Source organism: Saccopteryx leptura, chromosome 1 (genome assembly GCF_036850995.1).
Source record: "Saccopteryx leptura isolate mSacLep1 chromosome 1, mSacLep1_pri_phased_curated, whole genome shotgun sequence".
In the NCBI taxonomy this organism is placed as follows: domain Eukaryota; kingdom Metazoa; phylum Chordata; class Mammalia; order Chiroptera; family Emballonuridae; genus Saccopteryx; species Saccopteryx leptura.
The window spans coordinates 53,405,284-53,477,372 of NC_089503.1; the positions used below are offsets into that span (position 1 = coordinate 53,405,284).

A 72,089-nucleotide genomic window follows, 5' to 3' on the forward strand; every position below is an offset into this window, starting at 1 on the left:
TGAGGATATAATATGATGAAAGAAATAGAAGAAATTAATAGAACAGGGAAGTATTATTTAAAATATCAAAAGAAAAGGGGTAAGTTTGAAAACAAAGTTAAAACCTCACCATGTCAAGATAAATTAGAAAATTATATAAAACCTAAAAGCAAATTATAAATTGACTAAGAAAAATAAAATAAATAAATTGTTATAAAAAGATAGAGTAGAAAATTATGTACAAACAGTAAAATCACTGAAAGAAAAAAGAAAGATAAGATGAATAGATATTACAACACAAATATTTTTATTTATTTTATTTTCAAGACATTATTCATTTAAGAGAGGGGAGAGAGAGAGAGAGAGAGAGAAAGAAGGGGGGAGAAGCAAGAAGCATGAACTCCTATATGTGCTTGACTGGGCAAGTCAAAGTTTTGAAACAGCAACCTCAGCGTTCCAGGTCAAGGCTTTATTCACTGCGCAACCAAAGATCAGGCACAACACAAATATTTTTAATACCTCTTTGTCTAAAATTTTTAACCATGGCAATACTAAAAAGTCAAATAACAACAAATTTTGCAAAAAGTTATTACCATAAATATAACAATCAACATATGGGTATCCCTAATCTGTAAAGAACTCTGCCAACTCAGTATGAAAAATATAAATAAATTATTTATGCAAATTAAAACAATCGATTTAAGTGGCATACCTGATAAAATAGTAAAGACTGTTTATATGTTAAATTTAACATGGGCAAGGTGTGGAGAGTTAAGTACACTTACATATTCCTGGTAAAAATACAAAATGTTTAACATTTAGAATATTCAGTATCTTTTTGTATTAAGAAAATTAAATAGATTTTTGACATTGGTTTTAGTAATTCTATTCATAAAAATTTATTGTAAGAAAAAATATTAGTTATACACTAGGAGATCAACATTGTTGTTTTTATACACACATACATGCACAACACTACAACCATTATTAAATTTATAATAGTGATGAAATAGCCAATTCTATTACAAATCATTCATATGATGTAATATTATGTTACCACATAAAAGTATTTTCAAGGCTATTTACTCATGTAGGAGTTCAGATTTATTAAATATTCATTACATGCCAGGTGTTCTAAATACCTTTCATTTATATTTACTAACTTATTTAATCCTCACAACAGTTATGAGTCAGGTCTTAGAATTACTGCCAATTTATAGTTTATAGATGATTAAATTTAGGCATATGCTCAAAGTTATACACAGTAGTCTCCACTTAGTCTTGGGGAATACATTCCTCAGTGGATGTTTGAAACTGTGGATAGTACCAAACTCTGTAATGAGGCACAGTAAGAGATTAACAACAATAACCAATAATATAATAGAACAATGTACTGTAATAAACGTTATGTGAATGTGGCTCTCTCTTTCTCTCTCAATATAACTTATTGTATTATATTCACCCCTGTGACGAGGTGAGATGATGCAATGCCTTAAATAGATAACTTTCATCTTTACACTGAAAGGACGCATTTTACAGCTGCTCTTTGGCATAGTTAAATTGCCAGCATAACCACGCTAGTGCTTTGGGGTCATTATGGAGTAAAATAAGAATTACTTGAGCACAAGCACTGCAACAGCCAATCTGATAACCAAGATGGCTTCTACCTGAATAACTGATGTGAGTGTCTAGTTTGGAGACCCTGGACAAAGGCATAGTTCATGTCCTGGGGAGGACAGTGTGAGATTTCATCATTGCTCCTCAGAATGGTGTGTAATTTAAAATTTATGAATTATTCCTGAAATTTTTAGTTTCATATTTTCAGACTATGATTAACCCCAGTAACTGACACCATGGAAAGCGAAACTGCATATAGTGGGTGGGAGGACTGCTGTATAGATATATGGAGATGTATTTAATTCAAACCTTAACACTCAGATAACTGATCCCAAGTTCTTTGTCACTGCTCTACACTGCCACCATATAATGTAGGGGGGAAATCGCTACATTTTAATAAGTGAAAAAAACTCTATTCTACATGCACAAATCAACTCAGTAAAATGCACACCTGAATTAAAAATGAAAGGAAATATATCTAAATGTGTGTAGAGATTACCTCTGTGTATGGAGATTTTAGTTGCTTTTGCCTACTTCTAGTATTCTTACTGTTCTTAATGTTTTTAAAGAGAACATTTTTTATTGTTAAAGTTGTTTATTTTTGAGAAAAAAAAAGCAAATTTTCAAGAAAATGCAGCTTTCTCAAAAATAGTGCCACTCGGATAAATTATGTGATTTGAAGCTTCAAAACAACTCACAGCTTTTCTTTAAATATTTCCAGACTTATTAACAAATTATAGCAGCATAACATATTTAAGCTACTAGAAAATGAATTTATATGTTCACCTCTCCTTTTTTAACACAAATACACAAACTCACACACCCGCACATATTAAGCATATAAACCCTTTGCAATTAATTGTAGGGCTGCTTGAAGACAACCTTAAGATAATAGAAAACCAGTTTTGTTTTGTGTCTTTGTTTGTTTACTGACAAGGAATAATCATAGTTGTTTACCATGGACCTTGCCAATGAGCTGCTCTAACTTCCTATTTTATTAATTTCAGTAATATTTGTATTTAAAGCCTTATAAAAAAATCCCCATGTCAAAAACATAAAGACAAACAAAAAACACCCATTGGAGTGCCCAGGTGGGGAAGGTTCCATAATGGCTGATGTTTGTAAAAAAGAGGACTGAATGTGAAGCAAACACCTGCAGACTACTAGTAGTTTGGGCATTAAACTAGGCTGCCTACATGACCTTTATCAAGGACAGTTGGTCTAAAATATGTGTCTATTCAAGGATCCCTTTCCTGATAAGTGACTTTTGCTTAGGCTTCCAACTGAAACCTTCTTTTCTTTGGCTCTAATATTGGTGAGTTTGGACTTCTAAAGTTAGATGTTATGTCCCAAGTGGTCAAAAGCCCCTAGCTGTATTTAACTTAGTAGCTAAGTGGAAATAAACAGAGTAAATTTTAAATAAAGTGTGACTCATAACTTATAATTTTCCTCATGAAAAAGAGATGTAAAAGAGCATTTGACAAGTCAAGTTACATTCTTTATTTTTCTATTAAAAGATATACTTTGCACTGTGGTGCTTCTGTCATAAGCACTTGACTCTAGCAGAAATATTCTGAGTTTGAAGAGGAATAAATTTCAAAATTAAGCCATGATTTATTTCTAGAAGGTGGAGTGTGGCTGCAGTGTGTATTTTCCCAGGAGCCTCCTCAAGGCCCCTGTGACCTCCTTATTCCTCAGGCTGTAGATGAGGGGATTCAGGGCTGGAGTGACAATCGTGTAGAAAACAGAGATGATGTTGTCCTGCTTGGGGCTGTGGAGGGAACTGGGCAATACGTACATGAACGTGGCAGCTCCATAGAACATCCCAACCACAGTCAGGTGGGAAGAACAGGTGACTAGGGCTTTCTGTCTTCCCTTATTTGAGGGCATGTGGAGCACAGTAAATAGGATTAGTGTGTAGGAGGCAACAATGACAGAAAGAGGGAGCAAGAGGAAGGTCACCCCTGTCACATACACCAGGAGCTCATATCTGGAGGTATCTGCACAGGCCAACTTCAGCAGAGGTGGGATCTCACAAAGTAGGTGACTTATTTTCTGGGACGTGCAGAAAGGGAAGTGCATGGTGTACAAGGTATGTCCTAGAGAACTCAGGAATGCTATGACCCAAGTTGTGATTACCGTGAGCCAGCAGACCCTCGGACTCATGAGGACCGTGTAGTTCAGAGGATGACAAATGGCCACATACCTGTCATAGGCCATGAAGGCCAGCAGGAGATCCTCTGCACCACCCAGTGTCAGTGCCAGAAACATCTGAAAGGCACAGCCCCCAAACGAGATGGTGTTTTCATTAGAAAGAAAATCCACAAGAGCCTTAGGAGTCACAACAGACGTGAAGAGGAGGTCCATGAGTGAGAGCTGCCTAAGTAGAAGATACATGGGTGTGTGGAGCCGGGCATCCCTTGTGATGACCAGGAGCAGCAGGCCATTGCTGGTCAGAGCCAACAGGTACAGCACTGCGACTGTGGCACAGAGCAGCTCAGGGGACCCACTGTCCTTCAGAATCCCCATCAAAATGAAGCCACTTCCCAGGGTGGAGTTCCAGTGCACCATTCTGTGCTGTTTTTTCAGTTGCCTACAACCAAATAGACTCTTAGTGAAATTTTGCTAAAATGGTCCCTTAGTTTTTTAATATCAAAGGCCCCTGAGAGAGCCAACATGAGTCAAATGAGGTAATACCTTTTCCACTGGTAACTTACTTTACCTCCTGATCTCACAGTTTATGACTCTTTAATTGTATCTTGATAAAGAACCATCTGAATGAAGAACAAGTGTCACAATAATAGCTAAACATTAAAAGATCACAACACAAAAGTATGATTCAATCATCAAACATGAAACTGTATCTTTCCAGAAAGATTAAATACTCTCTAAATAGGAAGCAATATTCTGGCACCCATGCCCTTGATTATTCTTGGACCTATCTTATAACATTAGACTCAAGATTTAAATACTCAGTTAACGTTCTGCATAGACCTACTATAAATGTGAAGTTCTGAAATAGGTACAGAAAAATGTTTTAATAATGCAGTCTCAATAGATTACGTAAATATGTTCATACTTGTTTTTATCACTCAAGGCTATAGATACAAGCCTCTCTGGAAGAGCTAATGTGTATACAATTAGTCACTTCTCTTATCTAGCTCCACATTCTCTTTGTTCCTGGGTGAGAAGAATTCTAGATGGTCTGAGACTAGGAGATGGTATATTTGAGATGCTGTTCTTTTTAGATTTAAACCTTTAGGATAAATGCAAACATAAGTGCTTTTTAAACACAGGTTATGATAAAATGTGACCAGGAGGAATTAGAAATACAATAACAGATGAGGCTTTGCTCATGATGATCAGAGTGTTTATGTTTGACAAACTGGAGAAAGATACAGACAACAAGAGATTAAGTATGTATTTTAACATTTCACTGGTTTCTATTGGCCTGTCCTGAGTCCATAGGATTTTAATGAAAAGAGGTATTAGAGCCTATAATCAGGCATATTTTCTGCTCTTAGCTGGACCTTTGGAAGTTTATTTTATCAGATTCATGCAAAAATGCTTTACCAGAGGCCACCAACCCTATGAGATCTAAAGATATATACTGATCCTTTGTCAGGAAATAGAAACCCAAGCCTGGTATGTCACACAGATTCATCATCCTCATTGGTTCCTCATCATGTTTACAAAACCAAGAATAGAGGAGTTTGAAAAGAAATATAGAGCCTAAAGCACTAGAGAATATGAAAAACAGAGTAGTTAAGTTCTTGGGCTTTGTTTCTCAACTCAACATTTCTAGAGTCTGTACATTTCCCTGAAAGAGAATCAATGCTCTTACCTTAGATGGTGAGAAGCCCAGCTGGCTGACCATGCAGACTGCCCTGGGATTGTTTTAAGGTCAGGAATGTTCCTGTAAAAATTGGAAAATAAGACAGGAATTTCTAATGGTATCACTTGGTTTAATTTTTGCTAACGTGAGGTAAGAGTCTGAGGAATCTGACCAAGATAAGTATCAGGGACCTTCTGTGCCTTCTATTGTTCCATGTGTCTTCTCTTGATGCCGTAGAGTCAGAGAGCTGACATAGTCTCTGGGTAGTTTCTTTGGAGCCAGAAGATGGCTTTCCTGTTCACATACCTGTGAAGAATTAGGAGAAACTGCGTCTGCCATACATTTTCCCAGGTAAAGAGTCCATCTAGCATTGGAACAGTTGTCAGAGTGAGTTCTTGGGTCTAGATGCCCAGATGTTCATGTACAATGCTAGGGTCTGGGAGAAAGGACTAAAGCAGCAGGTGTCTGGATGAAGTACATATTGTAAGAGCTGCTGCCTAAGGGAGATCCTGCCAAGCCTGGGCTGGGGCCAAGAGGGAGCCAGAGCCTTGTCCTGGGGGAGGCTGCTCTGTCTCCTTATTTCATGACCTCTCCTCCTCTATTCTATGCTACCCTTACCATCAGAGGGACTTATCTTTTCAGAGGAAATAGCCTCCCCTGGAAATACTGGTCCAGGGGAGGCTATTTATTATTCATTAACAGAATGTTAATGAATCCTCTTGGGCCTGTTTCCTATCCTTGCATTCTCCTCTCAATAAATTTGTTTTAATCCAAATTGCCAATTTATGTGCCTCATTGAAAACCTTCAAGATACAGGTTAGTGAGTCTGACCTGTGGTAGTGCACTGGGTTTAAGTGTCAACCTGGAATGCTGCGGTCACTGGTTCAAAACCCTGGCTCTGCTCGGTCAAGGCACATACAACAAGCAAGCAATGAACAACTAAAGTGAAGCAACTATGAATTATCAACTATGAGTTGATAACTTCTCTCTCTCTACCTCCTCTCTCTATAAAATCAATAAATAAAAACTTTAAAGCAAAACAAAACAAAGATACAAATTAGTGAAAGATTTTTTAAAGTCTAACTCTAAGTATTCTTTTTATAGTGGGGTTGACAAAAAGAACTTAGGAAACACAGCAATAAAGAAAAAATATGTTTATGATCTTGGGCATGGAAGAATCTTGAACAAGACATAATAAACACTAAATTTGGAGGAAATTTTTATAAATTATACTGCATTAAAATTTAAAACTTTGGTCTATCAAAAGTAAGGGGAATGATAAGATATAAGCTATAAGAATGTATATAATCAGTAAAGATTTTGTATCTAAAATGCAAATAAAATGTCCACTAATAGGTTTCTAAAAGGTACAAACCAAAAGAAAAATGGAGACTAGCATGAAATAGAAATTTCACAAAAAATATGACACATGTGCCCCTGAAACCTGTATAATTTTGTTAACTAGTATCACCCCAATACATTCAATAAAAAGAAAATAAGACACAAATTGTGAATAAAATAATTAAAATTCTTTATAATTAATGAGATAATGTAAAGTCTTTGATAAGATAACATTTATGCTCACTAGATTGGTAAAAATTAAGATGTTTGATAATAACAACTACTGACAGTAAGGATGTGGATCCCTGGGAATACATAGACACTTCCGGTGTGAGTAAAACTTGATACAACCACGTTGGGAAATTATTTGGTGCCAATTTCTGAATCTGAACCTTTGCATAACTTATGGGTCAGCAGTTTCACTATTAGTATTTAGAAAAACTCTAGCTCATGAGTCCCAAGAGATATGTATAAAAATATTCATAGAAGCATTGAGTATAAAAGCAAAAACCTGAAAAAATGAGGCTAGTGTTCTTCAACAGGAAAAGATATGTTATAGACTGAATTGTGTCCCCACAAAATCTGTATGTTGATGACTTAACCAACCCTATACATGTCTGTATGTGGAGTTAAAGCCTTTAATGAGGCCATAGAGGTTAAATAAGGTTATAAGTATGTAGCTCAAATCCAGTAGGACTGGTGTCCTTATATGAAGAGGAAGAGGTATCAGGAGTGTGTTTGCACAGACAAAGCCTATGTGAGAACACAGAGTGAGAAGACAGCCATCTGCAAGCCAAAAAGTTATGTCTCACCAGGAAGCAACCCTATTAGCAGTACCTTGATCTTGGACTTCCAGCGTTCAGAACAGGGAGAAAATTTCTGTTGTTTAAGCACCCTGGTGTGTGGTATTTTGTTATGGTAACCCAAGCAAACTATACTATAATACATAAACCATTTACAGTATCACATAACAATAAAAATGAATAAATAACAAACAGCTACTCCTTACAAGGGTGAATTCAACTCCTTTCAAGAGGGTGAATCTTGAAAAACATATTCATTGATAATTTCAAGTCATAAAAGACTTTATTCAACACTATACCATTTTTATAAATCTTACAAACAAGAAATAATTAATTATAGTATTTTGAGATATATGCATATGTGTTAAGACTATTTATTTTAAAACAATGGCATTGTCAACGCTCTAGTTTTAAAGTCAGGTAATGTCCTCTCACTAAATTAGCTTGGGGGCCCTAGGATTCTATCCCCCCACAAGGGAGGGACTGATGGCTCATTTATAAATTGCTGACAATAAATCAGGAAGCAAAGTCCCCTGTCATGATCTGTCCTCTGCCCAGATCTTAACGTAGATTTTGTGGCTTCTGTGGAACACTTTTTTCAACTCCCTCCCTTCCTGTGACCTCCTCCTTTATGATCCTCTTAGCCTGAAGTATTCCCAATTCATTACGCATGTGCTCTGTGAATCTGTAATTACAATATCTTTCCTTCATTGACCTTTCACAATTTAGTGTGGCCTGTGCATGAATGTGGGTGTCCTAGTGTTACTATTTTCTGCCACCATTGATATTTGAAGAGAGAGTAGACAATTTTCAAATTATTGAGCAGAAAAAAATAAAAAGAAATACACACAGTATTGAAGTCATAGGATGTCAACATTAAAGAAAAACCTTTAAAATCTTCCCAGAGATACAAAGTGGATTACCCACTGAATAAGGCTTAGATGATAGTGAACTTTTGAATGGTAGCAATAGGATAAGAGAGAAAATCTTCAAAAGTGCTGAGGGAATATAACTGCACACCTAGAATTTTATGCACAAATAACCATCATTAAAGAATGAGGACAAAACAAAAGCAAAACTAAAAGAGCCTGATCAGGCAGTGACACAGTAGATATAGTGTCGGCCAGGAATGCTGAAGACCCAGGTTTGAAACCCAGAGATTGCCAGCTTGAGCGTGGGTTCATCCAGCTTGAGTGCAGGCTCACTGGCTTAAGAGTGGGGTTGCTGGCTTGAGCATGGGATCATAGACATGACCCCATGGTCCCTGGCTTGAGCCCAAGGTTGCTGGCTTGAGAAAGGGGTCACTGGTTCTGCTGTAGCCCCCTGATCAAAGCACATATGAGAAAGCAATCAATGAACAGCTGAAGTGCTACAATATAGAATTGATGCTTCTCATCTCTTTCCCTTTCTGTCTGTCTGTCCCTGTCTCTCTTATTAAAAAAAAATTTTAAAAAGCAAAACTAAAATAATTTATTGCTAAAGACCTTCAGTGGAAAATTTCAGCAAGAAGAGTGATTCATAGGGAATGTATACAGGAAATAATGATAGAGTAATTGGTTGAGTGAATAATTTGGCAAGTTTAATTGAAAAAGAATAAATATATATGTATTATAAAAGAGTAAAACGAGTTGGAGAGCTTGTGGAGAAAAAGGAACCCTTATTCACTGTTGATGGAAATGTAAACTGGTATAGCCACTATGGAAAATAGTATGAAAGTTCCTCAAAAAATTAAGAATAGAATTACCATATAACCCAGCAGCCCCTCTTTTGTGTATCTACCCCCCAAAAACTTGAAAATGTTTATTCACAAAGATATACGCACTGCTTATGTTCACTGCAGCATTATTCAAAGTGGCTAAGGCATAGAAACAACCCAAGTGTCCTTCAATAGATGACTGGATAAAGAAGATGTGTTACTTGTATACTATGGAATACTACTCAGCCATAGGAAAGATGAACTACTGCCATTTGCAACAACACGGATAGATCTTGAGAATATTGTGTGCTAAGAGAAATTAGAAAGTCCAAAAAAGCTAAGAACCATATGTTTTTACTCATGTGTGAGATATAAAACTGAAACTCATAGATACAGACAGTAGCATAGTGATTATTGGAGGGAAGGGGATTAGGGGGAGTTACAGGTTAAAGGAGGCCAAACATATGGTGAAAGAAGATGGTTTGACTTCAGGTGCTAGGCACACAATGCAATATACAGATCACATATCAAAGAAATACACATTTGAAACTTAGAATCTTAATAACCAATAAATTTAATAAAAAAGAACAATTATAAAAATTAAAAAGAAGGCAATAAACTGCCATTTAAAGTGTTAAAATATTTTTTTTATGAAACCAAGTACATTAAAGTACTGTAACTAGAGAGACACCAAATAACAGAGTAGCAACATTTATAAATTTAAGAACAAAATAAAGAATAAAACTAAAATTCTTGACAAAAATAACAAGATGGAAATAAGATTTTTATTTGGATAAAGAGCTGTAGAAGCAGAATATCAAAAGCCTTATGTTCATTTATTTTAAATGAACATTTCTTAAATTTTTATTTTCCTATTAAGGTATAATATGCATATAGTAAATTTTACCTTTTTTATTTTATTTTATTTTATTTTATTTTATTTTATTTTGTATTTTTCTGATGTTGGAAATGGGGAGGCAGTCAGACTTCCACATGCGCCCAACCAGGATCCACCCAGCATGCCCACTAGGGGGCAATAGTCCGCCCATCCAAGGCGACGCTCTGTTGCGACCAGAGTGGGCGATGCTCTGCCCATCCGGGGTGTCGCTCTGTTGTGACCAGAGCCATTCTAGCACCTGAGGCAGAGGCTACAGAGCCATCCTCAGCGCCCGGGCCAACTTTGCTCCAATGGAGCCTTGGCTGTGGGAGGGGAGGAGAGAGACCGAGAGAAAGGAGAGGGAGAGGGGTGAAGAAGCAGATGGGTGCTTCTCCTGTGTGCCCTGGCCGGGAATCGAACCCAGGACTCCTGCACGCCAGGCCGACACTCTACCACTGAGCCAAACGGCCAGGGCTAATTTTACCTTTTTTAGATTAGACTTATACAAATGTAAATAGTCATGTAATTACCACCAAAGTCAAGATGCAAAAGTTTCATCAACCACCAAAATTCTATGGTGCCGTTTTGTAATAACCTCTTGTCTTCATCCAAGCCCCTGCCACTGTCTATTCTGTTTACTGTAACCATTATTTTGGCCTTTTCCAGAATGTCATGTAAATGGTATCATACATTTTGAGTCTAGATTCATTCACTTAGAATAATGTCTTTGAGAGTCATGTATATTCTAGTGTCTATTAGTAGTCTGTTACCATTTTTTGCAGAGTCCTCTCCAATTTTATGGATGCATCATAGTTGGTTTATCCATTCACCAGTTGGAGGACATTTGTGTTGTTTCCAGTTTTTGTTGAGTATGAAAAAAGCCATTATAAAAATTCAGATATAGGGTTTTTTGTTTTTTTTTTCATTTCTTAAGTGAGAATCAGGGAAGCAGTGAGACAGATTCCCACATGCGCTCTAACCAGAATCCAACCAGCAAGCCCTCTACCCAGCAATGCGACGACCATTGGTGTACGCACTGCTCCATTGCTCAGCAACCAAGCTACTTGAGTGCCTGAGGCTAGGCCATAGAGCCATTCTCAGAGCCCAGAGCCAACTTGCTCCAACCAAGCTATGGCTGTGGGAAAGGAAGAAAGTGATATATAGAGAGAAGCAAGAGGGGGAGGAGTGGAGAAGCAGATGATCGCCTCTCCTGTGTGCCCTGACCAGACTCAAACCCAAGATGTCCATATGCTGAGTCAATGCTCTAACACTGAGCCAACTGATCAGGGCCAGATATAGGTTTTAAATGAACATAAATTGTTCACCCACTTGGGTAAATACCTTGAAATAGATGTGCTCAGTTGCATAATAAGTATGTGTAAGATGATAAGACACTGCCAAACTTTTCCATAGTGACTAGACGATTTTCCATAGTGACTAGACGATTGGGACTAGTAGTCCCAATTTTATTCTCATTTTGCATTTTTTAAACTATAACATATAGGCTCTGGTTCCAAATGAATGAAGTATTGCCTGAAGCCTTAAATTTCAAGTCTTCCCAATTAATATTTAAATGAAAAGGAGAAATTTTGGTAAAGGAGCAAGATTATTTATGCAAGTTAAAAAGGAGGAGCAATACAAGACAGATTGTCATGTAGGAACACACGTGGATACACACTTAGAGTTTGAAACTAAAAACATTAGTGACAATTAAATTCTGTCTAGTTAGCAAGATTGGAAGTATTCCTAGAAAACTGTTTAAAATTAATTTTTAGATATGTAGATTGTAAAGATCTATTGTATCTCTATGGAATGTACATTTGAATTCTCAAGCACTTCATGCTCTTTGGTCATCATAGGCAACAATATTAAAATTCACATTTACTATTTTATAAAATACATATCATTTTTTTCTGAGACAGATGCATCATAAAGCTCTATTTTCTCATAAAATATAATTTTCAAAAGCTAAAAATATGATGCATACAAATATAGAATGATATATGTATTAACTTCCCAAGATGGTAAAGCTGATTCAAAAAGTATTTGAGAAACAGGGATTTATATATTTTATTAAAAAATTTATTTCTGGTTAATGTCCCAGAGGATAATTAATTGTAACCCTTGTGGTTAATATTTTTTACTATTGAGAAATCATTTGTCAGTCTACAAGACGCAGGACCACAAACTAACGTGTAACTTCAAAAGTCTGCACCTTTTTTTTTTTTCTTTTATTTCTGAAGCTGGAAACGGGGAGAGACAGTCAGACAGACTCCCGCATGCGCCCAACCAGGATCCACCCGGCACGCCCACCAGGGGGCATCGCTCTGTTGCGACCAGAGCCACACTAGCGCCTGGGGCCGAGGCGAGGAGCCATCCCCAGCACCCGGGCCATCTTTGCTCCAGTGGAGCTTCGGCTGTGGGAGGGAAAGAGAGAGACAGAGAGGAAGGAGAGGGGGAGGGGTGGAGAAGCAGATGGGTGCTTCTCCTGTGTGCCCTGGCCGGGAATCCTACCTGGGACCCCTGCACGCCAGGCCGACGCTCTACCACTGAGCCAACCGGCCAGGGCAAGTCTGCACCTTTAATGAACAGTAAGTAACAAGGCCAAATAATGGTACAGTCTCCTAGAAAATTATAAAACTCTGGATAAGCCTACCAAATACTATGGCAGACAGGAACATGCACTGCCCAGTGCCTTCTTTAGGAAGCAATTGATACCCAGCTGTTGAGAATGTAGATATTTGCAACTCTTGGGGTCTGTTTTAGCTGCAGAGAGCAACTCCCCTGAGGTCTCATCTTTCTGGGTTAACCAGTGTCCCATGACCACACTAGGTGGTGATATTTTATAAAATTCATCCTGATGCAGGACCACTCTGAATGGCAATTCTCCCACTAGAGTATTCCACCAAGTTGGCCAAGGTTTGTGGAGCCTGTTATTGCAATGCTTAATTTTCAGCATTGCCAATCCTGTCTCCTCCTGCTTCTTTGACAGATGTTAATCCCCAATAAACATTGCACAGACACCACAAACCTCATCTCAGTGTGTGCTTCTGGAGAATCAGCTTGTAACAAACTATGTTCCAATATGACATTTAAAATCCTAATGACTGGCCTGGATTATGTCACTCAAGAGTTCCAGCAAAATTGGTGATTATGGTAGAAAACACTTATTAAGAGTTCTCTATGTTCCAGACAATTTTCTAAGCACTTTACATTTATATATAATTAATCCTCACAACTACTCTATGAGTTAGATACTACTTTTAATCCCATTTACTCTCTTCCTCCTCCCTCACCCTCTTTTTCCTGGTAAAGTAGTAGTAACTAAGATAGAAGTAAAAGGATTTGGACTACATTGTAGAGGCAAAGTTTATAGGAACTTCTTGTTTGGGAGTAGTAAGGCAAAAGGAAAACAAGGATTATATATTTTATATATTTACCTTTAGCTTGTTCAAGTGTGAAAATGATAGTGTGGTGTTTTTATAATAAGAAAAATTTGGGGAAGAATAAATTTTAGGGGGATGAGTCAAGCATTCTTTTTTGAATTAAATGGAAAATGATTAAGGCATTCAGGCAAACAGGTTACTATCTAAAAGAGTTTTGGCTTCAGAAGAAGTCTTTTCACTGGGAGTTAGATGTAGATGCAATTTAAGTCCATACAATGATGACCTTATTAAAGCAGATAGTGTTGAATCAGAAGAAAAGGAGGCTTTCAATGAAGGCATGAGATACTTCAATACATAGATTTCAGGTTGAAAAAGAACAGTGGGCTAAGTGAAGCCTGAGTCCAGCGGGGAAATTGGAAAATCTAGTGTTTGTGGTAGACAGGAAGTCAGATAAAGAAAGTGGTTAAAGGAGAGAGTCGTCATTTGTGTCAAATGTGGCTGAAAGTTTGAGTATGATGAAGACAGAGAAGTGATATTGAATTTGCAATAGTAATATTATTGCTGACTTTGATAAACACAATCACAGTGCAGGTGGGCGTGGAGTGAGGAGGGAGTCTGATTACATTGTCATGTGACATAAATGGTAGAAAAGGATGTGGAACTATGCGTATAGACATGTCTTTCAAGATGATTTGCTGTGAGAGATGGGTATACCTGGAGAGGAAATGTGGTTCAGAGAATGGTTCTTTAAGGAGGAGATACTAGAGCATGTCTGTAACCTAACACAAATGATCCAATAAACAGGGTGATGATGCACAGGAGAAGCAAGTAATTTCAAGATTAATTTCTTTGATCAGTAGAAGAGCTAGTTACTAAGACCAGTAATGGAGGGATTGGCCTCTGATGGGCTCTTTTAAAAGATAAACAGCTATGTGCAAGTATGCTAGTAAATTTGGTAGTGGACAATGAGGAAGTTCTATATGATGCCGTTTCTTTTCTCAAGGACATCTGAGGCAAGGATATAAACAGAGCAAAGGTGCAAAATGGTATTTTTAGAGAGTAACAAAAAGAAGTATTAGGGTAGTGTAATAGGATACTATGTTTCTGGAAGGTTAAGGCCAAGAGTTAAAAAATGTCAAAATTTCCCAATTAGTTTATCAGTTAAACGCAATCACAATAAATATACCAACGGTATTTTTTGTTTAGACATTTGGCAGATTATTCAAAAGTTTATCAGAAAGAATAAGTAGATAATAAAACTTAAGAAAAAGTTGGTGAGGAAAAATGGAGAAGAGCTTTAACACTAGAACTAGAGAAGTATCCTTGAAATATCCCCTATTGCTTTATAGATAAGAAGATAGTTTATAGTCAAGCAATTGCAAAAATAATAATAAGTAATATGGAAGGACTGTTAAGGATGCTAATAGGAAAATCAGTCATTTAAAAACACAACCTAAAGCCTCAACATATATCTTATACCATAATAATTAGGAGGCAGATTAAAAAGTTAACTTTAAACACTTATTCAAAAGTTAACTATCACTTATTACTAAAATATTAAATCTAAAATGAAAATGTATAGCTATTTTCTGAACTAAGAACAGGAATTGTAAGCATAATCACCTGAAAAATACAAAGGTAAAGATGGATATATGTAACTACAGAAATATAGTAACACTTCCTTAGCCAATAAATCCTATCACATAGTTAAATAACTAAAAAAACTGTTGCTACGTAACTAACTGTCACCACATATCTAACTGTTAAATTGTTTATGACCTTGTCCATAAGAGCTACACAAAATCATTAGGGTTAGAAAAATCAGTAATATATAGAAAATGTCTCTTAAGTTTCATTAATACATTAATAAATTAGCAAAGGAGCTTCATAAGATTAGTCAGCACAGAAAGAGTAGAGTGAGACAGGCACTGCCACATAAATGAAAGTATTTTTAACTTTCTGATAAGCATTTTAGCTCTTTATGACAAAATCTTTAAATAGTTTCTTTGCCTGAATCTCAATAATTCAATTTCTAGAAACTTGAACTCAGATAAAATCAGACACATAAGAAAATTTGGAGGGAAAACAAACTAAGTTTAAATAAATGCTTAAATATATTACAGAGAACTTAAATGATGAAATATTATATACTCATTTAAAATTGTTCTTTCCAAATAAATAATTAAGTTATGAGGATATAATAATGTACAACATTGTGACTATAGTTAGTAACACAGTAATGCATATTTGAAAGTTGTTCAAAAGTAAATTTTAAAAGTTCTTGTCACAAGAAAAATTTTGTAACCATGTATGGTGATGGATGCTAATTAGACTTATTGTGGTGATTATATGTAATAAATATAGAATTATTATGTTATACACATGGAACTAATATAATGTTATATGTCAGTTATACCTCAACTTTAAAAATTAAGGTTTTAAAGACAATTTACTCTTATTCATTTAATAGCCAGAATATTTTAAGCACTATTTTCTAGGTTCTCATCTATGCACTTGACACTTATTATTTTATTCAGCCATCCTAAAAATATTATGACATCATCATGAGTACTATTATTATCATCACTTTTAAGATGAATAAATTTAGGCACAAATAGTTTAGTTTAGCATCCAAAGATACACAAATCATAAAGGAAGAAAAGATTCATACTCAGCATTCTGGCCTCCTCCCTTCTGCCACCCAATCCCTACTCCAAAACTATAATGTCCCCTCTTAACAAAAAATTCATCAAATTTTCAATGACAAAAAAAGCAAGACTTCAATCAACATGTACATAAAAATTCAGTAAAATACATATATGGATAACAAAAAAATTTTTTTAAACTTTATAGGTGATTTTTACTTCTTTCTAAATTTCTGACTTTTCTGTTGTTATAATGAACTTGGTTTAATTTTATAGATTAGCTTTAGCTTTTAGATTATGGTTTAGCTTTATGGATTAAGCAATGAAGATTATTTTTGTAAAGAAAAAAGTATTCCGTGGTGTGGGAAAAACAGTTGTGTTAGGTTTGCTTGCTGGTTTACTGGTTGCAAACACTTAGCCTGAATAGTGTGTGAGCTGGCCCTGGGTAGTTCCCCTCAGGGGTGATTCTCCCAGATCGCTCTCCCACCACTGCGAGGTGCAGTTTTTCTGCTCCCTTGCCCTTCACTGTGAAAAGCAGGTTTTCCTTCGTTTATTAACTCTTTTTCTTTTTTATTTGCTCACCTGTCTTTGCAAGCCTCCAATAAACAGGAATGGCCCTACCTTTTCCAGCTCCTCATTCCTCTACCTACCATCTGCCTGAATCCAATGTGAACTTGCCTGGTCTCCACCACCAGCATTATACAAGGTTTCACAAAACACTGTTCTAACAATAATTTTTACTGTGTAAGCCAGGCTATTTTAGAGCTTGTTAACTCAAAAGACTTAAGATCCCTGCTTTTGTTATAAATCTTCCCACACTGATAAATCAAATGATAAACCATATTTAAAATAACTAGAAAATGAATTATATATTTGATGACTCCTCTTTCTGGACAGATTTATACATAGACTCACTTCAAGAATATGAACTCCTTGCAAATATTGTGAAGGTTCAAAACATACCTACATATGTGTAATATATATTTTTGGATGCCATATATTTTTTTATTAATTTTAATGGGGTGACATTAATATATTTTTTAAATAAATTAAGCAATATGCACAATAGCTGTCTCTCAGTTACTGGTTATATCTCTAATCCTTACTTCAAAGCTGGTACTTGCACATTCTTTTTTATTCATTTCTCTGTTTTAATTTTCTTTAAGCATTTGAAAATACCTTATTTAGCCTTTTCCACTATCTCAACATAGATATTGTTTTTATTTAGGTGTTCAATATGAACTGCTATGTAAATCTGGAGTACAAATCTGTCATTCTTTCTAACAAATTGCTCAGAACAACCATTTGCCTTATAACCAAGATGCATAATATATCTTCTGAGGATACTTCTCTCTATTAATTGTCCTAAAATTTAATTCAAAGGAAAACAGTTCTCCTCTGATGTTAACAGGCTGTTGAAGTTAGGTTAGCCTAAAACTATCACTGTTTGTCACTGCTACATGATACTGAATTTAAAACTTAGTCCCCTACCATGTCTACTTGGTAATTGTGTCAGGACAAAGTCTTACCACAGAGTGAGTCTAAGACATCTATTCCATGTTTTTCTTCTATTCCATTTTCAACATAGGCTTCCAATTCAGGGTGATATAACCCATCTGAGTGCAGCTGAATGTCTGAATGCTCACCTGTTACAGTGTAGAATCAAAATTTAAAAGTGTTGGTATCATTTCATATAGAGTATTATATAAAGGCTGACTCTGTGTATAGCATTTTGACATGGAGAAAGACTGGTGAGGGATAAGCCATTAATCTCTCCCTAAAAGATGGAGTGTGCCTGCAACATGTACTTTCCCAGGACTCTCTGCAAGGCCCCTGTGACCTCCTTATTCCTCAGGCTGTAGATGAATGGATTCAGGGCTGGAGTGATAATTATGTATAAAACAAAGATGATGTTGTCCTGCTTGGGGTTGTGGAGGGAACTGGGCAATATGTACATGAATGTGGCAGCTCCATAGAACATCCCAACCACAGTCAGGTGGGAAGAACAGGTGACTAGGGCTTTCTGCCTTCCCTTATTTGAGGTCATGTGGAGCACAGTAAATAGGATTAGTGTGTAGGAGGCAACAATGACAGAAAGAGGGAGCAAGAGGAAGGTCACACCTGTCACATACACCAGGAGCTCATATCTGGAGGTATCTGCACTGGCCAACTTCAACAGAAGTAGGATCTCACAAAGTAGGTGACTTATTTTCTGGGACATGAAGAAAGGGAAGTGCATGGTGTACAAAGTATGTCCTAGAAAACTCAGGAATGCCAGGACTCAGGGTATAACTACCATGAGCCAGCAGACCCTCGGACTCATGAGGACCATGTAGTTTAGAGGATGACAAATGGCCACATACCTATCATAGGCTATGAAGGCCAGCAGGAGGTCCTCTGCACCACCCAGTGTCAGTGCCAGAAACATCTGAAGGGCACAGCTCCCAAATAAGATAGTGTTTTCACTATGAAAAAAATCCACAAGGGCCTTAGGAGTCACAACAGACGTGAAGAGAAGGTCCATGATTGAGAGCTTCCCAAGTGGGAGGTACATGGGCATGTGGAGCCGGGCATCCCTTGTGATGACCAGGAGCAGCAGGCCATTGCTGGTCAGAGCCAACAGGTACAGCACTGCGATTGTGGCACAGAGCAGCTCAGGGGACCCACTGTCCTTCAGAATCCCCATCAAAATGAAGCCACTTCCCAGGGTGGAGTTTCAGTGCTCTATTCTGTGCTCTTTCTTCAGTTTCTTATATCCAAAATGGACTCTCAGTGAAACACTTTCTAAGGGAGTTCACTCTAGTTTTGTATTGCTTCCTGTCACGGGACGCCCAACAGGGATTGTATGAGATGGTATCTCTTCCTCTTGGTACCTATATTTGCCTTATGACTTCTGATTTGTTGAATCTTGTTATTGAGTTATGATAAAGCATGTTGGTAATAAATTATGATAATTTATAATTTTTTTGAATAAGATATTTAAAACAATGAGCCCAAGGAATCACCTTTGTTGATAGATAAGAACTTACTTATCATCATCATAAAGAAATACAGTGGGCATTGGTTTAAAATCTAGCTGGTTTTCTGCTTAAAATATGTTGGGATCCCAATTCAGTGTTGAAGTTTTCTTATAATAAAGCTCTATGACATTTTCTTCTCAGATGTGACATCTACTCTACAGATGTAACATCTGCCTTCACTTTCCAGTCTTACTGTTGTTGACAGCTTCCTCAAAGGGGAACCTGCCAGCTCTTGGAACACTTGATCTCTTGTGTTTTTGAACTATGCTCACATCCTTAATAAACACACTGATACCCTTCTGGGAGGAAAAGGAGTCTGGGCTGAATTGAATGGTCAAGCTAATATAGATTCTGGAAATAAATCTACTGAAACAGTATGAAGATTGCCTATTTGCAGAAAACAATACAGGGGAAACAGTAATAGATGATATTTGCTAAGGGATGGCAAGGGGTTTGGGTTTAGGGCATATGATAAAAGGGGTGAGCTAGAAAAGGAGACTTCAGAGAGAAGGCCCCAAAACCATCCCATTACCTGAGAGTCAAAGTAAGAACCTGAACAGGAAAATCATATTTCTGTATCTCACAAACCTGGCAAAACAAGGTGGGAGGCTGGTCTTGCTCACCCTGAATCCACATGATAGTGCTGGTGGAAGAGGTTGAAGGAAAGAGAAAGTGGAGTGTGTTGCGTCTGTGGGACAGTGTTCACGCACCTTGCTGTCTATGATTACAGATCTTTCACAGTTGGATAGAAGATACAGGAGGCACTCTGAAAGGGAAGAAAGAATTCATGACCAAATTCTTCATCTTTGTATCATCTGCTACTAATTTTCCTATCTTTTTTTACGTCACCATTCTGATCAACTTAGAGTTGGGATCTTTAAGTGATAGGATGATAAAATAGATAGAAATAGAAAGGATCATCTGGTCTAGCTCCTTTCATACTTACAAAGGACCTACCATGTATCGGGTACTATAACTGATGCTGGGGAAATTGCACAGATGTAAAAAACCTGTTACACAGACACCTACACACATCCACTGGTGATGATCGATATATGAAGGAAAATATACTCTGAGCCCTTGTAAATGAGGTTTCAGGGAAGAATTCCTGAGGAAGTGACATAGAAGGTTCAAGCTCAGGATGACTAGGGGGTGGCTAAGACAGAAAGGGTCAGGGTATAATAGAGAAAGGGAATAACATTGTGAAGGTCAGGACAGTGAATCCTAACACAAGAATATCTTTACTGTACTTTTGCTACAATGAAGTCTGGTTAATAGACCAGCCAGAAAAACATCTTCTACAAAACCATCCTTTTGCTCCTGGGAATCTGACATATTTCCTATGTATTATAAAGCCAAGACTGTGGGTTTAAACTAAAAAATATTGGCTGCAAGGTTTTCTTTGCCTATTGACAACAACAAGATAAATTCAAAGACAATTGCTAGCACTGTTTCTGATAAATATTTGATTTGAAATATTTTTGCTTTTATTGAATTAAACAGGTGAATGGATAGAGTAATAAAAGGAAAAAAATAATTAGCTGGGCTTATTTATCCAGATGACTGTACCAGGAGTGTGGACAGGATTTCAAATACAGAAGAAGCAGGGCTTAAGTAAGATGGTGTTCCTTAGGACTCAGGATCCATCTATCTGCCTTCCTCCCCTTGATTCAGACCCCTGCTCTCCCTCCTTTCCCGTTCTCTGGGTCATATTCTTTATGGCCATCTGAAAATGCAGGCTGGAGAACACACACTGAGACTACAGAGGAAGAGCTCCCTTTCTGGATAACTGCTCGTTTTAGGAATCTCAGACCAAGACAAGTCAATGGAACCTAAGATTAACAGAGGGGAAATGTTACACTTCATAGCAAATGATCAGACAGAGCTGACTAACATCACTGAGCTAATAATTTGTAACTATAATTGTATAGGTTATTTTTCTGTATCATTGCTCAGTATATTTAAAATTTTTCATTATTTCAACTTTTTTTTTTTTCCTGTGGTTTTCGACTTTTGTCTTAAGCTGGTAGGTAGGGAAGAGGCTCTTTAACTGATTCTAGATGATCCTTTTTGTTGTTGTTGTTTAAGGGCATGCCTTAGACTATTAGAGGCCAGGATTATTCAGGTCCAAAGGTAAATAATGAGACTTTTACTGGAACTGTAGGAACCCAAGTCTGGTCAGTGAAACAGACTGATTGCAGGTGTGCCTGTCAGGTTTTGGTCCAGGGCCCCTTCAGACTCAAACTCCCCTCACCCAACCTCAAGCAGGGGCAGCTTCCTCATTAAACGACCACCCCCACCCCTTAAGCAACTCCCTTCACCCTAGAAGGAATTCAGGGAGTGTCCCTGGGGCAAGGCCTTCAGGAAGAACCCAGGGATGGGGAAAAGGAGTCAGTCTGTACCGGGGCCACACTACTCTGACCACATCCTGCTGCACCAACCCCTGACATCAACAGATACCTCAGTAACCCTTATATCAGGCACCCACTTCCTGCAGCTCTCTGCTGATGCCACTAGGGTCTCAAGTCCATCTGTTTTGCAGATGTCTAAATAAACTTACAAGTCTCATCATACCTTGTGCATCCCTCCTTTGGCAAGCCTAACATTTAGTGTCGAAACCCTGAAGAGTCTCAGTTAGCAGGGCAGGAACAGTGCTCTGGTCCTCAGCCACCTCAAGCTTGTGACTTGGAGAGCAGCAGGCAGCAGCAGCTTGTCCTGGGCTCACCTCTAAACCCTGCTTGAGGTTGCAATGTCACAGGACTGACCTGCTCCGACTCCCCCCACCCCCCAGGGACTCTCCTGAGCTAGCAAAGGAGGACACCGGGTATCAGACATTGGAAACTTCTCTCCATTGCTGCCTTCTCACCCCACACCATTCATTAATTTCATTTGGTGAAAAGTGACCCCATGACCCCTCTTGCAAGGTCTTCCATCTCATTTTCTCTCGGCTCCACCCTTGTCTGGTCTCATCTGGAACGTCCTGGTGTGCTGGGCAAGAGGACTCTCTCAGCCTCTTGGCTTAGGATCCCTTGAACTCCAGGATGCCTGACTTGAGGGACTCCTCTCACTCTCTCAGCATGGCTCGGCTAGAGACAGGTATGCCTGTCCTTAGCAAGCCACCCTCAGGGATTGTGGTCAGTTACACACTCTCACACCTGTCGGAAGCCAATCAACGACTGCTGGCTGACAAAGTCACAGCAGAGAAAAGGCACAATAATACTTCCCCCTTTGATCTTTTGAATTAATTTGGCCTTATATCCCCCCTTTTCTGGGTGTGTGCTATTATTTATGGCATAGGGATAATAGCACCATGCTTACCTTGTAGATTCGTAGTAATTTCTTTGGAAATGAGACAGAAGGTGTGAGTTCCACAGAAAAGCCTGTAAGCCCCTTTGCCTGGGCTCATAGACATAAGAGGCTGGCTATGATATCCCTTGAAAAGGGTTAAGTTTGTAGGAGAATTTCTTCTTATTAATCATGTTAGAAAAAATAGATTGTGACTTATGAATAGGTAGAAAACAGTAACACCTTTCAGGCTTCACTTAATTCATTGCTTTCCCTCCCTAGCCTTTTCATGTGGTAGAGTAGAGAAACTTTCCTTTCTTCTTGCATACTTGACCTGCAGGTGGTGGAACACTCAGAAAAATAAAGTTAGAACTTAACTAGTATATGAATATAGTAGATAAATAAAATTTGACTAGACAATAGGACATCAGGTAAGGTAGAGTTATTAATCAGTACTGACCTTTTAGAAGTTTGTACCAATATTGTTATTGCTGTTCAAGTTATTGTATAACTGTACTTTGAATGACTTATCACCTGATTTAAAGCTTATAGAAATGAATTAACTGTTACCTAGAAATATGTAACCATAGTGAAACAAAAACAATGATTAGTCAATGTATTCTGAATACCATGTGATTGTAACTTAGTGTGTGTGTATAAAAATAAAGCTAGACCAGCATTTGGCAGAGATGCCTGGCAGTAAATGCTAAAGAGAAAAAAGAATTCGGCTCTCTCACTTGATTCGCGCAGATGCCATCTCTTCCTGTGGGACCCCGGGATTCCCCCCGGGGCTGGACCCCGGCACACACTTCCATTGTAACTTTCTCTATATATACAGGATTGGCAACCCACACTCCACACCCCCAAAATCCACTCCATTGGGTAGTCTCATCCTCAAAAATTTTAACTCGTCTCAGCCTAAGGGAGACATCAAGCCAAAACACCTCTCAATAGCCGGAGAATGACACTTTTGATTTCAAAACCTCACGAGACCTCAACAACTTCTGTCACTGCAATGGACAATGATCAGACCTTCCCTATGTTCAGGCTTTCTTCACCCTTCATTCTCTCTGTCAGTCCTGCTCCACCTATCAAATTCTTCTCAAAATTAGGAAATGCCAGCTCAAAAAAATTAAACCAAATCAATGAAAAGCAAGTTTTATTTATGTGTCATGCTCACATCTCTGTACTGTAATTGTCATGTTTATATGTAGTCCATTTCAGTTTGAAAGCTATTATCTGTCTCATCTATCTCATCTGTTTGAAATTCTTGCTGTTCTGTGCACACTGGGAAGTCTCCATCTCCGCCATTTAGGCTTTGTGTCATCTGGACCTTGTGAAGGTTATTTGCAGTACTGGCTGAAGTAAAATAAGGTTTCAAGATTTGTGTCTCAGTGCCTCCTTCTAGAGGATTTAGTTTATATATACTTTTTGTTTGAACTTTGTCTTTATTTTAGATTTGGTTATTATGTTAGGCACTAGCTTTCATGTTGTTCTTATTGAAAATCATACTCAAAAAGAAAAAAATGACTCAAAGTGGGGGAAAAATTTCACTGCCCTTTTCAGACAGTAAAACTCAGAAAGAAAAAAGAAATCTTTTAAACATCTTAAAGCCTCCTCCTAGAGGTCTTGGAACTGTTGTAATCCTGAGAACAACAGGAGAATTAACATTGCTGTAGAAATGGGAGGTAATGCCACAACTGGGTGGGCTGTAGAAATGGGAGGTAATGCCACAACTTCAATGCAAAGGAAAAAGAAATAATAATAATAATAATAAAGGAGCACTTTTAAAATCCAAGTGGTTCATTAGCCCATCTCCTCTCTCCTCTTCAGCCTTCTTGAAAGGCTGCCAAGGACACATGAACAGTCTTGCCTTCTCTGCAGCTATTAATAATACTGTTTATATATATAGTAATATATAACTATTCCAAATGTTGGTTTGATCAGGTGGTCTTATAAAAAGCATTTGATATTACTACTAGTTTGAATTTAATTAATGTCTTTAAAAGACTTAATAGAAAATATATGTTTGTTTTGCTTGGATTTACAGAAGGTTCCTGTTATCTCTGTTACATCTTTTGATACAAAAAAGTTCACACTGTGTGTTTCCTTTTTATGAAATTCTAGGGTGAGCAGTTTCTTGGGAAATGGTATAGTAATTTTATAAATTGAGTCAATAGTTATTTGGGATTAGTATACAGGAATTGACAACAAAGAGGCACAAATAAATTATCTGATGCCAGAAAATATTACAAGTTTTTATTGTGAAGCTAGTTACAGAGGTGTATAAATTCACCAAAACTAACTTAACTATATGTTTTAAATAAATGAATTATATTACAGTAAATTATACACTAAAAATCTATTTTCTAAAATATCTAATCTGTATTTCAATTTAAAGATACGGAGAATTCAGAAACAAGATTATGGAAATAGCAACTCATATGAAATTCATCTAGTGAGTCATTCACAATAAAGTTATTAAAGCAAAGGTGTTGAAGCCAGAGTGTACAGATTTCTATAATGTAAAATTGATATAGGGATTTTTAGAAATAGAGATATTTAGTACATTGTGGAATCTTTATGAGTAGTTATTATGTAATGATTGTAAGCAACTTTAAAAATATTTGCACAACAGAGAGTAATGGCAACATGACAGATACCCTTGATCTCTCCCCTTGAAGTTTCAGCTAATTAGACAGCTATAACTCAGTGAATGAACCCCAGCTCGGCTCATAGGCTTGCCTGAAAGATCTGTGCACCCAATTAACTAAAGGTGGGAAGGGTGAAAAACAAGGGGCAGAGGACTAGAAGCACTTGCAGTTGGGTTCTGGAAAGGAGGGAGGTTCAGACTGTCCAGAGAGGAAAGAAACATAAAGTCACTAGGTCTTCTACTTGGAGGAGTAGGGAGATTGAGGGAAATTTGGTGTGATACTGAACCAAAGTGGTAGAGCATGGGGTCACTGCCAGCATTCTCATAGCCTGCCTGCAGCCCACACTTGGACAGAACACAAAAATACATAGTGTGGTCCCCAGGCTCCTAGATGCCACCTCCCTACCCCCGTGGTTATGAAGAGTGGCTGAGACATACCTTACAGTTGAAGAACAGAGGTGCTCTGTGTCTGGTGCTGTGCTCTGTTGGAACACAGGGAGGAGCACCCAGAGGCTTGAGACCACCATTGCTAAGGCTATTAAGCCCTCACAACAAGTCCCACCTACCATCATGACTCCAGTCCTGCCCCTACCTTTGCAACAGCAGCTTCTCATCAGGTTTAGCCTGAGATTTTATAAAGCTAAAACTTATAAAGCAGCACCATCTACTGGAAAAAATAGAAAAGGCTCTCAGAAATTTTTTCTTCTAATTTTTTTTCTTTAGGGTTTTTTGTTGTTGTTTGATTTTGTTTATTTTTGTTGGGTTTTTTTTTGAAAACATTTTCTTTAATATTAACTTTTATTTTATTTTTAAATTTACTTTTATTTTATATATTTTGTTGTTATTCTTTGCTTGATTTTTCCACAGGGCTACTCTCAAATGCACTCAAGGAAGAAAAAAAAATACCATGGCAACCCAAGAAAGATACAGTTCAGAAAGAAAATAAAATAATCTTCAGAAAGTACTCTTTGTGTGTGTGTGTGTGACAGAGAGAGACATAAAGATGGATAGATAGAGACAGACAGATAAGAAGGGAGAGAGATGAGAAGCATCAATATTTTGCTGCAGCACCTTAGTTGTCCATTGATTGTTTTCTCAGATGTGCCTTGACTGGGGGGCTACAGCAGACTCAGTGATTCCTTGCTCTAGCCAGTGACCTTGGGCTCAAGCTGGTGGGCCTTGCTCAAACCAGATGAGCCCATGCTCAAGCTGGCGACCTTGAGGTCTTGAACCTGGGTCCTCCGCATCCCAGTCCGATGCTCTATCCACTGAGCCACTGCCTAGTAAGGCCAGAAAGCACTCTTAATCACATGGAAACATCGGAGTTAAATGATAGAGAATTCAAAATTGAAGTTGTGAAAATACTCAACAAGAAAACACTGACAGGCAACTTAATGAGCTCAGGAAAAAAAATGTGTACCTCAACAAGGGGACTAAAACTTTGAAAATGAAGATGAAGAACTCAATAAGTGAATTGAAAAATGAGGTAGCAAGTTTAGCTATTAGAACAGACCAGATAGAGAAAAGAATCAGTGTCATCAAAGAAAGGCAACTAGAGATGTTACAGAGGAAAGAAGAGAGACAGTCAAGAATTAAAAGAAATGAAAGAGCTTTATAAGAATTGTCTGACTCCATCAGAAAGAGAAATATAATAATAATAAGTATTTCAGAAGAAGAAGAGAGGGAGAAGGGAATGGAGAATGTATTCAAATTATTGATGAGAACATCTTAAGCTCATGGAAAGAGTTAAATCCTTGAATCCAAGAAGCCAATAGAAGGCCTAGTTACCCCAACATAAATAGGACTTCTCCAAGGCATATTGTAATAAAAATGTCAAAAATCAAAGATAAATAAAGAATCCTCAAGGTAGCTAGGAAAAAGAAGAACTTAACATATAAAGTGAGACCCATCAGGTTATCATCAGACTTCTTTTTTAAAAAAATTTATGTATTTATTTTACAGAGGAGCGGGGAGAGAGAGAGAGAGAGAGAAAGAGGGAGGAGCAGGAAGCCTCAACTCCCATATGTGCCTTGACAAGGCAAGCCCAGGGTTTCAAACTGGTGACCGCAGCATTCCAGGCCAATGCTTTTCCACTGTGCCACCACAGGTGAAGCCTATCATCAGACTTTTAGCAGAAACTCTACATGCCAGAAGAGAGTGGACCCAAATATTCAAAGTACTTAAAAGAGAGGAATTGCTATCCAAGAATACTATATCTATCAAAGTAGTCCTTCAAATATGAAAGAGAAATAAAACTTTTTCAGACATACAGAAGCTGAGGGAATTTATCACCAGAAAACCCCCACTGCAGGACATACTCAAGGGGGTTATTCTACCAGATACAAAGAACAAAATGACACAAAACTACAAGTAAAAGCTCCAACAAGACTACAAGTAAAAGCTCCAACAAAGTTACAATATAAACAAAAATAATCTGTGACAACAAAAACATAAAAGGAAGAGGATATAGGTGTGAAATAGCAAAGGAGAATGGAGTGCAGAAGCACTCATAAGACAAAAGACTCGTATATACAGGAGGTGCTGGGGTTACAAAAGACTCAACATACAATGTTTCGAGTTTATGATGCTCACTCCCAGCAAAACTTAAAAAACTTGAGACAAGAGTGTTTTGGCTTATACTATTAGTGTTGTACTTAGACTACATGGATGAACTAGTTTGGTTGCACATGGCTGAAGAATATACAGTAATGCTGCATATGAGTGAGGCAGTTGGTGTCCCCCAGTACACTTACCTATGCCATTTTGGACTATTAAAAGCACAAGTGTTCTGTTTGTGTTGGATGCTAGGGTGTATTTTGACTTACACCAAAATTGGGGTTACGTCACTGTCATAAGAATGGAACTGTGATCTAACCTGAGGACTCCTTATGTGAAACTTTTTCTGGACAACATAATGGTTACCACTCATGAAAAACCTAAACTGAAACACATAATTTTAAAAAAGAAAAAACAGAAGAAAGAAGCATTGAATACCACCAAACAAAAACAACTGGCAGAAACATACACACACCAAAGGAGAAACAGAGCTACTGGAAAACAAAACATACAATGGCTATAGTAAATCCACCTATGTCAATAATTACCCTAAATGGTAATGGACTGAACTCACCAATAAAGAGGCACAGAGTAGCAGATTGGATCAAAAAGCAATACCCAACTATATGCTGCTTTTAGGAGACAAATCTAAGCTGCAGGGACAAAAGTAGACTCAAAGTTAAAGGTTGAAAATGATTCTCCAAGCAAATAATACCCAAAGAAAAGCAGGGGTAGCCACATTTATTTCTGACAATACTGACTTCAAGACAACAAAGGTAACAAGAGACAAAGATGGGCATTTTATAGTGATAAAGCAGACACTATATCAAGAAGATATAATATTTTTAATATATATGCACTGAATCAGGAAGTATAAAAACATATATGATATCTACTAACTGCTATAAAAATAGAAACAGACAAAAATGCAGTCATAGTTGGAGATCTCAACACACCATTGATGGCTTTAGATAGATCATTTAAATAGAAAATCAATAAGGAAAATATCTGCTTTAAATGACACATTAAACAAAATAGACATAATAAACATTTATGGAACATTTCATTCCAGAACATCAGATTAAACATTCTTTTCCAGTGTGTATGGAACATTCTCAAGGATAGATCATATGTTTGGTCACAAAATCAAGCACAACAAATTTTTTTGTTTGTTTGTTTGTTTTAAAAGCCTTATTTATTTATTTTTTTAAATAAATTTTTATTAATGGTAATGGGATGACATTAATAAATCAGGGTACATATATTCAAAGAAAACATGTCTAGGTTATTTTGTCATTAAATTATGTTGCATACCCCTCGCCCAAAGTCAGATTGTCCTTCGCCACCCTCTATCTAGTTCTCTGTGCCCCTCCCCCTCCCCCTAACTCTCCCCCTGTCCTCCCTCCCCCCACCCCTGGTAACCACCACACTCTTGTCCATGTCTCTTAGTCTCATTTTTGTGTTCCACCAATGTATGGAATCATGTAGTTCTTGTTTTTTTCTGATTTACTTATTTCACTCCTTATAATGTTATCAAGATCCCACCATTTTGCTGTAAATGATCTGATGTCATCATTTCTTATGGCTGAGTAGTATTCCATAGTGTAAATGTGCCACATCTTCTTTATCCAGTCTTCTATTGAAGGGCTTTTTGGTTGTTTCCATGTCTTGGCCACTGTGAACAGAAGCACAACAAATTTAAGAAGACTGAAATTATATCAAACATATTCTCTGACCATAAGGCTTTAAAATTAGAATTCAATGACAAAAAGAAAGTTAAGAATCCCCAAAATATAAAAATTAACAACATATTTCTTAAAAATGACTGGGACAAAGAATAAATAAAAGCAGAGATCAAAAAATATACACAGACAAACAAGAATGACAACATAACATATTAAAACTTTTGGGATGCAACAAAAGCAGTAATAAGAAGGAAGTTTATATTACTACAGGCTTATAACAAAAAACAAGAAAGATCCCAAGTGAACAACTTAACATCACATCTAAAAGAACTAGAAAAAGAAGAACAAAAGCAACCCAAAGTCAGCAGAAGAAAAGAAATGGTAAAAATTAGAACAGAACTAAATGAAATAGAGAATTTAAAAAAACTATAGAAAAAAATTAATACAACAAAGATCTGGTTCTTTGAAATGGTCAATAAAATTGACAAACCCCTGGCTAAACTCACTAATAAGAAAAGAGAAAGGACTCATATAAACAAAATCCAAAATGAAGGAGGAAAAATGACCACAGACATCATAGATATACAAAAGATAATAGTAGAATACTATGAAGAGTATATGACACCAAATTCAACATCTAGAGAAAATACATAAATTCCTAGAACTATATAATCTTCCTAGACTAAGTTACAAAGAAGTGGAAAACATAAATAGACTTATTAGCAGGGAGGAAATAGAAATAGCTATCAAAAACCATCCCAAAAATAAAAGTCCAGGACTAGATGGCTACACTAGTAAGTTCTACCAAACATTCAAAGAAGACTTAGTACTGATTCTTCTCAAAGTTTTCCAAAAAATAGAAGATGCAATGCTCCCTAACACATACTATGAGCCCAACATAACCCTGACAGACCAATATCTCTAACAAATACAGATGCAAAAGTTCTAAACAAATGGAATACAACAACACATTAAAAAATACATCATGATCATATGCAGTGTTTTAAAGCCACAGATATTTAAAATAAAATATAAACATAATTCCATTCACTTTTGTAAAAATAAAATTAAAAAATTTTAGCATTAAAAAATATATTATAATCACATGGGATTTATTCCAGGACACAGGGATGGTTCAACATATGCAAAGCAATCAATGTAATATACCACATTAACAAAACAAAGAACAAATATCAACAAATATCATCTGATCTTATCTATAGATACAGAAAAGGCATTCGATAAGATCCTGATAAATAAAATGGTTACTCAGCTGCCATCCTGAGAACAGTGTAGGCCCAAAGGAGGAGGAAGGGTTTGAAACAGAACATTCCCATCCCCCACTGTAAGGTTGTTGTTAATTTGCTTGCTATTCTCTTTCTTAATGGCCTCTTTGCCTTTACTTTGAAATGTAGCAAGAAGTTTACCTTTGCAGGAATGTCAGGAAAAGCTTACATTGGGAAGGGACCTGACAATGAGGGGAGTTTAAATAACAATAGTTGTTGATAAAAGCCTAGCCACAGGATTTACTGTAAAAATTTAAAGCCTATAACTTAATTAGAAACTTAGATTACTAGTCCTAAATCTTTACTTTGTAGCCTAAAGAAAGTAGAGTCCCTGTGAAAAATTTCACAAATAATTCCCAGGGGTGCCAGGACGTGGCTGTTCCTGGGAGAAATACCTGACACCCACTTTTTGGTCAAATAAGTTTGCAAATATGACGTATATGTTTGCTCACTTATAGTTTGCATTGGATGTGGGGGGATAGGCTGTAAGCAGGCATGATCCTTATACCTAAGGCTTAGTTTTAAGTCTAAGCCTTTCCCACAATTTTTGATGTGGGTGGTGCACTCTCATGAGGAATCCCATTATGCCTCAGATAAGTGACTTTATATCAGAGACTTTCTTGTTTGTGTATTGGATTAAAGGTTTTGATTTCTACATTATAAAGTGGGGCAGACCAGGAGCTTGCTCTCTCTTGGTTTATGACATTGGCATTAGAAGTGAGAGCAGAGAGGAGAGCAGATAGGGGCCATGTGGAGGAGAGAAGCAGTCAAGATGGTGGAGTGCTAAAAGAGAAGCCTGTTAGTGCCGAGTTTGCGCAGAGAGAAGGAGATGGGGAACAGAGGAGAATAAGGCTGGTGAGGTAGACACCTTTGATTCTAGGAAACTTAGATAATTCAGTAGCTTTGTGAGTGCTGAATGAGTGGGTTTTGGAGCCCAGTGTGTGTTTTTAATTGCCCGCTGGGTGCAAGCCAGAATTAAAGCGAATGGCCCACTAGTTCTTGGCTCCATTGTTTCATTGCCATCTGTCTGAATCAAATGCGAACCTGTACTGGCCAGGCGGCTGTGATGGTGGCTGTGGCAACTGACTTTACATTTGGTGTAGTCTGTGGCAGGATTCAATACAGCTCAGTATGGAGCCACTACAACCTTTGAGTGGTGGAGTAGAGAACAGGCTGCTGTTATGGTTCCCCATGGCTGTCCTTTTGGGAGCTGTAGGTTGGCTGACTTTTACAGTCATGTGTGAGGAAACCAAGAGCTCTGTGGAAGAGGCTGGCTGGGACCTGCAAACCGAGCAATGGAAAAAGTTGGGGCAAATGTTGGAGAAAGAGATGCCAACCCTGGAGCTGAAGCAAGCACTGGAGGAGGCTGACGAGGTTAGTGAGATTCGCCTGGAAATGGAGCAGCCACTGGAGGAGGAATCACAGGTTCATGAGTTGCAGATTGCCCTGGACGTTGTGGAGAGCCAGCAGTGGTGGGAGGCCGAGGCTGAGGCCGGGGCCAGGTCTGCAAGGCCCATGAAGCAGAAGGCGGCAGTGGCCCGAGGCTCATGCCCAGCAGCAGGAGCTAATGTTTTCAGTTCCTCTTTGGAGGATGAGGAGAACCGGGCTGGAGTTGCGATCTGCAGTCTCCAGAAGGTGAGAGCCCAGCAGCAAGGAGTACTTACTACGCTCCTGGTAGGCCTGCAATTTTGGGACACAGGGGTGGGTGCCATTATGCTCTCTGGAGCAGAGATGGAAATGCTGACTGCCATTGCCACGTGTTTCTCCTTGGGACAGTGTAAGACCTGCCAGGATGGCAGGGATGAGGCGGGTGGCTGAGGCCCCATGTGCTTGGACTGATTCCTGGACTATGACCAAAGTGGGCACTGGCTACTTTGTTGGATGGACTGAAAGATTTTGGACAATGTGAAATACTCTGATGGGGGTGGGGGGGCCGCTTTGCTGGAAGCACTCCCCTGCCCTGGGAAGCTTTTCCCATGGCTAGAAAGAAGGCCAAGGAAATTTTGTGCTTTTGGCAAAGTGCTAAGAGACTGGTGAAGTGTACCTTCGTAATTGTTGAAACTGTATAATTTGTGCTGTTGTTGTAATTTGTGTAATGTGATTAATTTTCTTGTACAGGAACACCTGTGCTTTAGATTGTAAGTGAGCAAAAGGGGTCGAGTGTTGGTCAAATAAGTTTGCAAATATGATTTATATGTTTGTTCGCTTATAGTTTGCATTGGACGTGGGGGGACAAGCTGTAAGCAAGCATGATCCTTATAGCCTAAGGCTTAGTTTTAAGACTAAGCCTTTCCCACCCTTTTTGATGTGGGTAGTGCACTCTCATGAGGAATCCCATTATACCTCAGATAAGTGACTTTGTATCAGAGACTTCCCTGTTTGTATATTGGATTAAAAGATTTGATTTCTACACTATAAAGTGGGGCAGACCAGGAGCTTGCTCTCTCTTGGTTCCTGAGATTAGCATTAGAGGAGAGAGCAGAGAGGAGAGCAGATAAAGGCCATGTGGAGGAGAGGAGAAGCAGTCAAGATGGCAGAATGCTGAAAGAGAAGCCAGTTAGTGCAGAGTTTATGAAGAGAGAAGGAGATGGGGAGCTGTTGGGGAGATAAAATATATTATGCTCACTTTGGTAAAGATGGTGCTGCCCACGTGGAAGCCCATTGGCCAGGTGATTGCTTGGAATGGGCATAATATGTGTTGGGGGAGAGCTTTCATTCCAAAAGGTTTTAAAAGGAAGAGAAATCACATTGTTCCAGGGGAAAAGTGATTGCATTCTAGGAGGAGGGCAGAGAGCAGGGAGGAGAGCAGAGTAAGGCCACATGGAGGAGAGGAGAAGCAGCCAAGATTGTGGAATGCTGAAGAAGAAGCCAGTTTGTGCAGAGAGAACGAGATGGGAAACAGAGGTGAATAAGGTCAGTGAGCTAGAAACCTTTGATTCTAGGAAACTCGGATAAGTCAGTAGCTTTGTGAGCACTGAGTGAGTGGATTTTGGAACCCAGTGTGTGTTTTTTGTTGCCCACCGAGTGCAAGCTAGGATTAAAGGTAATGGCCCACCAGTTCTAGGCTTCGTTGTTTCATTACCGTTGTTCCGAATCTAATGCTAACCTGCATGGGCCAGGTGGCTCTGATGGTGGCTGCGGCTATCGGCCATACACCACTATTTTGAAGATTTACCAAGGACAACAGATAGGCCTATGCTGATGAGGCCTGTGCTACATCAGTAAAAACTTGCAGAAGTGTTTTTACAGCTGAATCCCCCTCCATCTTCCCATCACTGAGTCAGTGATCAAGACCATAAACCAGGATATGCTAACCTGCCTCTAACCCCCATATCCACCACTCTCTCTCACAGCTCAGGGCTGATACCCTTTGTTGGTTTCAGGCTGCTTGCACCCAGTTACTTTTAAAATAAATTTTCCTTGAGTCCAATCTCCGGTTTGGGAAGGTGGGACATACTGGCCACCGCTGGAATCCCGGGAGAACCTTCTGGAACTCATGCAGTGTCAAAGAAGTTCTGACTACACTAAAATCCATCTGGGGAGAAGACAAAATGGCACTGGTGTAAGGTATCTTTCCCCGCTGAGAAGGAAGGAATGGGCGTAGCCACCAAGTGTGGAATAGCAAAAGGCTTTATTCAGTACAGCGCATCCCGCCCGGCAAGGTTCCCTGGCCCCGAGGTACGATGGAGGCCAGGGAAGTTGCACGGATTAAATTGCGTGGGAGATATTTAAAAGGGTCCCTCTAGGGAAGTGGAGCTAATATGAAGTGGTGAAATCTCACTGGCTGGTAGATGGTTGCTTTTTTCCAAACGGTTCCTGTGAAGCCTCCTTTTGGCGTGTTTGGCCGTGGGCGGTCCTAGCCAAAGTTTGCGGGTCTGAGTTCTCCACATGACCATCCCCATTATCCACCAACCTTACATTCTGACCTTTTGTGTTAAATAGAAATAGGGGCACCATTTATACATCTGGCTACTTCCTGCTGAATAGGGGCATCGTGGGGAGGGGGAGATCAGAAGGTGGTGGCTTTGAGGAGCATCCAGAGGAACATCTGTGTGGCTGTGACTGGAGAAACTTTGTGGATGCAGTCCTGTAAGGATTTTAAAAAAGAGGAGTAATAGAGGAATTTGCAGGGTCCAGCCTTTTGGTGAGCTGGAGATGGATGGAGTCCAGTGGTTCTGACTGCCAGTCGTCCTATAAGGAGGCAAACTTGAGGCGAAACTGCATGTCAGGAGTGGTGTAAAAAGGGGAAAGAAAGGGGTACCATCCATTCCCATAACCGAGACCTGTGAGGGAACTAGAGGTCCAGAGTGTGATGGCAAAACAGAGAAGGTAGCCCCTGTGTCCTCAAGAAATGAGATGGACTTATCCACTCGTTGCAGCATACCCTGAGTTCTCCGAGTCCAGGCGTATCCTAGGAGTTTGAACGATGCACCCACCTGGATGGATTGGCCTTCCCATTTGGGCGGCTTGTCCTCCACATAGAGGCACTGAGGAAAAACCTGTTGCCCAAAGGGGCAATCACTCTGCCAGTGACCGGGCTGCTTGCAGTCAGGGCAGGGCTCAGTGGGCAGCTGCCAGCAGGGGCCCTGCTGGGACCAGTGGTCCTGCTTGCCACCCTTAAAGCAAGCTGCTGGTGGCTCTGCTGGCCTCAGGGTTGCCACAAGACCTAGGGTGTAGAGCGTTACCTTCTGCTGCATGTGGGGCCTGGCAAACAGCCTTGGCCTGTTTTTATTAATTGGGACCATTAAAAACTTTAAATGCCGTGTTCACAGGTTCCAGATAGGGGATTGGGGGATTGGGAATAAGAGGGAGGGGGCTCGTACGAAGTCTGTCACCCAGATCCCGCAGGAAACGCTGGAGCCAAAGGCAGGACAGGGCCAGAACTTCCTGCAAGAAAATTGGGGTTGGACGTCCTGAAAACCGGTGTAAGAGCCAATGCCAGGCTGAGAATGGCCTGATGGAGGAGGGGTTAAAGAACACAGTGAAGGGAGGCGCCCCTGGCCAGCAGGGGAGGAAAAGAGATGGTAGTGGTGAATAAGAAACAGGTTTTTGAGAAGGGAGGGGAGGAGGTTCTCAGAGGGAAGAGACCCAAACACAAAGGAGGTCCGCAGAGGGACCAGAGAAAAGTCCCGAGAGAGGGGCGCCCCTGGGGGTCAGACAGGAGGGAAAGAGTTGGGAGTCCACGGAGAAGGAAAGATTAGGAGTGGAGGTTTTAGGTGAGGTTTCTCTAGCCAGAAAAAGGCCTGCGCGGTGTGGAACAGGTGGCACAGAGATTAAGGACAGGTGCGCGAATAATTAGAAGCTATGCATGTAAGAGATCTCCAATCAGTTCCCAGCTTTTTTGGCGATAGTTAAATTGGTGAGGGTGTTAACACCAAAAGTCTCCTCAGAAGGCTAGTTCAGTGGGTTCTGTGGCCTGGCCACAGCGGAGAAGAAGAACAGTTTCTTCTTCTTTGAGGAGGGAGATTCCTGTGCCCCCACAGCCGCCCTCAGTCCTCGGAGTGGTCAGATTTTAGTATTAGCGTCCTAAAAACTCAAGGTCTGGCCACGGACGTAAAAGATAAAGTGGATATGCTCTGGATGTCTCCAAAGCATATGCACTTGGACGGACAGAAAAGACTTCCCTGACGTAGCTACGGTTTTGGACAGGGAGTCTCAGAGGAAAGAACTGAGAGGAAGGCTGGAGGCAGGGGACTTACCGCACCATGTGCTGAAGTGGGTGGAAGGTTGGAGATCCTGGTTCTTTCTCCTGGTTCTTTCTCGGAGAAGATGAGGAAGAGGAGCAGTCCTTGCAGACTTCTACTCCTCCCGGGTTTTGGCACCAAAATGTAAGGTATTTTTCCCCGCTGAGAAGGAAGGAACGGGCGTAGCCACCAAGTGTGGAATAGCAAAAGGCTTTATTCAGTACAGTGCATTCCACCTGGCAAGGTTCCCTGGCCCCGAGGTAAGATGGAGGCCAGGGAAGTTGCACGGATTAAACCACATGGGAGATATTTAAAGGAGTCCCTCTAGGGAAGTGGAGCTAATATGACGTGGTGAAATCTCACTGGCTGGTAGATGGTTGCTTTTTTCCAAACGGTTCCTGTGAAGCCTCCTTTAGGCGTGCTTGGCCGTGGGCGGTCCTAGCCAAAGTTTGCGGGTCTGAGTTCCCCATGTGACCATCCCCCATTATCCACCGACCTCACAGCTGGAGTAGGCGGACATACCAACATCCACCTCCCAGAACCAAAGTGGATTAAAATAAATTTTCCTTTTGGAACACACTACCTGTTGGTCAAATAAGTTTGCAAATATGATATATATGTTTGCTCGCCTATAGTTTGCATTGGGTGTGGGGGACAGGCTGTATAAGCAGGCAGGGTCATTATAGCCTAAGGCTTAGTTTTAAGACTAAGCCTTTCCCACCCTAAGTGACTTTGTATCAGAGACGTCCTTGTTTGTATATTGGATTAAAGGTTTTGATTTCTACACTATAAAATGGGGCTGAGGAGTACATGCTAGAGGGGCAGAAAAAGGCCACATGGAGGAGAGGAGAGGCAGCCAAGATGGTGGAGTCCTGAAGGAGAAGCCAGTTTGTGCAGAAAGAAGCAGATGGGGAACAGAGGTGAATAAGGTTGGTGAGGTAGATACCTTTAATTCTAGGAAACTCGGATAAATCAGTGGTTTTGGGAGCCCTGAATGGAAAGGGAAATGTTTTCCCACTGTGTGTATTTCTTGCCTGCTGGGTACAAGCTAAGATTAAAGCTAATGGCCCACCAGTTCTTGGCTCCATTGTTTCATTACCATCTGTCTGAATCAAATGCGAACCTGCACGGGCCAGGTGGCTGTAATGGTGGTCGTGGCTACTGGCTTTACATTTCCCCATTAGACAACATGTCCTGAATTGCAAATTTTTGTTTTTTCTGAATAAACTCATTTTTTGCTGGAGAAATTGTAGTAAGGTGCCAGAAGACTGTAAAACTTAGTATTGGCAACACCATTTTAAAGAGGAAATGTCTGGCTTTCTGTCCTGTCCTTTCTTTGGAAAATGGAGAATAAAGAATATAGAAGTCTCCTGACTTAGAAGAACTACTAGGGTCTTTTGGTTTTAAGTTCTCTAAAAGAATTAAGGTTATCTGAAGAACTTCCTTTCCCTTTCAATAGGAGACAATGTTTGCATGCCCTACACTGATTTTAACTCTCCCTCCCTTCCTGGAATGCTGAGAGTAACATACCTCTAGGCAAAGGAGGGGAGATAGACACTAAAAGATTTGTGAATGTCTTTGATATGTAAAACGACATCACTATTGTGTTACCTTGAAAGTTTTAATGTTTTTTATAGATCCTCTAGCAAATGTTATAAGCTTGTTAATGATTGTGTCATGCTCCTCCTCCTTTTCCCCCAACCTGTATGTGGTCAAGGGTATATAACCAGCCTCAGAGCTATATTTGACACTGCACGATTTGGGTCAGCTATACCCTATTTTAGTCATATGCAGCTGGCTTAATCAATATATCTCCTCAAAAATTCATTTGGACTTGGTATCTCTATGTAACCCATGGATTAAGGTACAGTACTTTACAACACTACCACAGATTATCTACATTCATGTAGTCCTCCAGCCTGCTGGGATCTACCATAGAAAAACTTGCTGAAGACACAAACTATTGTCAAGAGAAGAGGGAGAGGCAGTCGAGAGAGACAAACCTCCTGAATCTCCTTCTCCCTCTGCTTTTGTTGATCAGCAGCAGAACAAAGGTAACAGGACTGCAAGGGAGGGAGCTCAAGTGATAAGGGGATTAACAAGCTCAAAGGGAGGGGCAGTCTATAAACATTTAAACTAATTTCCTAAAGCCCATTCACATGAATTTCTTTGTGCTTGCACAAAGGTCACTCACTCAGTTTCTTGGTGTTTGCATTCAAGAGCACATACACATCACCATACACATTCAGGACTTTTTAACTAAAGTTTTCCAATCCAAGTCATAGAGGGTCCAAAATTAGATGAGTGTGTGATAAGGTGCCAAGGAACTGTAAAATTTAGCATTAGCAATGCCATTTTAAAGAGGAAAACTCAGGCCTCTTACCCCTCCTTTCTGTGGAGAAAGGAAAGAGAAGAATGCAGGAGCTTCCTGGTTTACAAGGGCAACTGGGTCATTTAGTCATAGCTTAGCAAATTCCTAGAATTCTCTGAAAGGGTGCCTGGGGCCACTTGCCACACAGAGCAAAGAAGATAGAACTTATCTGAAAACCTTAGAAAACAATGTTTATGTGCCTGTGGGTCTGTTGGGCAGATAAAATGTATTATGCTCACTTTGTTAAAGATGGAGGCCGTCGCCCAGGTGATATTAATGTGTGTTGAGAATCCTTGTAGCCTGGGGCTTGGTTCTGGGATTAAGCCTTTCCCACCCTTTTTGATGTGGGGTGGTACAATCCAATCATGCCTCAGAAGTGTCTTTGTATTAGAGACCTCCCTACTATGTATATTGGATTAAGGGTTTGGATTTCTACACTATAAAATGGGGGCAAAACGAGAGCTTGCGCTCTTGGTTCCTGAGATTAGCATGAGAGAGCAGAGAGAGTAGAGCCAGCAGCAGGAGGAGGCCACGTGGAGGAGGCCAGGAAAAGCAGCCAAGATGGCGGAGTGCTGAGTGAGATGCCAGTTTGTGCAGTTTGACGCTGGAGAAGGAAGGAGATGGGGAACTGAGGAGAATAAATTTGGTGAGCTAGAAACCTTTGATTCTAGGAAACTCGGATAAATCAGTAGCTTTGTGAGCACTGAATGTGATTGGGTTTTGGAGCCCAGTGTGTATTTTTACTTGCCCCCCGGGTGCAAACTAGGATTAAAGACTATGGCCCACCAGCTTTTGGCTCCGTTGTTTCTTTGCCGACTGTCCGAATCCAATGCGAACCTGCAAGGGCTGGGCTGCTCTGATGGTGGCCCTGGCCGTGGCTGCTGGCTTTACAGGGTCAAATAAGTTTGTAGGTTGATGTATATGTTTGCTTGCTTGTGATTTGTGTTGTGTGGGGGGGATGGGCTGTGGGCAGGCCAGTCGTTATAGCCTGGGGCTTAGTTTTAAGACTAGGCTTTTCCCCACACCCTTGACTGTTAGGTGATGTGGGTGGTGCATTCTTGTGAGGAGTTCCATTATGCCTCGGATGAATGACTTTGTGTTGGAGACTTCCTTGTTTGTATATTGGATTGAAGGGTTTTGATTTCTATGCTGTAAAGTGTGGCAGACCGGGAGCTTGCTCTCTCTCAGTTCCTGCTATCACCATTGCAGGGGCCTCCCTGATTCCTTGCCTTTCATGGGAAAAGCAGGTTTTCTGCTTTTCCCTTGTGTTCTCTTGTGGCTTGCTGTCTTGGTGAGACACCAATAAAAAGAATGGCCCACCATCCTCTGTCTCAGCCATTTCTTTATCATCTGCCCAAATCCAAAGAGAACCTGCATGTGAATAGCCATGATGGTGGCTCCTGGCCATACAGTGCCTTAATCAAGAATTCCTATACTCAGACTCACCCTAAAGTCATGAGAGTAACGTATGCCTCTAGACAAAGGGATCACGAGCCCCTCCTTACCCACCCCAACCAATATATGATTTTGTTTATAAAATCAGCCTTAGAATTGTATGGATGCTACATGATTTGGGATTGTGCCCCATGTAGCTAGCTGGCTAATTAATTGTTGGTCAAATAAGTTTGTAAATGTGATATATATGTTTGCTCGCTTGTGACTTATATTGGGTGTGGGGGACAGGCTATAAGCAGGCCAGGTCGTTGTAGCCTGGGGTTTGGTTTTGGGACTAAGCTTTTCCCCACACCCTTGAATGATTGTATTATCTGGGTGGTGCACTCCCATGAGGAATCCAATTATGCCTTGGATGGGTGACTTTGTATCGGAGACTTCCTTGTTTGTATATTGGATTAAGGGATTTTGGTTTTCTACACTATAAAGTGGGACAGACCAGGAGCTTGGACACACAGTTCCTGCTATCGCAATTGCAGGGGCTTCCCTGATCCCTTGCCCTTCATGGGAAGAGCTGGTTTTCTGCTTTTCCCTTGTCTTCTTTTGTGGTTTGCCTGTCTTGGTGAGACACCAATAAATAGGATGGCCCCCCGTCCTCTGACTCCGCCATTTCTTTATCGTCTGCCCGAATCCAATGGGAACCTGCATGTGAATGGCCACGATGGCGGCTCCTGGCCTTACATTAATAAACTCAAAAATTTATCTGGACTTGATGTCTTTGTGGAATTTACAGGTTACATTTGTATGGCCAGTAGTCACGGCCACCGTCACAGTCACCTGGCCCATGCAGGTTTGCATTTGATTCAGACAGATGGTAATGAAACAATGGAGCCAAGAACTGGTGGGCCATTAACTTTAATCTTAGCTTGTACCCAGCAGGCAAGAAATACACACAGTGGGAAAACACTTCCCTTTCCGTTCAGGGCTCCCAAAACCACTGACTTCTCCAAGTTTCCTAGAATCAAAGGTTTCAACCTCACTAGCCTTAATCACCTCTGTTTCTCATCTGCTTCTTTCTGCACAAACTCTGCACAAACTGGCTTCTCCCTCAGCACTCCACCATCTTGATTGCTTCTCCTGGCTTCCTCCACATGGCCTTTCTCTGCTCTCCTAAACATGGGCTCCTCCTAGAATGCAATCACTCTTCCCCCAAACAACGTGATCTCTCTTCCTTTTAAAAGCTTTTGGCATGAAAGCCCTCCCCCAACATATATTAACATAATCATGCCTATCCCAAGCAAGAAGAGTAACTAATATTATCACCTGGGTAACAGGCTTCCACATGGGCAGCACCATCTTTAACAAAGTGAGCATAATATATTTTATCTGTCCAACACATTACAACAAATGATTCCCTACACCAGGGGTCCCCAAACGTTTTACACTGGGGGCCAGTTCACTGTCCCTCAGACCGTTGGAGGGCCGGACTATAAAAAAACACTGTGAACAAATCCCTATGCACACTGCACATATCTTATTTTAAAGTAAAAAAACAAAACAGGAACAAATACAGTATTTAAAATAAAGAACAAGTAAATTTAAATCAACAAACTGACCAGTATTTCAATGGGAACTATTCTCCTCTCACTGACCACCAATGAAAGAAATGCCCCTTCCAGAAGTGCAGCGGGGGCCGGATAAATGGCCTCAAGGGGCCGCATGCAGCCCGTGGGCCGTAGTTTGGGGACCCCTGCCCTACACATTTACTTTTCCTAAGTCCACTGGTGAATATTTATCCAGGATCTTACATGCTCAATACAATTATTATATATCATAATGTCTATGAAGATGCAGGCGATTCTTCCCTTGGATTAGTAGTGGGAACTTCCTTGAACTTCATCTTTTCTGCATAGTTGGTTTCAACATCTCCACATGAGGCTGAGATAGAGTTTACACTAGCGAGTCCTTTAAGCAGGACTTAAGTGGGAAGAAGAGGTGGAAAGATAATTTTTTTGAGCCTCTACTGCATGTTAAGCACTGAAATTATCTTATTTATTCAAAAGTAGTAAGATAAAATACAGAGAATAAATGAGTGACCCAAGATCACACAGAAAGTAGTGAGAAAATACTGAATCCACTTTCCATGTAAATACATAACTTTAAGGGGAGTAGTGACAAAAGCTCTCTCTTAACAGAGCAAATCATCTCAAATTCTCATATCCCTGTCATCTGCAAGGGTAGTGCCACCTGATTACTTGCTTAGAAATTCATGGCTTCTGAAGTGAGTAGGATGGAGGTATAATTAGACAGCAGAAGTAGAAAAAACTTGGAGTTTGCAGGAGAGGAGGATGGTCTTTCTTTCTACCTTCTCCTGCAAGCCACACCCTATTGGTTACAGCTGGGTTCTTCCCTGAGACATTAGAAGTCCACCAAAGGCAGGATCTGATGCCTCTATGACATTAACTGGTGTAATATTGTGATGTAATGAGAAATATGTATTTAGTCTTCATTCAAGTTTCTGATACAAGGTTCTTCAAACCCTTGTAAAAATTATTAAGTTATATGACCACTAGAAACATTTATTGATCTACTGAGATAACTCTAAGTGAGCTCCTGGATAGCTCCTGAAGGGAGCTGGTTACCAGAAAGTCAAAGCCATGATTTGAAGCTTGGAAACTTGAGCCCTCCCCTGCTCCATCCATCTCCAGAGATGGGAGAAGGACTGAAAACAAAATTCATAATATATCATGCCTACAAGCGAAAGGCTCCGTAAAATCCCAATAGTATGAGTTTGGGAGACTTTCTACATTGATGAATACAACCCTATATTGGAGGGTAATGCACCACAACTTTACTGGGACAGAAGCTGCTGCCCTCTGGACCTTCCCAGACCATGCCCTATGTGTCTCTTCATTTATAGCCTTTATCATATCAAACCAGTAAACATAAGAAATGTTTCCCTGAGTTCTGCAAACCACTCTAGAAGATTAATAAAACCTGAAGAAAGGTTTGTAGGAACTTCTGATTTGCAGTCATGTAGGATAGAAGGTGTGAATACTGGGGGACCTGCTAGTATAGTTGGAATCTGAAGAAAGAGGCAGTCCTATGGGACTGAGTCCTTAATTTATGGAATTTGACACTATATCCAGGTAGATGTATCAGACTGAGTTAAATTGTAGGACACCTGGTTGGTGTTGCAGAATTGCTTGGTGAAGGAAAAACACCCATACATCTGGTGTTGAAACAAAGGCAGATTGGATTATTACTAATACACTGGGGCTATCTGAGTTTTCTTCCTCTTTTTCCTCTTTCTGATTGGCAAATACCTCCCAGCAGATTTCAGAAGAGGCAGCTGAAAGGAAAGGATCAGGGGAAAATGCTAGGCAGGGTAGACTTAGGAATATTAGCTGCCTTTCCCCTCTAATTTAATGGACTACGAATGAATTGCCCCACTCCCCAGAACTTTCAGTCAAAACAAGCATTAGGACTGAGACTAAGGTGAGTCAAGTGAGATACCTAAAGTGCAAAATGTAAGGACTCCCTCATTTTCAAGTTTCTTTCACACTAAGTGCCTCTCTGGCCTCACTCGAGTCCTATCCCTGGGTGCGCTGCTGGGTTATTGACTATCTCTGGTAACCCTGGAAAAGTCCCAGTGTGTTTCTTTTTCCTTTTTAAATTCAGAATAAGGCTAGATTTTTTTCAAATGTAACTTAAGTTAGAAAAATGGCTTGCAAACAATAAACTTACAGGAAATGTCTTACAAATAAAATTCAGTTATTGTTTAAGAAGCATTTCTGTGAAAACAACATTTCTGAGAATTGAGATGAGATCCAGAATTGAAACAGGAAGTCTTGTCTCAGTATTGAGGTTAACATGAGGCACAGGAAACAACAGTGGTAGAATGAACATGTTTGATATTGCAGTCATGGGATTGCTTGCCTCCTTCGTTTATTTATAAAACATTTACTAAGATCTTACCATATACAGAAAATGCTTATGCTGTGACAAAATCTGAGGTGGATCAGACACAGACGCTATCATTCGTATATTCATAGCATAGCAAGAGACAAGACATAGCCACAGATATGAGACCCAGCAAAAGAGTGAAAAAAATATCCCCAAGAACTGTAAGATGGTGGCACTCATATAGGAAGTCTCAGAAGTTAAATTAAAGCCTTCATAGAACATTGCTGCTGGAGACATTGCCGTTCATGCCTCTTGTTTTGATAGATTTGATCTTCAAATCATCTGTGCCAGGGTTAAATAAACTCGCATAAGAATAACTACTTCTGGCCAAGCATGTTATCCCCATTAACAATCTGTGAGGTAGTGCTACTGGCAGAATTTTGTTCCACTACTCAGCTGCTTCTCATTCCTCAGTTCACTCTACCCACATCCAAGACTTAAGTAAATACACCTAGTAACTGTTGAATCTTGGACTCAAATTTGTTTTTGATTAAAGCTCTTGCTTAGTTAGAAATATGTCACCAGTGTCAGTAGGTCATTTCTGACTTTGTTCGCCCTCACAAGAAGAACAACTAACAAGATTTAAGAACAAGACACCACTGAGGGAATCCTAGAATGAGAAGGTAAACCTATAGCACACCTTGCACCACAGAGACCACGCAGACTGCATAGAAGGGCAAGAGAAGTAGCTACATGTTGACTAAATTGCTTTTCTCCCAGGAAAGTGCAATTCCATGCAGAAAGAGATCCTTTGAGCCTCTGGTGTCTCCAGTGAGAAAAGACAATCCAAGGAGGATAACTAGGCCACCCCTCTTCATTCTAGATTACTTTGTAGGAACTCTTACTTTAATCTCACCTCACAGGGGCTACCAAGGAACCTGGGACTCAACCACTGAGAATCTGACAGTGTCAAGGAAGGGGACAGGGGCTAGCAAGAAACAGCACAAAGGCCCTGGCCAGTTGGCTCAGTGGTAGAGCATCGGCCTGGTGTGCAGGAGTCCCAGGTTCGATTCCTGGCCAGGGCACACAGGAGAAGCGCCCATCTGCTTCTCCACCCCTCCCCCCTCCTTCCTCTCTGTCTCTCTCTTCCCTTCCCACAGCCAAGGCTCCATTGAAGCAAAGTTGGCCCTGGCACTGAGGATGGCTCCATGGCCTCTGCCTCAGGCACTAGAATGGCCCTGGTTGCAACAGAGCAACATCCCAGATGGGCAGAGCATTGTCCCCTGGTGGGCGTGCCAGGTGGATCCCGGTCGGGTGCATGTGGGAGTCTGTCTGACTGCCTCCCCGTTTCCAACTTCAGAAAAATACAAAAAAAAAACAAAAACAAAAAAAAAGAAACAGCACATGATATAGGCAGACTGAGTTCATACCTACAGAACACAAGTAGTAATCTCAACTAGGAGTTTTCTTATCTGTAGACCCAGTTGGTGATGCAGTCTGAGCAAGGACTTGCTAGGGTACTGATATGCCTGCTCCAGATCCTCAAATGAAGAGTATAGCCTGATCCAGAGCCTGAGCCCAGGCAAGGAGTTGAGTCACGGCCCCACCCACTGTGGGGATTGTCTCGTAGCCACCTCTAACCATAGGGACTGTGGGAGAACCTGGAAGCTGTGTAGACCAGCAATGCTTAAACCGAGAGTCAGGATCACCCTCAGAGCAAATCCAGTAGTGGGTGTGAGGAATTCCCCTAGTATATGCACAGGCAGGAGAATTAATTCATAACTAAAGCTGAGCGTAGCTCTTGGCTCCTCCCAATCAGAGAGGACAATTTGGAAAACTGAGAGTTGCTTGGAGCAGTCCTTTCCACCTAGGGACCATCAAAGCCCTGATCTCAGAACTGAGAACTGCAAGAATAATGCTAGTGCATCAAGTTATGGGAGTGCAGAATTTTGCTGTGAAGAGTTATGCAATGAAGCAGTTAAGAACTGGATCCACTCCACCCAGACCAAGCTCAGGGTGAGGAACAGCAGGACCTCTGTCTGTTACTTCTCTTGGGGCATAGGAGAGGAATGCAAAGGAAAACAGTGGAGGTGTTTGTAAATTAGCAAAAACAACAACAGCAAAAAACACCCTCTGAATTCTTAAGGTATGAAAATGTTCTGAATTCTAATTATCAGGATGAGTATATCTCCCAGGCTTCATTTCCTAGCAAGTTTTAGTGAGTTTAAATAAGCTCCCTGGAAATCCCCGACGCCAAGGAGCAGTTGCAACTTGCATTAATGTGAGCCAAGTTGAGACAGCTAACACACACATACCCCATAGCTGCTGGGACAGAAGTGAACGAAGTGGAATTGGGATTGAGGGAGATGCAGGCAAGGCTGAAGGCGCACAACACATTTATTCTGAACGATATAAACATGCATTCTTTCATGCTTTTCATAAAGAAGCTCAATGTAGGGAGAAGCTATGGAAGTGAGAGAGACTCTCCTTTATGCCTTTTTATAAAAAGCAATGGTTGAGAATGCAGAGGAGGGAGATATTCTATTTGAACCCAATACCAAGTGCCTCCAATATCATTAGTCTGTTCAGACAGATAGGTCTTTAATAAACCATCAAGCCAGGTGTTGTATCCCAGACACTAAATCTCAAGATCATGACCATTCTGATTTATCAAATGATTGGGCCAAAGAAACAATGTTGTTGGAGACTTGTTTAAAGGAAACACGCTCCATCTGCTCTTCCCAGTAGTGTAAAAACATCATCTTACGGTTGATACAAGACAGCACCTCAAAACTCACCTGTGTGTCAGTCGTGAGATTTTTGTTATTTGCTACACAATTAATGGGTCCTAGTACTACAATAGTTGTGACTCTCCTGAGCAGTTTAAAAATTTTCAAGGCCTAAATTGCAGAACTGTAAGCCTTTCTTGTTTTTTCCTTGAGTGCCAGAAAAGTGAGTGATTAAGGGCCTGGGTTCAGAAGCCAGACTGCCTCAGTGTGAATCCCAGTTCTGCCATGCCTGGGCCTTTTGAATTTAGGCAAGCTACTTCAGCTTTCTATGCCTTAGTTTCCTCATCTCCAAAATGGTGATATTAATAATACCTACTTCACAAGGATAATGTGAGAATAAAACGGATTATCTATACAAAGTCCTTAGAACAGTGTGTGACATAAATTGTTAGCAAATGATAGCTAATATTATATTACTGCAATTATTATTCTCATAATTTGAATGGAGTTTGTGTACCATTCAGAGCAAGTTGATGTGCCATTATTCCATCTACTTTTAGCCTAATTTTTGAAACCACTTAAGGTATCTAAACCTCTAGAATGCCCCTTCCTGTGATCCATGCCTCCCAGTATTCATGCCATGTGTGGTTTCATCCCACACTGAAATATGATTGGGCTTGTGTAAATAATAAAAATTGTGGAAAGTGACAGTGGATGACTCCCAAAGCTAGATCATAAAAGGCCTTGCAGCTTGCACCTGGATGTTTTTTTAAATTAACATTCTCTCTTCAGCCCTGAGATGCTGTATGTGAAGTCCAACTATCCTGAGGTTATCACATTAAGAGGCAGTTCAAGTCAGCCCATGTTGAGAGCCTCACAGAGATAGAGTGATAACCATTCAGTCCCACTGTTAAAACCTTTGAGTTCCTACAAATATTCAGGTCATGTATATCTATGTCCATTCATATAAATTGCCGATTCACAAGCTAAATAATAGAGTTATCCCCACACAAATTGCAGATTCACAAGCTAAATAATAATTTTTGTTCTGAGTTGGCTTTTTAAAAATTATTATTCATTTTAGAGAGGAGAGAGAGAGAAAGAGAAAGAGAGAAGGGGGAGGAGCAGGAAGCATCAACTCCCATATGTGCCTTGACCAGGCAAGCCCAGGGTTTTGAACCGGCGACCTCAGCATTCTAGGTCAAAACTTAATCCATTGCATCACCACAGGCCGGCTGGCTTTTTATTCTGCAATAAATAAGCAAAGTGTTATCTGCTATGCCTGTTTGCTTTCCTTTTTTATTCTACCTTTCATTGATGTAGTCTTCTAGATAAAATTCTTTCAAAGTTGTCTTTACCCCTTGGAAAACCACATCTCTAAAAAACAAAATAAATAAATAAATAAAGAAATATATAATTGAATATTAGATATTTGAAATAAGGCATTTGATCCCCCTCCATCTCATCCACACTACACACTTTGTCTTATTCAACTATTAATTTAATAATCCTCAAATTCTGTCTTAAATGCCTTATATCTCTTCTTTGATATGAACTAGGGAGTGTGGACCACATGTCCAGAGACCAAAAAAGGATTAGAGCCAGACTCTTTAGAATGTGTTCTTCTGTGTGCCCTGCTACATCAGTGTACAAACTGATGGCCATAAGAGCTTTGCTGAAGCTACTCTTAACTCAAGATTTCAGAAATAGAAAACAAGTATGCTGAGACCAGCTCGGCAATGGGTGTGCACGAGAGGAAGGTGCTGCAGGACTTAAGAAGAAACATACAAGACACAATATGAAGAAAAGTTGGGTACAGGGGACTCCCAGCCTCTAGGTCTGAGAACCCAGATCTCTACAGCCCACTGTAATTATATTTGTTTCTTTACTCATTGAGCAAATTAGCAGAGACTAGGTCAAATTAGCAGAGAGTATGGATTCAGGTGCAGAGGAGGATGATTAATACCTTTCAGGTATACAGAAAACGGCTATAGGGATTAGCTGCTTCTGTGCAGTGCTTGCCAGGGCAATGTTTTGCCCCTGCAGGACTTGGCGTTTCAAAGTCTACTACATCAAAGACTTGTTTCAGGGCTGCATTCTAATCTCTGGCCATTTTTCTACACAGGGAAGATTTACTCACAATGTGTATGTGTCTTTTCCCTTAAGTCCTTTAACATGCTCCCTCGAGCTTTCTTTCCATCCCTGTTCCTTAGGTCTGTTAGCTCACCTCAGGAGCCAAAACCGTGCTTACTGATCATGAAGATTTCTAGTCTGTTCTGTTTTGTTCTGTTCCGGGCTTATTCTCCCTCTATCTAGCAATGACGCTCTGTTCCCTTAACTCCTTCATTTGGCCTGATAGTGTCTCAGTTTCACTGGTTTTTCTCTCTTTGCCACCCATATCTCTTCTCAGCCTACATCTTTTCTTCTCTAAGCTATAGAAAGCAGGTTTCTATGTGCTACATTACACAGACTCCCTTATTCTCTAAACAGGAGCAGCACTAGGGTTGGGAAAATAAGAAATCTTGGCAGTTTTATAATGAAAGATTATAAAACAGGTGCTGAAGAGAAATTGGTATGCCTCATCCACAGATAAGAGCAGGAGGCACATGCTAAAACTTGTGCTTAAGCTCTAGGTCTTGTCTGGTGAACTTTTTTTTTTTTTTTTTTTTTTTTTTTTACAGAGACAGAGAGAGAGTCAGAGAGAGGGACAGACAGGAACGGAGAGAGATGAGAAGCATCAATCATCAGTTTTTTGTTGTGACACCTTTGCTGTTCATTGATTGCTTTCTCATATGTGCCTTGACCATGAGCCTTCAGCAGACCGAGTAATCCCTTGCTCAAGCCAGTAACCTTGGGTCCAAGCTGGTGAGCTTTGCTCAAACCAGATGAGCCCGCACTCAAGATGGCGACCTCGGGGTCTCGAACCTGAGTCCTCTGCATCCCAGTTCGACGCTCTATCCACTGTGCCACCACCTGGCCAGGCTTGTCTGGTGATCTTGCATCCTACTTTCCAATATGGTATTTATTAGCTTAGGCATCAGCCAAAATAGATAAAAATATTTTATAAAAATTCTCTCATGAGTTAATCAACATACATATATTGAGAGTCGGTTATGTATAAGACACTGCTATGCTAGAAATACTGTAAATAGGATGCAGTTCTTACCCGTAAAGAACTCATAATATGGGGAAACAGACACGTGAGTGAGCAGTCACTCCAGTGTGGTAATCCCTCTATCAAGCAAGCAGTGTGTTTTGGAAGATCAGAGAGGTAGCCAAGCCATTGAGAAGAAACTGGGGGAACCCTTCCCAGACGAGGTGGTATTTAGTTGAGATCTTGACAAGCAGGAATCAGACATGTGAAAAATGAGAGAAGAACCATATAAAAAAGGAAAGAAAAGTAAATCATAAAACAAACTGAAGACCTGCAAGAAGTATCTTTGGACTAAGGAAAAAAACAGTGAGAGATGAATGGAAATGTAAGACATGAGAGTAGAATCTGCCGTGGATAGATAACAGAGGATTTTGTATTATTTAAGAGAGAATGGAAAATAACTGAAGGGTTTTAAGTGGGGAAATTTTTTATTTCATAAATCTCTATCTGAGAAATAAAGGTGGAGTTGCTCTGGGTAGTAAAGACACTTTCATTATAGGAATGAGTGGTTATATTGAGGGATATATGAGTCAAAATTTCTTAATTTTTCTATAAATAACCTAAGTCCTGAATTCCAGCTTAAGTTTGATAAACTGCATAAACAACTTTAACTTTTGTTTATCCTGGGATATCTCTCTTTCACCCAGGTTTATGCCATAGTCCTTAAGTCTTACACCATGTCAATATATACAGGGGAGTCCCTGGCCGAATGGCTCAGTGGTAGAGCGTCGGCCTGGCGTGTGGAAGTCCCGGGTTCGATTCCTGGCCAGGGCACACAGGAGAAGCGCCCATCTGCTTCTCCACCCCCACTCCTTCCTCTCTGTCTCTCTCTTCCCCTCCCGCAGCCAAGGCTCCATTGGAGCAAAGTTGGCCTGGGCGCTGAGGATGGCTCCATGGCCTCTGCCTCAGGCGCTAGAATGGCTCTGGTTGCAACAAAGCAACACCCCAGATGGGCAGAGCATTTCCCCCTGGTGGGCATGCCAGGTGGATCCTGGTCGGGCACATGCGGGAGTCTGTCAGACTGCCTCCCCATTTCCAACTTCAGAAGAAAAAATATATATACAAAATATATATATATATATATATATATATACAGGGGAGGGGAAAGAAGTATGCTTTGGTCATTGGTCCCACAGATCTCCAGTGAGATATTCATGCCTATGATGCTTCTGTAACATGTTTGAAAGATGGAAGAAACCTTCTGCAAGGCTTTTTTAAATCCTGATAACCAGATGCTTCACACAGCCATTTTGCTTCAGGCTCTTGAAGCCAGTATGACAAAATCCTCTTTCATAAGAATTTCCCTCATCTTTTAGCTCCCTTTCCCCCTGCTTCCCCTTTGGATAAATCTTACTTCAGTCTGAAAAAATGTATATAATATTTCTCTAAGCTACTTTAATTTATGGCAGCCAACATTCTAAATTTATTATCATGTACATTTGACCCTTGAACAATGTGAGGTTTAGGAGTGGCAAACTTCCACACAGTCAAAAATCTGCATATAACTTTTGACTTTCCCCAAACTTAACTACTAATAGTCCACTATTGACTAAAAGCCTTACCTATAACTTAAACAGTTAATCAATTAATTATTACATATTTTGTACTATATTCTTACCATAAAGTAAGCTAAAGATAAGAAAACGTTAGAGAAAATACATTTACATGTATTTACTTAAAAACATATCCATATATAATGGACCCAGGCAGTTCAAACTTGCGTTGTTGGAGAGTCAACTGTATGTTTTTTTATCCAGCTTCCTGCTTTCCCTGAGACTGATCTTCATAGATGCAATGATATCTTTAAATGGAGGTAAGAAATGGATTGGAAGAAAATACCTGGAGGAAGCAAGTTAACATCTATTATCAAATCACATGCTCAGAGAAAGGGCTGCCATGAAAGCTGGTCAGGGCCCTTTCAATTGACACTCTTTAACTCCATGATATTTGGGGAATTCAGTCACCGTGGTCCAGTGCTGCTGGAAACTGAAAACTAAAGAGATGGGTACAAAATGATTCCAGTACATGGCAGGAAGAAAAGGACTTCTCCTTACTCTCTCCTCTCCTTGAACTACACTACCCATAAGTGTTACATCTCCCATTATCTTTTCTCTTCTCTTCCTTTCTCTCTATGAGGGTTGCACTCCAAAACCCTTAACTCTCTCTCTCTCTCTCTCCTTTCTTTTTTCTTCTTTTAGTGGTTCCCTCTTTTTTTTTCTCTTTTTTCTCTCTCTCTCTTTCTTCTCTCCCTCTATATTAGTTTCTTCCTTTTTCTTTTACATCTCCTCTCATTCAAACCTCAATAACAAACAAATTATCTTATCTGGGACTCAAACTTATGTTTGTGGCATTTTGGGGGGTTTTTACTTCACCTTTTTAACTCACTAGCAGTGCTCCCATCCCTAGCTCTCCATATTATCTAATTCTTGTTCCACTAAATACAATAGTAATTTTTTAATTTGTCCCCCCATTTTTCCGTTTTCCTCTTAATCCTCTCATCATAACTCTTAGACAACCAACACCTAAAAGCAAATCATTTTATTCTTGACCCAAATTTTTTCCTTATTTGCTTTTTGTGGGTCCATACGCTCTTTTTTTTTCTTTTTTCTTTCTTTCTTTTTTTTTTTTTTTGCCCCTTTATTACTTTTCCCCAATTCAGGCCCTCCATCACAGGCATTGTTTGTTATAATTCACAGTCCACCACAAGATTTTATCAAGAAAGAGGGGAGAGGAGAGAAGAGGAAAAAAGGAGGGGGGGAATAATTTCCTTTTTTTTTTTTTTTTTTTTTAAATTTTTATTTTATTTTATTTTTCTTTATTTCATTATTAATTTTTTTAAAAAAAAACAACTCTTTTCGATTTTTTTTATTATTTTTTTAAACTTTTTATTCTTTATTAAATCTCATTAATACTATCAACAAAACCACCCTCAGATGCCATTAAGGAAGAGAAAATCGAATATCATGGATACAAAAGAAAGAGAGGTAACACAGCTAGATGAGGAAAAATCTATGGAGAAAAAATTTAATATATTGGAAACCTTGGAGCTAAATGACAGAGAATTCAAGATAGAAATCCTAAAAATCCTCCGAGATATACAAGAAAAAACAGAAAGGCAATTTAGGGAGCTCAGAAAACAACTCAATGAACACAAAGAATATATGTCCAAGGAAATTGAAACTATAAAAACAAATCAAACAGAGATGAAAAACTCAATTCACGAGCTGAAAAACGAAGTAACAAGCTTAGCTAATAGAACAGGTCAGATAGAAGAGAGGATTAGTGAAATAGAAGACAAGCAACTTGAGGCACAACAGAGAGAAGAAGAAAGAGACTCAAAAATTAAAAAAAATGAGATAGCCCTACAAGAATTATCTGACTCCATCAAAAAGAATAACATAAGAATAATAGGTATATCAGAGGGAGAAGAGAGAGAAAATGGAATGGAGAACATACTCAAACAAATAATAGATGAGAACTTCCCAAGCCTGTGGAAAGAACTAAAGCCTCAAGTTCAAGAAGCAAACAGAACTCCAAGTTTTCTTAACCCCAACAAACCTACTCCAAGGCATATCATAATGAAATTGACACAAACCAACAGCAAAGAAAAAATTCTCAAGGCAGCCAGGGAAAAGAAGAATACAACATATAAAGGAAGGCCCATTAGATTATCATCAGACTTCTCAGCAGAAACTCTACAAGCTAGAAGAGAGTGGACCCCAATATTTAAAGTCCTGAAAGAGAGGAACTTTCAGCCACGAATACTATACCCATCAAAGCTATCCTTCAAATATGAAGGAGAAATAAAAACATTCACAGATACAGAAAAGATGAGGGAATTTATCATCAGAAAACCCCCACTCCAGGAATTACTAAAGGAGGTTCTCCAATCAGATACAAAGAACAAAAAAAAACAGAGCCACAAGTAAAAGCTCCAAGAAGAACACAATAAAACCAAATTTAAACTGTGACAACAACAAAAAGAAAGAGGGGGAGAAGATGGAGATTAACAGTAGCAAAGGATGATGGAGTGCAAAAGTACTCACAAAATAGTTCGCTACAATGAACAGGGTAGGGACCCTTTTCATTATTCAAAGGTAACCACCATCAAAAAAACCACCACAGAAGCACATGAGATAAAAAAGATAGCAACAGTGGAAAGATGTATGGAATACAACCAAATAAAAACAAAAGATAGAAAAACAAAAGAGAAGGATCAAACAAGACACAAAACTAACAGAAAGCAAGATATAAAATGGCAATAGGGAACTCACAAGTATCAATAATTACACTAAATGTAAACAGATTAAACTCACCAATAAAAAGGCACAGAGTAGCAGAATGGATTAAAAAAGAAAATCCAACTGTATGCTGCCTACAGGAAACTCATCTAAGTAACAAGGATAAAAACAAATTCAAAGTGAAAGGCTGGAAAACAATACTCCAAGCAAATAACATCCAAAAAAAAGCAGGTGTAGCAATACTCATATCGGATAATGCTGACTACAAGACAGGAGAAGTACTCAGAGACAAAAATGGCCATTTCATAATGGCTAAGGGGACACTGAATCAAGAAGACATAACAATTCTTAATATATATGCACCAAACCAAGGAGCACCAAAATATATAAGACAGCTACTTATTGATCTTAAAACAAAAACTGACAAAAATACAATCATACTTGGAGACCTCAATACACCGCTGACGGCTCTAGATCGGTCATCCAAACAGAGAATCAACAAAGACATAGTGGCCTTAAACAAAACACTAGAGCACCTGGATATGATAGACATCTACAGGACATTTCATCCCAAAGTGACTGAGTATACATTTTTCTCCAGTGTACATGGATCATTCTCAAGAATTGACCATATGTTGGGCCACAAAAACAACATCAGCAAATTCAGAAAAATTGAAGTTGTACCAAGCATATTTTCTGATCATAAAGCCTTGAAACTAGAATTCAACTGCAAAAAAGAGGAAAAAAATCCCACAAAAATGTGGAAACTAAACAACATACTTTTAAAAAATGAATGGGTCAAAGAAGAAATAAGTGCAGAGTTCAAAAGATATATACAGACTAATGAAAATGACAATACGACATATCAGAATCTATGGGATGCAGCAAAAGCAGTGATAAGAGGGAAGTTCATATCACTTCAGGCATATATGAACAAACAAGAGAGAGCCCAAGTGAACCACTTAACTTCACACCTTAAGGAACTAGAAAAAGAAGAACAAAGACAACCCAAAACCAGCCGAAGAAAGGAGATAATAAAAATCAGAGCAGAAATAAATGAATTAGAGAACAGAAAAAGTATAGAAAAAATTAATAGAACAAGGAGCTGGTTCTTTGAAAAGATCAACAAAATTGACAAACCCTTGGCAAGACTTACCAAGAAAAAAAGAGAAAGAACTCATATAAACAAAATCCAAAATGAAAGAGGAGAAATCACCACGGACACCGTAGATATACAAAGAATTATTGTAGAATACTATGAAAAACTTTATGCTACTAAATTCAACAACCTAGAAGAAATGGATAAATTCCTAGAAAAATACAACCTTCCTAGACTGAGTCAAGAAGAAGCAGAAAGCCTAAACAGACCTATCAGTAGAGAAGAAATAGAAAAAAACATTAAAAACCTCCCCAAAAATAAAAGTCCAGGCCCTGATGGCTATACCAGCGAATTTTATCAAACATTCAAAGAAGACTTGGTTCCTATTCTACTCAAAGTCTTCCAAAAAATTGAAGAAGAAGCAATACTTCCAAACACATTTTACGAAGCCAACATAACCCTCATACCAAAACCAGGCAAGGATGGCACAAAAAAAGAAAACTACAGACCAATATCTCTAATGAATACAGATGCTAAAATACTAAACAAAATACTAGCAAATCGAATACAACAACATATTAAAAAATAATACATCATGATCAAGTGGGATTCATCCCAGAATCTCAAGGATGGTTCAACATACGTAAAACGGTTAACGTAATACACCATATCAACAAAACAAAGAACAAAAACCACATGTTCTTATCAATAGACGCAGAAAAGGCTTTCGATAAAATACAACACAATTTTATGTTTAAGACTCTCAACAAAATGGGTATAGAAGGAAAATATCTCAACATGATAAAGGCCATATATGATAAACCATCAGCTAACATCATATTAAATGGCACTAAACTGAAGGCTTTCCCCCTTAAATCAGGAACAAGACAGGGTTGTCCACTCTCTCCACTCTTATTTAATGTGGTACTAGAGGTTCTAGCCAGAGCAATCAGACAAGACAAAGAAATAAAAGGCATCCATATCGGAAAAGAAGAAGTAAAGGTATCACTTTTTGCAGATGATATGATACTATACATCGAAAACCCCAAAGAATCCACAAAAAGACTACTAGAAACAATAAGCCAATACAGTAAGGTCGCAGGATACAAAATTAACATACAGAAGTCAATAGCCTTTCTATATGCCAACAATGAAACAACTGAGAAGGAACTCAAAAGAATAATCCCCTTCACGATTGCAACAAAAAAAATAAAATACTTAGGAATAAACATAACAAAGAATGTAAAGGACTTATATAATGAAAACTATAAACCATTGTTAAGGGAAATCGAAAAAGATATAATGAGATGGAAGAATATACCTTGTTCGTGGCTAGGAAGAATAAATATAATCAAGATGGCTATATTACCCAAAGCAATATACAAATTTAATGCAATTCCCATCAAACTTCCAATGACATTTTTTAAAGAAATAGAGCAAAAAATCATCAGATTTATATGGAACTATAAAAAACCCCGAATAGCCAAAGCAATCCTAAAGAAAAAGAATGAAGCTGGGGGCATTTCAATACCTGACTTCAAACTCTATTATAGGGCCACGACAATCAAAACAGCATGGTATTGGCAGAAAAATAGACACTCAGACCAATGGAACAGAATAGAAAGTCCAGAAATAAAACCACATATATATAGTCAAATAATTTTTGATAAAGGGGCCAACAACACACAATGGAGAAAAGAAAGCCTCTTCAATAAATGGTGCTGGGAAAACTGGAAAGCCACATGCAAAAGAATGAAACTGGACTACAGTCTCTCCCCCTGTACAAAAATTAACTCAAAATGGATCAAAGATCTAAACATAAGACCTGAAACAATTAAGTACATAGAAGAAGACATAGGTACTCAACTCAGGGACCTGGGTTTTAAAGAGCATTTTATGAATTTGACTCCAATGGCAAGAGAAGTGAAGGCAAAAATTAATGAATGGGACTACATCAGACTAAGAAGTTTTTGCTCAGCAAGAGAAACTGATAACAAAATAAACAGAAAGCCAACTAAATGGGAAATGATTTTTTCAAACGACAGCTCAGATAAGGGCCTAATATCCAAAATATACAAAGAACTCATAAAACTCAACAACAAACAAACAAACAATCCAATAAAAAAATGGGAAGAGGATATGAATAGACACTTCTCCCAGGAAGAAATACAAATGGCCAACAGATATATGAAAAGATGCTCATCTTCTTTAGCTATTAGAGAAATGCAAATCAAAACGGCAATGAGATACCACCTCACACCTGTTCGATTAGCTGTTATTAGCAAGTCAGGTAACAGCAAATGTTGGAGAGGCTGTGGAGAAAAAGGAACCCTCATACACTGTTGGTGGGAATGTAAAGTAGTACAACCATTATGGAAGAAAGTATGGTGGTTCCTCAAAAAACTGAAAATAGAACTACCTTATGACCCAGCAATCCCTCTACTGGGTATATATCCCAAAAACTCAGGAACATTGATACGTAAAGACACATGCAGCCCCATGTTTATTGCAGCATTGTTCACAGTGGCCAGGACATGGAAACAACCAAAAAGCCCATCAATAGATGACTGGATAAAGAAGATGTGGCACATATACACTATGGAATACTACTCAGCCATAAGAAATGATGACATCGGAACATTTACAGCAAAATGGTGGGATCTTGATAACATGATACGAAGCGAAATAAGTAAATCAGAAAAAAACAGGAACTGTATTATTCCATACGTAGGTGGGACATAATAGTGAAACTAAGAGACATTTATAAGAGTGTGGTGGTTACGGGGGGGAGGGGGGAATGGGAGAGGGATAGGGGGTGGGGAGGGGCACAAAGAAAACAAGATAGAAGGTGACAGAGGACAATCTGACTTTGGATGGTGGGTATGCAACATAATTGAACGACAAGATAACCTGGACTTGTTATCTTTGAATATATGTATCCTGATTTATTGATGTCACCCCATTAAAAAAATAAAATTATATAAAAAAAAAAAAAAAAAAAAAAAAAAGAAAAGGACTTCTCAAGACCAGGGCAGCAGTTAGTTGGATATCTCAGTTTCCAGGAGGGGAACTGCTGGCCATGCTTTCAGATTCTCCTTGCTGGGTAGTGGAAGACAGTAGCATCTGATGGTACTGGGCCCTTTCATAATAGGTCTGTGGGGCAGGCTACTGCTTAGCAAGTCAAATCTTACCAGCCAGGAGCCTATGATGTTACACTTTAAGCGACTGGTTTTGTCAGTTATTATGTCTTATTACTGCTCAAGGTGGTGAAACTAGTTTTGTTCCTGGTCTCCACTGTCTCAAGGACCCAGAAACATTAGCATTACCCAAAGAATGAAACTAATTTTCTTTTTAGCCCTCAGGTGAGAAATGGTGAAAGTTTTCTTTGAACCTCCCAAACCAGAATGATATTCCCCATTTGAGGATAAATGGTGCTACTCTCATTATTTTTTTTTTACAGAGCCAGAGAGAGAGCCAGAGAGAGGGATAGACAGGGACAGACAGACAGGAACGGAGAGATGAGAAGGCATCAATCATTAGTTTTTCATTGCGCATTGCGACACCTTAGTTGTTCAATGCTTGCTTTCTCATATGTGCCTTGACCGTGGGCCTTCAGCAGGCCAAGTAACCCCTTGCTCAAGCCAGCGACCTTGGGTCTAAGCGGGTGAGCTTTTTGCTCAAGTCACATGAGCCCACGCTCAAGCTGGCAACCTAGGGGTCTTGAACCTGGGTCCTCTGCATCCCAGTCCAACGCTCTAGACACTGCGCCACCACCTGGTCAGGCTGATATTTACTGTTCTTCATGAAGCCAACATCAAAAAGTTCAAAGTAAACTTCTGACACTTCTCTTCCTCTTGAGGACTCCTTTAGTACGTCTCCTGACTATAAGAAAAATAATGCCTAATCATTCTTGAACACTAGTTAAGAGCCAAACACTATGCTATGTGATTTACATGATTATTTTATTTTATTTTTAAATAAACTCTAAGATATGAGTACTGTTATTATCTCACTTCACAAATTAAAAGATAAAAGACTTTGAAAAATTAAATCACTTGTCCTAATTCAATTAGCAAGTGATCATGCAGGAATTTAAACCTAGACCAGTCTGGTTAACATCCAAAATTTATAAAGAATTCAGACAACTTAACACTAAAGCAACAACAACAAACAAACCCAATTAAAAAGCAGGCAGAGGACCTGAAGAGACACTTATCCAGAGAGGACATACAGATGGCCAATAAGCATATGAAAAGATGCTCAGTATCACTAATAATCAGAGAAATGCATATTAAAACCACTATGGAAAACAGTGAAACAGTGTGAAAGTTCTTCAAAAAATTAAATAAAATTGCCTTATAACCCAGTGATTCCACTCTGGGTATCTATCCAAAGAAATTCAAAACACTATTCAAAAGAATATGTGCACCCCCTTCATGTTCATTGCAAGTGCCCATCAATAAACAAGTAAATAAAAAAAGCTCTTATACATATATACAATGAAATATTAGTCAGCCATAAAAAAGAGTGAAATCTTACCATTTACAACAGCATGAATGAACCTGGAGGGTATTGTGCTAAATAAAATAAATTGGATGGAAAAAGATAAATACCATGTGAGTTTATTTATATATGGAATTTAAGGAACAAAATAAACAAACAATATAGAAACAGACTTATAGATACAAAGACCAGACTGATGGATGACAGAGGGGAGAGGGGTTGTGAGACTGTGAGAAAAAGGTGAAGGGATTAAGAAGTACTAATTGGTAGTCACAGAATAATCATGGGGATATAAAATAAAGCATAAAAAATATAACTGATAATATTGCAATAACTATGTATGGTGCCTGCTGGACACTTGAAACACCCAGGGGAACACTTTGTAAACTATATGATTGTTTAACCATTATGCTGTACACCTGAAACTAATACAAAATAATGTTGAATGCAAACTGTAATTGAAAAAAAACTTAGATTAGTCTGAATACAATTCATGCTCTTGCCACTAGCTAGATGGTGAAAATCTAAAGTCCAAAAAAATTAAACTTGATTCAAGAAATAATGATATGCACTTAACAAAGTTTTAAATCAGGGAGAAGATAACACTTCCAGCTTTCCCTGATCCTTACTTCTCTTTCAGCAGCAGGTGAGTAAGTGTGGGCTGGAAGTGTCTGTGGAGCAAGTATCAGCACACCCACATTACTCAATCAAATTAAAAAAAATAAACTAGTTTTTCAGTTTATAGATTGGCTCCAGAAAGAAAGATAGACTTCTGTTTGCCAGAACGAACTTCCAGCCGCTGGTAGACTGAATTGGAAGAAGATCCAGGATCCATTCCGGTGAGTATGCTCTTTCTTTGGGGGCCCATGATAGAGTTGGCGTCCCTTTACCCAAAGTGGAGCATGTGTCCTCTTTCTCTCCTGTAGTATGTAAGAAAATCTTCATGTTTCTTGTCTTTACTTTCTTTTCCATTTGTTTTCCTTCCCATCCTCTCCCCTCTCTTCCCCTACCCATCCCTCCCCACTCCCATCATCTTCTATGGCTCTATTGTGATTTCTCTCTGGCTCATTCATGCCACCCTCTATCTTTCTTTCTCTGTTTTCTTTGCCTTATAATTTAGTAAGATTCTGCCTTAAAGTACATGATTCAGGGCTCTTTGCTCAACTTTAGGAACCCAGAGAGGGAATCCCTGTCAAGGACTCCAAAGTTGAACTATCACTAAAAATATAAACACCCAAAGACCAAAGTGTAACTGCAACTTGGTTCAGCCTAATCTCAACAGGGAATAGACAGAGTGTGACTGAGGGGAGGTCTCCAGACAGGCTCAGAGACTGGATTGGACACATGGCTTAGCCACTAAGCAACGCGCTGTAAAACAAGCTGGCCAAAGACTATCTCTAGGTCCTAGATTTCTTGTCTCTGAAACGGAAGGGTTCCTTGATAATACCTAAGATAATTTCCCATGAAAGTCAGAAACTATTATAGATTATATAAAAATGCTTTCTATCAACTCACTTATGCATGGGTCCACTGTTGGTGTCATTGTCATGTGAGCTGGGCAAAACCGTGTCTTTTACCTGTACATATCTTTGTCCTAAAACACAACAGCAGATCAGGTCCGTGCTTAGGTTTTCCAACAGACACTAACTTGAAGAGTAGGATTTTGTCATATATCTTTGACTCATGAACAGATTGCCTGGCATATGCCAGATGCTTAAAATAGCTTTGTATACATGTTGAATGAATTAATTGAATAAATTGAATGAATGGCAACAATTGCTATATCTTCTGGACTCCTATACCACCTAAAATAACTGTAGTCAAGCTTAATCATATTGGTGTCATCATTGTGTCTGCCACTTTTCATAAATTTCTTAAGGATGGCAAAGTAATTCCATTTCTCTTTTATCCCCCATCATCTGCTGTAGCACCATAAAATATACTCAATAAATGCTTAATTAAAAAATAAAACAGTGAATATTTCTCCTTCACAGAGCCTACACAGGGGTCCTCAGAGCCTGGGAAACTAAGGTGGTAGTGGGGCCTAGGGGCATCCAAGAAGAATCTATTTGTCACCAGTATGAAAGCACTATATTTCAATATTTCATAGCTGAAAAGGTCCTCCCACAGCCTAACAGCTGCATACCAGCCCTGAATAAATAGGGCTATTGGCCTAGTAATCTTCACTTAACGTATTTTTCCTGAGTGATTTCATCTGTTTTTTATGGTTTTGACTATTATCTGTATGCTGATGATTCCTTAATCTAAATTTTTAGCCCAGACAGGTTTCTAAAATGCAGGAATATGTAATCAGCTTAATAGTGGGCATCTCCACTAGGATGTTAATGTGGTAGGAGAGGTGGATATAACAGCAAGCACAGGTGCCTGCCCTGGGTCCTAACTTCTGAAGGGCCCCGCAAAACCCCAACTTTACACTTTTTTCTAATGACACCAAGTTATCTCTTTTTTTAAAGGGGCCCAATAGTTTCTTCTGTACCCAGGGCCTCAACCGACCTTAATCTGCCTCTGTGTGGTAGTTAATATGGGCATTGGTTCTAGAACAAGGCTGTCATAGAACCTTGAACAAGTTATGTTTCAGATTCATTATCTATAAAATACAGATCTAGTAATATTTACTCCTAGGATTGTTATAAATAACAAGTAAAATAATTCATGTAAATTAATTGGAAGAGAACTTGTAAAACACAAAGCACCCATGTTAACCATTATATTAATTTCAAACTCATGTATTGAAACTGAATCAATCATCTTCCTCTACCCCCATATCTGTGCTATATCTTGTAGTAGAGGGCAGTGGTCCCCAATCTTTTTTGGGCCATGGACCAGTTTAATGTCAGAAAATATTTTCATGGACTGGCCTTTAGGGTGACCGAGACAAGCGACAAGAGTGAGTCTTAGCCTGACTGGGCGGTGGTGCAGTGGATAGAGCGTCAGACTGGTATGCGGAAGACCCAGGTTTGAGACCCCCAGGTTGCCAGCTTGAGCGAGGGCTCATCTGGTTTGAGCAAAAGCTCACCAGCTTGAGCCCAAGGTCGCTGGCTCGAGCAAGGGGTTATTCAGACTGCTGAAGGTCCGCGGTCGAGGCACGTATGAAAAGGCAATCAATGAACAATTAAAGCGTTGCAATGTGCAACAAAAAACTAATGATTGATGCTTCTCATCTCTCCATTCCTGTCTGTCTGTCCCTGTCTATCCTTCTCTCTGACTTACTCTCTGTCTCTGTAAAAAAAAAAAAAAAAAAAGAGTGAGTCTTAGACGGATGTAACAGAGGGAATCTGGTCATTTTTTAAAAATAAAACATTGTTCAGACTTAAATATAAATAAAATGAAAATAATGTAAGTTATTTATTCTTTCTCTGCGGACCGGTACCAAATGGCCCACGGACTGGTACTGGTCCATGGCCAGGGGGTTGAGGACCACTGGTATAGTGCATCTTAGTAAATTACCTAATTAGATATAAATGTAAGAACCATTTTCAAGACTCCCATTTCCACAAATAAAAAAAAAAAGTCCTACTCACTAGAGTACATACATTTGTCAAAACTCAGCTAATTGCATTCTTAAGATTTGTGCATATTCTTGTATGTAAATTTTATTTTTCTTCATTAAAAGAGACTATAAACAAACAAACAAAAAGTCCCTGTTTTAAACCTTTAAATAGGGGTTTGATTCTAACATATTTCCCCATATATAAGATGCACCTTTTAAAAAAATTTTGGGGTACAAAAACTGGGTTCATCTTATACAGTGGTTGTAGTATTTTTTGTTTGCATTTCTATAGATGGAACTGAGGACCAGGCAAAATATGAAGACAGTGATTCATCATCAGACACAGATGAGGACAAGTTAATGGATGGGAGTTTGACAGTGATGAGAAGTTGTATAAATTTCATGATGAATAAAACTTGAGTTCAGTAACTTTATGTAATACTTTTTTTTTTTTCAAATTTCAGGCCCCAAAATTAAGGTGCGGTCTTATACATGGGGAAATACGGTATATCTTTTTCTCTGTCTTTCCTAACAGAATTCTACCTCTGACCAATACTACTTCCTACTTTGATCAAAACACTAATTGTCTTTCTGTGTGTGTCTCTCCCTTGCAATATTTTCTTTACCATTGTGATAAACTGAATAATGCCCCTCCCCCAAATATATTTATATCCTAATCCCTGGATTAACTAAAAAGGACTTGGCAATAGTGATTAAATTAAGGGTTTTGGGATGGAGAGATTATCCTGAATTATCCAAGAAGGTCCTAAAAGTGATCACATAAGAAAGAGGCAGATAGCCTGATCAGGCTGGGTACAGTGGATAGAGCATTGGCCTGGGATGTTGAGGACTCGGGTTAGAAACCCTGAGGTCAGTGGCTTGAGCACAAGCTCATCAGCTTAATGTGGCATCACTGGTTTGAGCATGGAATCATAGAAATGACCCCCTGGTCTCTGGCTTGAGCCCATAGGTCACTGGCTTGAAGCTTAAGGTCATTGGCTTGAGCTCAAGATCCCTGGCTTGAGCAAGTGGTCACTGGCTCAGCTGGAGCCCCCCCAGTCAAGGCACATATGAGAAAGCAATCAATGAACAACTAAGGTGTCACAATGAAGAATTGATGTTTCTTGTTTCTCTCCCTTCTTGTCTGTCTGTCCCGAGAGAGAGAGAGAGAGAGAGAGAGAGAGAGGGAGAGAGAGAGAGGGAGAGAGAGAGATGCAGATAGAGTTTTTAACTACAGAAGAGGAGAAAGTAATATGATCATAGAAATAGAAACTGGAAGGATAAGGGAGGCCACAAGGCCAGCAGAAGCTAGAAGAGGTAAGAAATAAATTCTCTCCAGAAGGAACCAGCCCTGCTATCACCACAGTTTTAGCCCCATAACACTCCTTGCAGACTTCTGGCCTCCAGAACTGTATAACAATAAGTTTTGTTGTTTTAAGCCACTAAGTTCATGATAATTTTTTAAAGCAGCAATGGGAAACTAATACAAGCTCCTTATCAAAAATGTCTCCCTTACTCCTGTATCATTCCTATAAAATGTCTTGATATTACCAATAAAACAAATATATAAACTACTACTAAACATTCTTTTTTTTTTCTTTTTCCAAGTGAGAGGAGGGGAGACAGACAGACTCCCACATACACCCCAACCAGAATCTACCTGGCAAACCCCCAAGGCCTGGGGCCAACTTGCTCTAGCCAATTGAGCCATGGCTATGGAAGAGGAAGAGAGAAAGAGAGAGAGAGAGAGAGAGAGAGAGAGAAGGGGGAGGGGGTAAGAAGCAGAAAAGGGGGAGAAAAGGAGGTAAGAAGCAGATGGTCGCTTCTCCTGTTTCCCCTGACCAGGAATCAAACCTGGAACATCCACACACTAGGCTGACATTCTAACACTGAGCCAGCTGGCCAGGGCTAAACTAAACTTTCTTAAGTCCATATTCCATTTTTTCTTGGCTATGTTAAGAGAAAAAGATATTTAAAGGTTTTAACTGACTCTACTTCTTCATCTCAAATTTTCTCTTTACCCAGTTCTGTTAGGCACTTTTTCCCTACCCATGGAAATGGCTTTAATTGAGGTCATCAATGACCTTCACCTTAGAAGATACAATGATCAGTTTTCTCTCCTCCTGACCTCTCAGAAGCATTTAACATGTTTTTCTACACCTTCCTTTTTTTGTACATTTCCTTCTCCAGGCTTCAGGGGTCTCAAATGTGTCTCATTCCCATCTCTGCTTCCCTGGATTTTTTTTTTTTTTAGTCTCTTTTACCTGTCTTTTAAATGTTGAAATGTTGCTCATCTTCAGTGTCCTGCTTTCCTCTATATTTATCCTTTCTCCCTGGCCAAGCTTTCCAGTTCCATGTCTTTCAAACTATGAACAGATGAGTGTCTAATCAATATCTCCAAATTGGACCCACCCTTTAAAAGGTATGCCCCACTTTAGTCTACTTCACCATCTCTACTCACCTGTCTAATTGGTATTTCAAATTAAGTATGAACCCCAATATGCCTATGTTATAAACTTTGACCATACCAAAGCATGGATCATCATTAACCTATTTGCTCAAGTCAAAATTCTAGAAATTCACCTGTATTAAATTTCAATCTATGCATAATAAATTACCATAATGTAGTAGCTTAAGAACAACACCAATTCATTACTTCACAGTCTCCATAAGTCATGAGTCAGGTTTGAGTTAGTTGGGTATATCCTTTGATAAAAAAAAAAATTCTTTTTGTTTTTTTAATATATATTTTTTTATGTTAGAGGAGGGGAGATAGTGAGACAGACTCCCACATGGGCCCCAACTGGGATCCACCTGGCAACTACCATCTAGGGTGGACACTCCAATCAACTGAGCTATTTTTAGTGCCTGAGGCTGATGCACGAGGACCAATTGAACTATCCATAGCACCCGGGTTGATGCTTGAACCAATGGAGTCCCTGGGTGTGGGAAGGGAAGTGGGGAAGTGGGGAAGAGGGGAAGCAGAAGGGCAAGAGAAGCAGATGGTCATTTCTCTTGTGTGCCCTGACCAGGAATTGAACCCAAGAAGTCCATATGCCAGGCAGATGTTCTATCCACTGAGCAAACTGGCCAGGGCCTAATTAAGATTTCAAAAGGTTGCAATCAAAGTGATGGCCTTGCTACAGTTCGCATCTAGAGATCAGAGTCTTCTTCCAAGTTAATAGCAGAATTCAACTTCTGACAGATGTGGAAAGTTCCCATTTTCTTACTGGTTATCAGCCTGGGATCACTCCCAACTCTTAGGTGCATGACTCACATGGGCAGTTTGCCACATGACTCTCTTCCAAGTCAGTAGAAGCACACCTGCTTCTGCTTCTTATCTCTTTTAACAGCGTACCTAATTAAGTCAGGCCTATCCAGGATAACCTCCCTTTTGCCACATAAGGTAACATAATCACAAAAGCGATACCCCATATTTACAGGAAAAGTGATTAGTCAAGGCATATACACCTGGGGTCTATCTGAGAATATTGCCTACTATATCATCCTTGAGTTTTCACTTTCCTTCACACCCATAACAAATCTATCAAAAATCCCAGTTGGCCTGACCAGGTGGTGGTGCAGTGGATAGCGCATTGGACTGGGATGTTGAGGCCCCAGGTTCGAAAACCCTAAGGTCACCGGCTTGAGTGCAGGCTCATCCAGCTTGAGTTTGGAATCACAGACATGAATCCAAAGGTCGTTGCCTTGAAACCCAAGGTTGCTGGACTGAGAAGGGGTCACTGGCTCTGCTAGAGCCCCCTGGTCAAGGCACATATTAGAGAGCAATCAATGAACAACTAAGGAGCCGCAACAAAGAATTGATGCTTCTCATCTCTCTCCCTTCCTGCCTATCTGTCCCTATCTGTCCCTCTTTCTGTCTCTCTGTCTCTGTTGCTAATAATAATAATAATAATAATTCCAGCTGGCTATTCCTATAAGATAAACCCTGAATATGATTATTGCTTATTATCTTCCTTGCTAAAACCTTAGTCTAAGCCCCATCTTCTTTAAGCCATTGTAACAGTTTCTTAACTATTGCCACTGCATTTTTCCTGGTAATTCTTATTCTCCATCGTCACCCAAGTGACAACAGATAATGTCATCCTCGAGCTTATATGTTAAAACTCTCTAATCGCTGTTTTTGTTAAAAATAAATGAGATGAAATGTGCAAAGCAACCTGTCCCTGATGTGAATGATGCTTAATACATTTTAGTTACCCATTTGATTAATAATGTTTTCTAATGGAGGAAAATAAAGTACGTAGATAAGTATAATAACAAGACAAAATAAAAGTACCATAAGTATTGTTGAAAGTTAAAATTTAGGTAGCATTACATCTTTTGGAGAAAACCAAAACAGACCTTGAAAAGGAAATGATATTTTATAGTAGCATCATGAATAGGCAGTGTTTTGATGGGGAGAAATGAGATATATTGGTGAAGAAATTAGTATTGCTGATATAATAATAAATGGTGGTAATAATAATAGCATTATTCTCAAATATTTGCCTACTTAGAAATGTTATTTTTAGCATAGGGCAAAGTAGTGACTAAAAGGAGTAAAAGTCCTAGAAAAAGTTGAGGAATCTATCATTACAAAGGAATCAGAAAAGTGATTTTCCATACTCCTGTTATTTATATAAATTTTCATATACAAGTTGAATCTCTTAAAATCCATCTTAATATTTCCAACACGCAAAACTAATGGAAGTATAAATGTTCTCTTTCAAATTTTCATTCATTATCACTGTCTATAATCACTTCCTTTATTTCTACCTACTGAATAACAACATATCTATCTTTCTCCTTTTTTTCACTGTAACACAAACCTCCATAAGACCCATTTTCCATTCCGTTTCCCATTAACAGACATCATCTCATGGAAAACTTGGGAATTCCAGCAAGTGGAGCACAATTGTGGGGAGTAGAGGGTAAGGTTAGTAGCCTAAAAGCTTAGAGGAATACCCTATATGTAAGAATGTGTAATTTCAGCACATATTTGGTTTTTTGTTTGTTTGTTTGTTTTTAGGAAGACAGTCTTTGATCTCATTTCCAATTTTTTGTCTCATTTTTCTCAAACCAGTTACTTCATATGTATTTCCCATCATTCCTGTGATTATTCATAACCAACTCTCCATTTCAGGTCAGTAACTGCAGGGTCATCAGTTTCCCAGCATTCAGCTGCACAGAATGGAAAGCAATTTGAAGGCAACTCTTCTTAACATTCTTGAGGACCTTTTAGAAGAGGAGTTGTTAAAGTTCAAGTTCCAACTCAGAATCATAGCTCTTGCTGAGGGATACAACCACATTACCCGGAACACTCTCGATCAAGCATCCCCAGTAAAACTTGCTGACCTACTGCTACAGTACTATGGGGAAGAATACTCCAAGACTGTGACCATGGAGGTCTTGAAAGACATAAACCAGCGTGACCTAGCAGAGAAATTCCGCCAGGCAATGGAAAAATGTGAGTCTGCACCTGAGCTACCCCTCTCTTTGCTGCACATGACTCAAGGCTGTCACTGAAATCTTCATATCTTAATTAATTAAATACACACATTATAGCATAAAACATAAGAATTGTGTGTCATGGTGCTTTTAAAAATTATTTATTGAAATAAAATTTACATCTAAAATTCCAACATAATTTCAACATCTCAGTCATGCTTGAGTTTGACTGTGAAGATTGTTCTGTATCTTCAGACTGTGCTCTTTTGTTTTTAGTGTGCCTTGTAACTTGTTGAAGCTATACAGAATACTCTAGGTAAAAGAAACTGAGGTTAATAGCCCTTTAGTGAGGTTTTCTATTTATTTGGCTAGGAGTTAGGATGTTCTTACTGTTTGCTATAGCTGTGGTGTTACAGGCTAAAATTTCCTCTAGTGTCCTTGGTTTTGTTGCCCTGTTTTCTTTAGGTCTCCCTGGAAACTTCTTAAATAAGTCTGAGATATGTAGCCCTTTCAGTTGTATTCTCTTATTGTTATACAAGAACTCTATTGATATAGTGGTAAGGTAGGGGGAAGAGAAATATTCTAAAGTTTAGTAATTAGGTCTCAGTCTTTTAGTAGGTCTGCTCCATTGGGCTGTGACCTTCATAGTCTTAACTCCTGTCCACTACTCAAGGCCCAAATGAAGTGCTACCTCACAAAGCCATTCCTATTTCCACCTTAACTGAAAGCATTCATCTTTCTATTGAAAATCGCTCAGGTTATTGTTTTCTTCAGTTCTTGTTCATCATATTATTTTTTAACTATCAAAATAATATGTGCTCATAAAACATTGGGAACAATTTTACACAAAAGAAAAAAATATCAGTTATAACCTCATTAATAGACTCACACAACAAACAAGATGGAATATGGTATCACATTATGTTTAATATATATTTCTTCACCTAGTTTTACTTTAAAGTTTTGTATCATTAATGGAGTTTTTGGCTTAAAACATAATAACCATTTTTCATAATATTAAACAATAATTCTTAAGTATTATTTTCAATGGCTACATGTTCTCCCATCTTGTTGGTGCTCTGCAAAAAAATTTTGCCACAATGCCACTTCGGACATTTTGGTGTTTCCGAGATCAGACAAGATCGAGCGTGTTCAGGGTGGTATGGCCGTAGACTGGTGTTTCCAAAATATCAACATTATGCAGAATGTTGTGAAAATTACCTTTATAATAGATCTTGGTGCTCATTTTATTTCATTGCCTTAAATTTCTAAAATTGAAATGAGTCAAATAATTTTCTAGAACTACTATAACAACACAGTCATATATATGGTCCTTTTACTACACTCTCATTGCATGAAATATGATAATTTTTAAATCTTAATGCATATGGGAGAGTTTTATCACTTTAAAGTATATTTTAAATGTATATTTTTAATTTGTTTAAAATGTAATTCATGACTATAGTTAAAAATGAAAGATTACAGTACATAACCTTGACCCTTTTCTCACAAAATAACCCCTTTAAATTTAATTCTTTTTTATTAATTTTATTGTTTAACAAAATTATACAGGTTTCAAGTGTATAGTTCTATAACACATGCTCTGTATATTGCATTGTGTACCCACCACCCAAAGTCAAATCATCTTTCATCAGCATATAATTAACCTTCCTTACCCTTTATAACCCTTCTACCCTCCTTTCCTCTGATAATCACCCTACTATTGTCTATGTCTGTAAATTTTTGTTTGTTTTCATGTTTGTTTATTTGTTGCTTTTAGTTTTATATCCTACATATGGTGAAATCATATGGTTCTGAACTTTTCCTGTCTGATTTATTTTACTTAGCACAATAGTCTGAAGATCCATCCATATTGTCACAAATGATATTTCACCTTTCCTTATGACTAAATAGTATTCCATTGTATATATGTGCTACATCTTCTTTATCCACTCTTCTATTGAAGGATATTGATTGTTTCCATTTTTTGGCCATTGAAATAGTGCTACAATGAACATAAGGGTGCATATATCTTTGTAAAACTCTTTTTCTGGCTATCTATCCAAAAATTTTGAAAAAATTTATTTGCAAAGATCAATTTCTCTTTTGGTAGTGACTGCCATATCTCTAAATAGCATGCTTTTATCATTCTTCTGTGGTTTTATCAAATTAGGTTCATTACTTTATCAATATCATTATCTATATAATTTTTTGCTATTCTGCAATTACTGGTAAGCCTTTACCTCAATTATGCCACCTCTTTCTTCCCCACCCACTCTCTTCCAGATAGATTTATAACAGTACTTCTAGCTTTTATACAGATTATATTTGAATTTTATTTTAAAACATTTTATTTTGGTGCATTATGAGAAGCAGTATCTCAAAATTTCCCCCCAAAACTTTCACTTTTACATGGTCAAGTTGAAAATTTTTACTTTCTTAGAATCACAATTAAAATCTTTCAACTTTATTTATAGCTTATTTCTAAAAGCTGAAAATCAACCATTTATACCATTATACACATATATAAATTTTAGTCATAAAATAAAGTGAAGTGTATTATATTGTTTTTGTTTTTACTTTGGCTTTCACAAACATTCTCATTACTATATATTTTTGCATTATGCATCTTTATCACATCCTTATGTTCTTTCAATATTTCAAATATTCTATCAAGTTAATTGACTCCTCCATTCACCCATTTTTTCTGTATCTTCTTCTAGAGCCTTTCTAAGAAAGGGTATGTAAACAGTAAATTTCTTAGGTTGTTACTTTCTGGAAATAACTTTAGTCTCTTCTCAAACTTGAAAGGTAACTAGTTCTAGGTTGAAAATCCTTTTAACTTATTACTTTTTAAAGAATTATGTAACTGTCTTCCATTACTTACTGATGATGAGTCTGATGCCAACGTGACTATCATTCTTTTGTTAGCAGTCTGTTGACCACCCTAGCCCTGCCCCATAAGATACTAGGGTCTTTATGTTTGGTGTTCTAAAATATATATGTAGTGATGCAGAGGATATTTTCCTATTTATTCTGCTAGAAATTTCACAGTCCTTTTTTCTATGAAGACTAATGTCTTTTAGCTCTATCACTGAGGATGGTAAAGTTTCACAGTCCTGGCCACAGACTGATCTACTCAACTATAAAATATGTCTACAAACCTCTCATTGTGACCCTCCAACCTTGGTCATTAGCTGGATACTAATCTTATTCTCAACCAAACACTTACTCGCCATCAGCCTGACTTTCTCATGTTGTTCTAAGGACCAATTATCCACATGGGTTATCATAAGCAGTGAGGTCGGAGATTCAGGAATAATCTGTGAAGAGCCTAGAAATATGAGCAGCTGATAAACAGGATGATCAATATCTTGGGAGTGA

At 39.0% G+C, this 72,089-nt stretch overlaps 2 protein-coding genes and 1 pseudogene across 2 annotated transcripts in view; 1 reads left to right on the plus strand and 2 right to left on the minus strand.

The window, feature by feature from the left end:
* Positions 1-2,650: 2,650 nt before the first annotated feature.
* On the minus strand, positions 2,651-5,954 carry LOC136388792 (olfactory receptor 2AG2-like). Its single transcript, XM_066360599.1, has 3 exons — positions 5,738-5,954; positions 5,441-5,512; positions 2,651-4,189 (listed from the first exon to the last, which is right to left on the minus strand). The coding sequence occupies exons 1-3, from the start codon at positions 5,800-5,802 to the stop codon at positions 3,217-3,219; spliced, it is 1,110 nt and encodes a 369-aa protein (XP_066216696.1). The 5' UTR covers positions 5,803-5,954; the 3' UTR covers positions 2,651-3,216.
* Positions 5,955-17,956: 12,002 nt separating this feature from the next.
* On the minus strand, positions 17,957-31,857 carry LOC136387997 (olfactory receptor 2AG2-like; annotated as a pseudogene).
* A 36,756-nt stretch (positions 31,858-68,613) lies between these two features.
* LOC136388794 (interferon-induced very large GTPase 1-like) overlaps positions 68,614-72,089 on the plus strand; it is a 9,082-nt gene continuing 5,606 nt past the window's right edge. Inside the window, exon 1 of the mRNA XM_066360600.1 lies at positions 68,614-68,724. Coding sequence (XP_066216697.1) covers positions 68,658-68,724 — 67 coding nt within the window. The 5' untranslated portion in view covers positions 68,614-68,657. The remainder of the gene's footprint in view (positions 68,725-72,089) is intronic.

Bases quoted from the DNA above. Each gene is read 5' to 3' on its own strand.
- LOC136388792 (XM_066360599.1), bottom strand. From the start codon at position 5,802: ATGCTAGATGGACTCTTTACCTGGGAAAATGTATGGCAGACGCAGTTT. The intron at 5,513-5,737 runs GTATGTGAACAG...CAATTTTTACAG, and splicing joins TTTCTCCTAATTCTTCACAG to GAACATTCCTGACCTTAAAA. The intron at 4,190-5,440 runs GTAAGAGCATTG...ATTTGGTTGTAG, and splicing joins TGGGCTTCTCACCATCTAAG to GCAACTGAAAAAACAGCACA.